The sequence below is a fragment of the Cnephaeus nilssonii genome (genome assembly GCF_951640355.1).
Source record: "Cnephaeus nilssonii genome assembly, chromosome: 10".
Taxonomy (NCBI): domain Eukaryota; kingdom Metazoa; phylum Chordata; class Mammalia; order Chiroptera; family Vespertilionidae; genus Cnephaeus; species Cnephaeus nilssonii.
The window spans coordinates 13,030,776-13,099,661 of NC_137081.1; the positions used below are offsets into that span (position 1 = coordinate 13,030,776).

At 40.9% G+C, this 68,886-nt stretch overlaps 1 protein-coding gene and 1 pseudogene across 5 annotated transcripts; one reads left to right on the plus strand and one right to left on the minus strand.

The window, feature by feature from the left end:
- Positions 1-2,288: 2,288 nt before the first annotated feature.
- INO80D (INO80 complex subunit D) lies at positions 2,289-58,526 on the minus strand. Of its 4 annotated transcripts, none has more exons than XM_079781993.1 (12): positions 50,860-57,358; positions 45,093-45,133; positions 43,667-43,759; positions 43,316-43,471; positions 38,436-39,181; positions 28,999-29,107; positions 23,055-23,279; positions 20,910-21,019; positions 19,073-19,206; positions 16,181-16,398; positions 15,311-15,468; positions 2,289-13,864 (listed from the first exon to the last, which is right to left on the minus strand). In XM_079781993.1, the coding sequence occupies exons 5-12, from the start codon at positions 39,082-39,084 to the stop codon at positions 12,699-12,701; spliced, it is 2,769 nt and encodes a 922-aa protein (XP_079638119.1). In that variant the 5' UTR covers positions 39,085-39,181; positions 43,316-43,471; positions 43,667-43,759; positions 45,093-45,133; positions 50,860-57,358; the 3' UTR covers positions 2,289-12,698. The 4 variants fall into 4 exon arrangements, with proteins under 4 accessions (XP_079638119.1, XP_079638121.1, XP_079638120.1 ...); XM_079781992.1 differs by having other exon boundaries at positions 2,290-13,864; positions 43,316-43,562; XM_079781995.1 differs by lacking the exons at positions 45,093-45,133; positions 50,860-57,358 and adding an exon at positions 58,402-58,526.
- LOC307105899 (large ribosomal subunit protein eL22-like) lies at positions 32,944-33,812 on the plus strand (annotated as a pseudogene). Its single transcript has one exon. The product of its transcript is annotated as a large ribosomal subunit protein eL22-like (transcript).
- Positions 58,527-68,886: the final 10,360 nt, after the last annotated feature.

Here is a 68,886-nt window from a genome sequence, read left to right on the forward strand (position 1 = left end):
CTGAGGGGCGATTGGGGCCGGCAGCCACCGCTCGCACCTGCTGCCAGCAACAGCCCTGCTTGCACCGCTACCAGTGCTGGAGCCACCGCTTGCACCCACTGCTGGTGCTGGTGCCAGCCCCACTTGTACCCGCAGCTGGTGCCAGAGCCGCCACTTGTACCCACTGCCGGTGCCTGATGCCGGCCCCGATTGCTCAGCACTGTCAGCAGGTGCGAGTGGTGGCTGCTGGCCCCGATCACCCCTGAGGGCTTCTTCACCTCCCCCTGCTCCTGAGGGGCAGTCGGAGCAGCAGCCGCCGCTTTCACCTGCAGACGGGTGCCGGCCCCAGTCGCTCCACATCGTCAGCAGGTGCAAATGGGGCCCATGCCATCAGCATGTGGGAGCTGTGGCAGCAGGAGCAGGGCTGCCAGCTGAGAGGTGACTGCATCAGTAAGGGCTGGGCGGGGGTGCGGAGGATGGACAAAGACCTGCCCCTGTGCCCACTGCAGCCTCACAGTCCACAGTTCCTTTCAAGGTGCACAAATTTGTGCACTGGGCCCCTAGTCCTATATAATAAAGAGCTAATATGCAAATGGTCATCACGCCCTCATGCCATAATGGCTCAGACACTCAATACTGGGGAGAGAGGAATGGGGCCCAGCCAGGCACAAATGAGCTCGCAAGAGAGGAATGGGGCCCAGCCAGGCACAAATGAGCTCGCGCGAGAGGAATGGGACCAGCCAGGTTGTGGCCTGGGAAAGGAACAAGCCGCCCACCCCGTGATGCCCTACCCCGTGATCCTGGGTGCCAGCAGCTGCACCTGCGGCCCAGGAGAGGGACAAGCCGCCCTCCTGCGGTCCCAGGCGCCAGTGGCTGGGGCTGTAGCCTGGAAAAGGGACAAGCTGCCCAGGACCTGGGTGCCTGCAGCCGGCCAGAGGGAGGGAAGCCCGGGTCCCAGGTGTGGGGGCGAGGCAGAGGCGGTTAGGAGTGGTCAGGCCAGCTGGGGAGCAGTTAGGGGTGATCAGGCAGGCAGGAAGAGTTGGTTATGGATGATCAGGCAGGCAGAGGTGGTTAGGGGCAATCAGACAGGCAGGCAGGCAGGCGAGTGGTTAGGAGCCAGCGGTCCCAGATTGCGAGAGGCAGTCAGACATCCCCTGAGGGGTCCCGGATTGCAGAGGGTGCAGGCCGTGCTAAGGGGACCCCTCCCCCTGTGTACAAATTTCATGCATTGGGCCTCTAGTCTTTTAATAAAGGACCCTCACACCCTGGCTGCTGTGGCTGTTGGTTGGAGCATCATCCCATGCACGCAAGGGTCCTGGGTTCAATTCCCTGTGTGGTGTATGCAGGAGCAGAAACTAATCGATATTTCTCTTTCTCTCCCTCCCCCACTCAAATCAATAAGTAGATAAAGTACAATAAAAATTAAAAGTAAACATGCCTAGATTAAAGACCAAGGAAAACAAATCCAAATGCCCCATAAAAATAAAAGCAGTGAATCTTTACAAATGTATTGTGATTAGATTACTGATTTTTCTTTGCAAATTGTGTCCTAGCCTTACCACGACATCATTCAGCAACAAAAACTGCACAGAAAATGAAAAGTTTAATCTACATATTTTTTTAAAGTAACAATTCAATTCTAAGGAGACACAAGGCGGGCACTTGGCAATGCCTTTAAGCAGGGGTGGGGAACCTTTTCTCTGCCAAGGGCTATTTGGGTATTTATAACATTATTTGGGGGACATCCAAAATTATCAACTTAAAATTAGCCTGCTATATTTGGTCAAACATTTAATTAATTCACTCCTAATGCCTTGGCAGGGCCAGACCAAATGATTACGCCAGGCGGATGCTTCCCGCCCCTGCCTTAAAGGGAAAGTGTTCAAGTGGTGTTGTTTTTAAGTTTGGTTATACAGCATGAGATTGTTCTTATACTTGTGAAGCTATGAAATGGAGAGAAAGGGCTTCTCATTAAACGAAATAGAAATTGCTTTGTAAAACCTCCATTGTAGCATTTAACAATTTCAAATGCAACTTCTGGTTGGATTTCAAGGTTGGATACATAGCAAAGTCACCTTGGATAGCGTTTAATTGATCCACAGCTGTTACACATATTAATCATTGTCAGTCTAACCATAGAGAACCATAAGTATATTTCCCTAGAGTTCTTGATAAAATATAAGATATAAAGAAAAATTTACCCTATTTAAATAACAAAGTGGGGGGAAATACCGACCCTGGATTAGAACCTTCCATCAATATTCAGGCAAAGGAAATTATACCAAATACAAGGATACTTCACAGCAAGATTTATTAATACATCCAAAAGAAAGAAAGAAAAATCATTTTGTCACACTATATACAGATAATACATACAATGTTTTATACACATATTACATCAGTTTTTACACAAGAAAAATATACATAAAAATGTAAACTTTTGTATACAAAAACCCTTAAACAAATTAAACAAGGACCAGATAACAAAAGGAGACCAATCCATTATTATTTCATCAAATTTTTAAAACAGTAATACAGTACATTCATTGAGAGATATATGGAAAATGTGAGCCGTCTCTTCTTGTTTAAAGGGAAATTACAAACCAAAAGCCCATCCCCTCCCCGAGTGTGGTCTCCCCCAGTAACACCACACCCGATGCTTTTCCTTCAGAATCGGGGGGCTCGCACCAAACCTGCCAATCTCCTCATCTCCCTCTACAGTCTGTGCAGAACCCCGTGGCTCCTAGCTTTTGTGCATATAACTAAGCTTCCAGCCACTGTTATCACAAATGCAGAGAAGATTCTTCATTTGTAAGTTCCCTTTAAGCAACTTTCCTTTTTGTAAATATTTTTAATGTATGGACTATTAAACATACTTGTGTGCCAAGGTGAATGAGAACACTGAAAAAGATGGGCTTCGAGGATCGCTAGTCCTTGCTACCGTGCAGTTACTTTAAGAGATTTTAAAACTGTGCAACCTGCCTGTCATTTAGCGGTTTCAAACAAGTCACCTCACCTTTGATTTCCCACTGCAACTTGGTTTCAACTTACACTTCAGTACTCTAGTTAGTACCATGCAAGGGCTAAGCGGCTTTTTGTTAAAGGCTGCTTCTGATATCAAGTTCCACTAAGCTGCTCTGAAGTCACTCGCCCCCAACCTCTCTATTTTAGTTCTCAGGGGTACTCTTACTCCACTGTTTTTCGTAACATCTTACATTTAGATTGTCCACCTACATTCCTCTGTAACACCTTCAAACCTAATCAGCTGCCAACTCATCACAAAATAAAATATTTAAGTTCTTTCTTAATATCATTTCATTAGGTGTGTCAAATTGATATGCTAATGAAAAACACTTGAAGCTGTGGGGAATAAGAATTAAATCTATGTGTCAAGTGCATGCAGACTTGGAGTTCTATTTTTTTTTTTTTTAAAAAAAGGGAAGACCTTTAACTAAATAAATGCAAAACATGCTCAGACAGCTTCATGAGAGTGCTGCCTCCCTCAGAACTGACTTCTGAACAAGGCAGAATCATAATCAGGTGGCAGAGTTCCCTGCAGCAAGAGTAGTTAACTGCCCCCAGGCAGAATGATCTGGACGACCATTATTTATTAATGAAAGGAAGAGGCAAATTGGTGAGTTAAGTTGGTCTAGGAGATGGTGGATGACATGCACTAATGGAAATATTAGGACTGCTTTATAACTGAAATAAATTGGCTGGTTTGTGGTACATCAGAGAGAGGAAAAACACACACGGTCCCTCGGTGAATTTCCAGCTCTCCTTCTCCCATGAGACAGATGGCATTTAAAAAATGACAGCCTCCCTTTCAATTAAAAAAAAAAAAAAAAGGAAAAGGAAGATAAATAAATAATGTGTGGATACCTTTAGATGAGAATTTTAAATGTTCTTTAAATAATTTTTGATAATGTATTTTAAATCATTACATACAACTGCCATTGCAGTGACAATATTCCAGTAGGGGCAGCATTTTGCTAAATGTAAAAGATTGCCATTTAAAACTCATACATATACATGTGTATATACAGTATATCAACACTATTTATATACATATATATCTAGAGAGCAACATTTCATTGCCTTGGAATATTTATATATCTACTCCCACAATATACACTAAAGACATACTGTGTGAGTATATAGGAAAGTATATGTACACATGCTCCAACATGTATAAATATACTTTTGTCTGTGTGTGCATAAGAGCTTGAAAGGCACAATATATAGGGATGCAAGTTTTCTAGAGAGCTGCAGCAAAGTCAAAACAATGCCACCGATGTGAGAAAGTCAAAAGGAAATAGAGCAGAATGCACTCCACAAGAATTCATCAAAGCAGTTTCATCATGAGTAAAATGAGTTGGTTATAGAATTCAAGAGGCTAACATGTGAGTCTGTGCTCTTTCCATTAAAATGAAAATGGTAAATTTTTTTTTTACCAAAGTCAAATTAAATTTAAAATGATAATAAAGGAGGAAATGAACCTAGCACTAATATCAATCATAAAATCAAATTCTTTTTCAATTTAAATAAAATGTTCCAAATTATCTAGGTAAAATTTTTCAGATCAGTTTTGTTTGAATGCTGTTTTTTGTCTGTGTGTTTCAGAAACAAAGATGAACACCTGATTCTAAAAATTACTATAGAAAATATTACCAAAACTTGTACCTTCTGGGAAATTTCAGAGATAAAAATCTTTAAAAGAAACAAGCGAGAAGTTAATGAAATACACTGAAGACAATGCTTCTGAAAGGACACAATACAAGAGGAAAAACAAAATGAGGTGTGTAAATGTTGAAATATGGACTCAGAAGGTAGAGAAGATGAAGAACAGTGGAACTTGTAAGAATGTTTCTAACAGAAGTTCAGTTATAATCACCATACACAAGACTATAATCCAAAGGACTTCTTCCGTCTCAGTCTGCTCTGATGATGGACTCAACTGTCACCTCCTCCTGCTTACAGTAGAATCCAGAATTTTCCATAGATGTATAATCTTGCTTAACAAAGGCTGTTTCTCTATTATACACACACATTTTTAGGGAAACATGTATATAGCTTTATCTATACACACACATATACATACGTGTATATATAGATTTATACAAATGTATAAATAAACATAATACTTCTCAATCTTTCCATTGACAAGGCAAGTTCACATTCAGCAAAGTGCCGCCACATTCCATATACACATCTCTATACAGATATACACAAAGGGTCGATTTTCACCCTTCAATTAGGGGGGCTTTAGCGAATCCATTAATCAGTAACTGAAGGGAGGAATGGCACCAATACATACTCCCTTCTTTCGTTTGCATGCATATGTACAAGAAATATGCAGGTTTCTTTAACTCCATAAAGCAAGAGTGAATGGAACTGGGAGATGCTGCAAAAATACCACTGTAAAAAGAACATATAAAGCTTTCGGTCTTGACTATACATAAGATGAATGAGGCTTCAAAGAGAACTACAAATTCAGGGTGTACTATCAGAAGCTGTTCTGACTTATGTCAAAGGACATGATTTTTAAATAATAAAAATAAATGTGACTGGAGCATTTAATAACAACTCTAGTTTTGACTACTTTAGACCACCAGATAATCCAGTAATGAATGTAAAACAGCAAAATGGCAAACCTCAAAATATAGGAATGTTTAATTCCATATGAATCAAGTCAAGGGTAGTATATTTTTCCTATAGCCAAAATATAGGGGGAGGAGGGCAGGCTAACTTCATAAATAATAGCACAAGTAAGTAATTTTTTTCTTCATTTTTGAAAATAACTGAAATCATCTGTTTTGGATTATGCACAGTGAAATGATCCCACCAATTCATTAAACAAAGCAGCCCCTTCAAAAATTGGCATTTTTTATCAAAGGCCTATAATTTTCTTAACTTCACCAAGAAAAGATGATCAACAATATTTTCTAACTCAGAATATGAAGATACCGTAAAAAAAAAAAAAAGGCTCAACTGATCTCTGGTCCCAGCACCCCAACAGATAAACACAGCCCTGTCTCTCTCTTATCTTTATGCTCAAAAGCCAGAGGCTGGTCTTAGAACCTGCTGTTTCTCATGTCACTTTAAAAACAGCATAATATAAGTTAAAACATTAGAATAAAATGCACATGATATCAGAGTTAGCCTTTTAACATAAGACAATATGATGAACAATTTGGTGTATTTATACAACAGAGACACTGAGGAAGTAATTCCAAAACCCTCAACTAAGTGAATCATATTTCTATAATACATTATTACCTTTCTCTATTTTTACTGAAGCTCACACTCATCTCTCTCACACGTGCCCCCAATGGATATTCTTGCATGTGTGTAAAAACAGACATATACATGCACACAAGGAATTTAATTCTATTTTTAAGTCACAGTGGGAATTCCTTAGTGAGGAGGGATAAAAAGGTTCCTGAATAAGACACTGAGAACATCTAAATTTATTTTCTCTATTTTACTTCCCAACTTACAAAACCAACTGTAAATTAAAGAATAAATCCATAGGAAATAAAGGAGGTCTTAAAAACTTAGTTTACAAATTCCAGCTACAGTAGTTGGGAATTTTATTTGATCTATGTATTTCTATTTACCCTGTAACGAAGCTTCTAGCCATCTTAAGTGTAAACCGCAGATGACTGGCTGAAGAAACGTGATTCTCCACAGCTCTATGAGCGTAGTTAATGGTCTAAAGGTGTTCTACATTTTGAGGCCCCAGGGTATCCTTTTATTTTATATATCTGCAAGGTAGCAAAGGACAGCTATACACCTTGACACAACAGAGATCCAGTGTAAAAAGGTGCTTCACTAGTTTGTTTTGTAAAAAAAAAAAAAAAAAAAAAAAAAAAGCTCTTATATAATTTTTAGCTATTAAACACATAGGCAACATAACTCATTACACTCAATACAGCTTTAGTATAAAACTTATAATTTATGAGGTGATGTTAATAGCATAAATTAATATACCTTTTCTCTTAAAATCTACAAATAAGTATTCTGAAAGCTCATCGGGGAAGGAGATTTTTAAATAAAAGTTTTAAAGCTGTGCATGATGGGAAAGGATTCTGTATGCTGAAGCTGAGATGAGAGGCTGAAGGAGAAAGGAAAAGTCCTATGCAAGACACTGTGGGCTATGAAACCAAATGTTTTCTCTTTCTTGCACTCTCTTCAATGATGAGTCACCTTTAGTTTTTTTGAAAACTATTTTCGTATTTTAAAATCTGCCCTAATTTCCACAAGGAATCCCTGAGACATACTCAACACTATACAGTGAAAAAGAACTATCACTGTTGAGAGGAACTGATTCAACCCTTGCAAGCAGATGAAGACAACGCCTATCATTTCCACACTCATCTGCTGGAGCCCGGGGGACCTTAACGAGGTGAAGTCATTTCAGGGGCAATCAGTCTATCCCCAACTAAAAGCAATGGTGTGGCATTTCGCTGCACTGGAGCCTTCCGCACTGCATGTTGAAAAATTTTCCAAGGGGAACTTTGGGTGCATATAGAGCTTACGTCAGTGGTCCCCAGCTTAAAAAAACAAACAAACAGAAACAAAACAAGTGAAAGAAGAGGGTCCCGTTACCCTTAGGCCAGGATCAGGATCAGTACAGACTGTGTGTGTGTGTGTACACACTTCAGGACCGGGGTGGGCTGAGCAAGCAGGCAGAAGGGGAAAGGAAGGCAGGCTGTGCTGTGCTGCCCTACAGAGCTTACTAAAGGTTAGACAGGTTTTCTTTTACAAGACTGTTTAGCAAACTAAACTTCAGATCACCAAAAATTCTGCCATTGAAAGGAACCAAACATTCCCAAGATCCAGGGATGGAGGTAAAGAAAGTCATACCAAAGTGGCTCTCCCGCTCTGATGCCACATTTCCTTTGATGAGCTCTGTGCCCCAGTGCAGAGAGGAAAGCTAACAAACAGTAAGAGCTGGAGTGAAGAGAGAACTTTTGCTATTTGGAAATAAGGCTCTCTAAATCTGACCCACAATCTTCGCTTTAATGATACTGGTTATTAGGAGAGATGTAGTCATTCTTTTATATTTTATGTTTTCTTTCCCAACTCGCTGGTCAGGGGAAAATGAGTATGTTCTTCACCGGTACTTTATTTTGAATGATAGTGTTTAAAATGTCAATCTACTAAACGTGGATTCAGGATCCCTCCAGAATATATGGGAAAGCTTATAAAGTTCAAGATATTTGGAAGTCATTAAATTGTTTTACCTTTCTGTAGAGTGCCAGTGAAGATTCAATTATTTTCAATGTATTGAGAGTGGAAACAAAAAATCTATGTTCTATCATATATATGTTCCCATCCCTCACCCCCAAGAAATACATTTTTTTGTCAGGAAAAAATCCTTGGCACGATGTAGGCGTTAGTGATGAAAAAGATACAAATGAAGACTGTTTTGGAGGACTTACATTTTCTTTCTGAAATCCTCAATAAACTAGAGAGTTCTGTTGACCATTTAGAAGACCACTAAACATTAAATTACTCTATATATACCAGGCTAAAAATAGAATTTAATTGAATGTTAAAGAAGTTTAAAAAGAAAGAGGATGAAGAAAATGCAAACTAGACACCTAAAAATTTTTGAATGAATTTCAAACCTATTAAATAGTGTAGTGTTATTAATAGCATCATCTTTTTACAATACTAATCCACAACCTTTTGAACTAGCCTGGAGTAAGGGTGACGCCTCACACAGACATTGCTGATGAAACTACCAACCATCACCACCCACGATGCACCGCACAGGAGGGACTGCAGGCAAGTGGGCGAACTGACAGCCTGGGACCCCCTGCACCTGTGCAAGCTATAGTGCCAATTGGTGAAAACTGGAAGGAACGGGTCAACAGAAGCATAAATTCTTTCACAGAAGAAGAGAATCACACCAACAGGGTATCTGTGTGTATCACAGATGACCTTGCTTTCCAAATCAAAGGACTATCTTTGCTTCTCTGGGTTGTGATCACGGAATGAGAACGCTAAGAAAATACTTTAGTGTTAGTCACAGAAAAATAGGATTTCTAACTTGCAGTTGAGAGACTGGGCTTATTTAAGAAATGATTCTTAGAAGAAATAATTATGTGGCAAAGATAAAGTATTAGCTTTCTTTAGCCTGAAGCCACTCAAGATGGAACTACAATTTGAAGGGGGGAATTCCAACTTTACTTCCATACTTCCTATTTGCTTCTCATTAAATTATAGTCTTTTCGTGGAGGGACACTGGACTCACCACACTGCCCACCAGCACGACATTGCTCAGGAAGTCATTTGCACAGAGTCATCGCTCACATGGCAGGTTACCAGAGAACATAATCCTCCACAGTATAAGCTATGTGACGAGAATTAGAAAACTTTTTCATTGCATAGTCCGTCACTTGGTGAGTCAAGTGTAATTGCTATTAACTATTATGAGTTGTTTACTAGCTATATAACCTACCCAGCTGTGCAAATTGCTAAGTATTTTTAATAGAGAAAAAAGCAATGTCTTAAGCACTTTAATTAAAATAATATTAACAATTATGTAGAAAGAGTAAAGGAGAGAAAACACATCTTTTCTTCGGACACTAGATCACAGCCAATGAGTATCATACATTAGAATGGAATCCTGGTTTTCAGAACACAGAATGTATCCATTAACTGCAGCAACTTTGTAAATAAAATCACATTAACACAATCTAACTGGCCTTTATAAATGGTCCCAAAGAACTGCAGAAGCAGAGTGAACTGAACCTTCTTTGCCACTACTTCTCGAGTTTAACACCAGAATAAAAGCTAGCTTCCACCTAATAAGGACCTTATATAAAATTTGTTTTTGATTCCAGTATTGCCTTATTATTATAGCATAAGTGCTATTTTAAAAGACACTAATTTTCATATTTCTGAAGTAAAAGACACTTCATTCCTTTCTTTACATATTAATAGCAAGCCTACCACTAATAGACTAGAATTGCTCCATTAGCTACAAGGAAAACATAACGGATATCTCTGGGTTCACAGATGTTCTTCTCTCTTCCAAAAAGGGACTCAAGAAACAGCAAGAGCAAAGCAAACCACAAGCTCGGGTATTTGTTTTGAAGTAGATGAAATGAGAGGAAAAATTTTGTTTTGTTTTGCATTTTTACTAATTCCTCATGCCTACACTGGGTACTTTCTACGTGCCCTTTCTTCAGCTATCACCGTGGGCATCTACACAAAAATGAATTTTCTCCAAGTTTTTGGTGTGAAGCTGTAACTGGCAACATTCCTGATCATTTCCTGCCTCCTTACTAGGAAGCAGAAAAGGGCTTTTAAATGCACATAAAACAGAAAATTGCAAACAATAAAATGTGCAACTTACTGCAAACTCAGTTTGGATAACTGAAGAATTTTAAGCAGCTACCACGAGGGACAAACAGCCAGAAAAGTTCCCATCGACTCCCCGTGCCTTTCCCTTTGCTGTCAGAGAAGGGCTGATAAGAAGCTAAGCTGCTCCCGCAACCTTTCATTAGCACACAATGCAGACTAAGCCCAATCGCTGGGAAGTTATTGTAATGGGGTGTGAAAAAAGTTCAGCAAACTAAATGACACTTTTGAGCAGAGGTAACTACTCATAATCATTTCATTACAGTACATTAAAATAAAAAAGCTTACTCACATAGGTCCACAGGTGAGACATAGTCAAATGATCTGTTCTCACCATTCAGAATAGAAATTTATGGTGATACCGAATATAATTTTGCTTTGTGACATAATTTATAATTTAGAAATTTCTCAACCTGCAAAAAAGGCAAAGCTATTAAAAATAAATCTTCCAATCAATTATCATGATTTTAAAAAGAAACTAAATATATTACAAATGTATTTTTGGCCCATAAAAAGGAACTTCAATAAATACAAAATAGGGCATATAATGATTTCTTACAGTCATGTGACTTCCCCTCCGTAATCTCAGTCACATGGCACCTGCATAATGCCTGCTGATCACCATCATTCCTTTAAAAGGCAGAGAAAGAAAAGCTTTCAAAAGAAGGGACTGGTTACAAGTAGCATGGCATAAAGAGAATACATATTGGAAGTAGGAAAATACATCCCAATCTTTACCTATTGAAAAGAAATTAAGATCAAATATTCCCTGACAAACGAAGCATTATATCACATCATTAATAGATATGCTCTCTCTACTCATCTTTTAAAATATATATATGTTAAATTAGACTAGACTCAGGTATAAATAGCCAATGGTACCTCAGGGGACAGTAAAATGTCTCAGCAAAAGCAGAGGACAGATGCCTTTAAAACCTATTTCCACCCTTCTGGGGGAGGGGCGAGGGCAGGGGAGAAGGCAGGTAAAAAGAAAACTCACATATTCGTTTCATAGTCACCAATTTACTAACCTACCCAATAGGATTTTTAAGTCTAAAATCCTGGTACTTCCAGACAATTTCCCAAAACTTCAACCTAAGCACTTAAATCATTTTAAAAGTACCAAAGAGTGGGTAAAATTTATGTCTCATTTCCATAATCTGCTTTGAAAGAAACTTTAAAATGTGTATCCTTCAGATATTACATATCACTTCACAACTGGCACACTGATTCTACAAGTGTCTTCAACATTTTACAAACCTTACCAAAGAATCACTACTGTAAACATGAAAAATTCAAAAGCAAAAGACGGACCAAGAAGTTCACAGATGCCATCTTCCCAAATCTACCTGACCTACCCCGCTTTCCACATCGAAATATTTCCTTTAATTACATCTTGCGAATGCGTCGGGACAGAGGGACCTAGGAACAAATGCATGTCTCAAACGGCGCCATGACCGGCAGACAGTCTCTCAGCAACCCTGCAGCAGCGGGCGAGCTTCTCACGACTTCCCACAGCACTGCCGGGAATTCAGCTTTGGGTTTCGGGCTAACTTGGCAGAAAAGGGTTGTGCCATTCACGTGACCAGACCACCACCCTCTCTATTCAGGAAACTTCGTTAACTCAGTGGGAGAGAATGACCAACATGATTAGGGGTGTGAGGAGTGGGAAAGAAGTAAGAGTCTTATATGCTCATTAGGAAAAAAAGAGAATAACAACAGGACAGCTGCTTCCGGCCCTGCACAAAAACACACGTGTGGGCGCACACATACACACAGGCAGTCCAAAGACTACTCTTTTTCTTTTTAATTAAACATGATCACGATTAGGAATGGAATCCTGGCCTCACTGGTTTTTAGCAGTTGCTGCCAAGTCAGAGCCTTGATCGGCCTCCACACACCATTTGCTATGTCTTACACACGGGGACTCGATGAATGGGACCATTCTATCTAGAACCACCTATGTAAAGACCCGGTAATAAAATGGAAAGCATTGATCTGAATACTAGGAAATAGTAAAGGGCACTGGTAATCTGAGGTATCTTCCACTTCTAGGACTTGCTGCTGAGTCAGTTCTATCCAGTCACTGTGCTGAGCCACTAAGGGAACCACGGGGGGAGTGAACCTGCCAGGAGGGAATGAGCACCAGTGCGAAGGAGCACGCGTGAACACTGCAGCACGGTCCACCGCAGGGGAACTTGTCTAACCGGAAAAGGGAGTTCCCCCAGCCCCCATCTGTTGTTTTTAAAATCTTCTTTAGGAAAAGGGGAAGGGGTGATCAAAGAGGAAACAAAGATAGAAAACACCAGGCTCCCCACCTGCCTGCAGACACACAGACACGCTCAGTTAGGGGAGGTAAAAGGAGAAGATGCATTATTGGTACTTGTAGCTGTGGCACCTGTTACTGTGAAGCCTGTAGGAGGCGCTATAGAGCTGTGGCTGGGCTGCAGGTCCTTAGGAATGCCACTGTGAGAACTCAGCTGGTGGCCGAAGGCTGCGCTGAACTGAGGGAGCTGCTGCTTGGGAGAGGTGGAGGCCATTAGCTCAGCGGAGGGCCCCATGCCACTGAAGCTGGTCTGCGGCAACCCCGGAAGCACGCTGGAGCTGCTGGGGGTCGCGGTGGCGAAGGCAGGCTGTGTGGTCTCTGAGTTCGAAGTGGTGGGTGGCGTGGACAGGGAAGTGGAAAGAAGATGTCCATCCGCGTCGAGAAGGTTGCTAAATGGAGAGTGATCCCCAAGGTTGACGGGGAGATTGCCCCAGTGAGTTCTGGGGTTCACGACTCCTCCAAGTGGCACCTCAAGTTGGGTTGGGAGCAAGTGCTGTGCCATGATGGGCATCTCTGCTGAAAAGGTAGCTGCCATATTATCACCAGAGAAAGATGCTGCGTGGGGAGAGGTGATATGGTCACTGTAGGGAGACGGCACGTGCTCACTGTCGTAATGGCTTCCGTGGGGCGAGGAGTGCGAATGGTCACTGCTGTATTGCTGTCGTGAGGTGATTAGGTCGTCTGCCTTGCTCAGCAGCTGGGCAGGGTGTGGCCTCTGGGAGGCATGGCTGCCGTCGTGAAGTCCATGGAACTGTCCTGGGAAGGCTCTCTCCCCAAGTGCACTCTGGCTGATCAGAGTGGCAGAAGTAAGGCCAACGCTGGCTGGGGCAGAGAACTGCCCCTGGATCTGCCCTGCCAGGGGTGTGGGTGGGTTAGACAAGGTAGCAGAGCGGAGCAGGTTCTCATCCAGCTCTAGACTAGAAAAATTATCATGGACTATGCGCCCATTCAACAGCTCCCCCAGGTCCGTGTTCACTTCTCGGCTCAAGGACTGAATTTCTGGCGCTCCAGTACCTGCAGCGAACACTCCTATTCCTCTCTCCGACAACTCCTGGCCTGGCACGCCGTCTGACTGGGTGAGCACCCCAATGGTACTCAGGCACTCGAGAGAAGTTACAGCCTGCAAGGCCCGTTCAAGCTCCTCGGCCTCTTCGGTCGTTGGGAGGAGGTCTCCATTCTTTCCTAAGTAAACAAAAGTCATGGCGCATCAGCAGAGCTTTCACAGGTCCCACACCACCAACACCGTCCACCTGAATGATCCCCGACAGTGGCGACCCAAGAGAGGCCCTGCCGAGAAGAGAGGTTTGCAAGGACTGGACTAGAAGGAAAATGAAACATTAACCCGCAGACAGGTCTGCAATGCCAAGCTGTCCTGGGGCTGGGAGCACACCTTCAGTTTCTTTATAAATAAGCCCTCTTATCTAAGTGTTAGGAAGGAGCTCTACTGTAGACTTCCTGCTGGAGGGGCAGCCGTGGAAGACCAGGACATAGAAGTCCCTGCGTGGTTAGCACAGCACCGGGCACTCGGCGCATCTCACAAGCTAACCTTTAGAAGGCTTCCGCACTGCTTTCTAATACTTCCCTCTCAGTCTTCCTTCTTTTTCCATTTCTAACTAACGTTTGCAATATGGAAGCTGACGGGCCTACCCCGATTTTATTATCAATATTTAAAAAAAATCTATGGTTGGAAGCTTGATTAATTCACTACAAAAACATCCAGCTTTTAACAGTTAAAGAAACAGTCTAAGAGTGTAAAAGATTTCCCATGAAAGCACCAGATAATTGGTGGGATTAAGCAAACTGCTTTGGAAAAGTGCATTTCAACGAAAGTACAGGGTAGAGTATTAATATCAGCACAAGTTCTAAATGCCTTCAATAAACTCAAGTTTGAAACGTCTTTGCTCAAAAATAAACTCAAGCCTGGCCAGTATGGCTCAGTGGTTGAGTGTCGACCTATGAACCAGATCACAGTTCGATTCCCGGTCAGGGCACATGCCTGGGGGGCAGGGGGGGGGGCAAGTGGCATCCGATCGATGATTCTCTTTCATCATTGATGTTTCTAGCTCTCTCTCCTTCTCCCTTCCACTCTCTGAAGTCAATAAAAACATATTTAAAATAAATAAATGCAAGTAAAATTATTCATTTTAAAGGAGTGAAGTTTTAACATGGCTATTGAACTATCCACCTACTAAGTCTATATGGGGTTGAACAAATTACACAATCCTTACTTTCTGAAAAGGGGAAACTAGCTTATGCAGCTTCGTATTTTCTATCTACAGTGGAAGACATTCTATGTGAGAAGGAATATTTCAAACACATCTCAAAAAAACTATTTCCCTTTTTAAGAACTCATTTTAAAACTCACTTTTCTTTTTCTGAATATATTTTTATTGATTTTAGAGAAGAAGGGAGAGGGGGAGAGAGATAGAAACATCAATGATGAGAGAGAATCATTGATTGGCTGCCTCCTACACATCCCTTACTGGGGATCGAGCCTGCAACCCAGGCATGTGTCCTTGACTAGAATCAAACCTGGGACCCTTCAGTCTGCAGGCTGACACTCTATCCACTGAGCCAAACCAGCGAGGGCTAAAACTCACTTTTCTTGACTAACAATATTGACCATACCTTCAAAAAAATCAAAATCCTGTAAGTCATCAGGCAGCCGTGGCAGGACGTCTGAGAAGTCCTCCTGGTTCAATTCCAAGTCGTGTGGAATGTCAGTGATCTCATTGGCAATGTCGTCCGGCAACTCATCAGCACTCAGCTCTGGCGTGGACGGGCTCCTGGAGAAGAGGACACGGTTGCCCCACCACTCCCCTTTACCTTCACACCAGGCCCCCAAGACAGGGTCCTCAAACAAGAAATCGGGAAATCCTAGCTCAAAATGTCTCCTTCCTACTTTAAGAGAGGGAAATTGGAAAGCAAACAGACCTAACCATATATACTAGTCGTCACATATTTCTACAACCTTTACTCATGTATTGAGATAACCATTTCAAAATAATATTTTTTACTTCAAATTAGTAGAATGAATTACAGTTTGGTATATCAAGTGTGTCAATAATTTTTTATAGGATTTCAAATCTGGTCAACATAATATTTAAAAATGAAATAAACAGATAAAACTCAAATGCTTGGTTGAAATAAAAGCCTCATTCATCTGGTCAAATGCGTACCCCTGCCAAAACTAATAATGCATCAAATTTTTGATGGTATACTTCTGCTGGGACATATATGGAATTTCTATAGAATAGTAAAGTCTGAGAGTAGACAATTAAATCCTCAATTTCAACATCTGCTCTCTTTGTTTTAAACAAAAGCTTTATTTCAGATACAACCCCATCAGATATTTGGTCAAAATTGTGCTGAAAACTAAAAAGTTTAGGCTGATGCGCCAAACGGTGCATTTGTAGCCTAGCTCCAGCACTAGAGAAGTAAATGAACCGAGGTGTCCTGAGAACAGTCGGAACCCGTGAACTCGGGCACGTCACTGACCGGATCTGAGAGGCCTCCACTGGCAGTGAGACGCTGGTGGGCATGCTGAGGTTCCCTTGGGGTACTGCAGGGGGAATGGGCTTTTGGGGTCGACGAGGTCCACGCCTTCGCTTCTTCTTGTGTTTTTTGGTGAGTGCCGGAGGCTTGGTTTTTTTCCTGGGTTTCCTCTGCTGCTGGTGCTGAGCTTTCCGGGAGCTGTCTCCTCTCAAGAAATTATCCTTGGAAATGAATAGAGGGGTATTTTTAAACAGATTATTTGGGGAAAATCTAACAGCTACCTAAAAAAAACCTTACGTCTTTTAATATTTTACATAATGCCTAAAACACACTCTATACCTAAAATTATGTATAATAAACAAATGAATTAAAAACCTCATTTTTAATATAATGCAAATCAATTCAACTTGTACATATCATTCTTCCACATTTAAAGACATTGTGATGGGTGCTGTAGCATAAAATATTTTAAAATTTAATTTGCAGTTTCAAAGGACTTACTCTGCCATGATAAAAACACGCATACATAAATACAGTAGAGAAAATTGGGCAATAGTGACATAAACACCTTCTCTGGGAAAATGAAAGAAAAATCAATTACTTTCAGTTTTGTGGGATTAAAAGACAAGTAAAAATTTTAAGTCCTTGGGGTTGAGGGGAAGACCTTCCTAGACTAAAGAAAATAGCAGAAACCAGTCAAAAAGAACAGTAAATAATTGTGTTTGACTGGTACTTGGGGCATAATGGAGGATGTAGTACAGAAGTAAGCTATAAAGAAGTTTGGTACCAGATCATGTATGACTTTGAATACCCTACTAAAGATTTTAAACTTATTTTATAGGCAAAGGGGAATGATTTTTGATGAGAGAAGTAGCATGACTTGACAAATGTTTTAAAAGAATTAATACCCTGGTAGCAATGTGAAGGGACAGCAAGAGTTCCAATCAGAGGGCTATCTCACCAGTCAACACGGATAGATAGCTAAGGGCAGAGTGAGAGGGATGGAACAGCAAGGGCCCCAGAGACAGAAGTCTCATGAGTTGACAGCTCCTTAGATGTGGTGAGGATGGAGGGATTATAAAACTCTAAAATGCCTCTAGGGTTTCTAGTTTGGTTGACTGTTGGATAATGATACCATCAGCTGGGACAGAGGACACAGCAGAATAAACAGATTCAGAAGGAAAGTTAAGGAATTCAGTTTGGTGCGTGCACAGTTTGAGGTATGAGATGTCCAGGAGGTGGGAGAAGGAGAAAGCTGTCTCTGGGGCACAGAAATAAAGAAAGAGATGGCTACCTAGACCTGGAAATCATGACACAGTGAAAGTCCTTCAGGTAACCGACATGGGCCAGGGAGACCAGGTTAAGAGAGGGGAAATGGGGACACAGCTTTATAAAACTGCAGTGACTGGGTGAGTAGGCAAAGGAAGAACTGAAACTGACGACATAACTAGCTGTTTTCAGCTGGCACCCTTAAATGTGAATACCTTATTTCATCCACTTCAAGATGCACATTTTAGTATCTCTGCAATTGGGGAGCATTTTACAATAATGTCATCTTATAATTGATGTCAGCCAGGTGATGGTCATTACAGTCGGCATTGCCTACAACCTGTGCAAAGTTGGTCACAGCTCTTGGTACCGCCATTGTTTGAATTAACGTAAATGCATTGCTGGTTTTACATGTAGAGGAAAAACTATTGTGTATACAGAAAAACACAAAAGAGCAGCAGGGTATAAAATTGTTATTAGTGAAGCAAAAACATTCAGTATTGAAGAACTGACCACAATTCCTTTTTTTTTTTTGCAAAGCAAAATCCCAATGAGAAAGGAAAATAACCACAAAGGAGAGGAAGCTGGATTACAGTTGATATAAGTAGAAAATACTACCTTTCACAGGTCAAATAATTCAGCTGAAAGCAAGAATGATATAGAATCTATGTCTAACAAACCTGTAAGTGATAAGAAATGCACTGTGCAGCATTTTTTCTTCCTTGGTGGTACGTATAAAAAGTGGTTTTTACAACCAATGTCGCCTTTGATTTGATGAGTTCAGCAATAACACAACTAAATAAACAAAGAGTACACAATAGTATCTAAAGAATAATAACTGCCTTGGCCGGTGTGGCTCAGTTGGTTAAGCATCGTCCCGAGCACCAAAAGATCACTGGCTCTATTCTCAATCAGGGCACCCCTGAAAACTGTAGCATGCTTACAGTGGGCAAGAACTGTTTCCTCAGCATTGCAGTACATATGCTTTACACAATACCGTGCAGTAGCAGAAGAACTCATAAAGTGTCTGATGGGTGAAAACAATAAAAATGCATTTATTTGAAATGATTGCATAATCAGATAGTACACTAATTCAGACTCGTCTTTCCTCTAAACTATTCTGAATTAATTAAGACTTATAACACTAACATTAACAAAAATAATGACTGTTCAATACAAACACAGCAAGGTTTGGCTTTTGGCCAAAATTTTATCAAATATCCAAAACATTCAGAGAACTGTATCTAAAACAACAAAAACCTAGAGACATAGGGCAAAAAGGAGCTTGGGAAATCTGCTAGGTATAAGAAAATGTAACTTAAGGAGAAGAGAGGTACAGAATAGGGATAAATAGTAAACAAAATACCCATATTTAAGAAACTGCTAAAACAGTGTTGTTGTTTATAAAGGAGGGTATGAAATTAATTCAAGGAGTCATGACCAGCAATGTTTTTTTTAGTAAAAGAGAACAGACTAGCAAATATCAAGCACTAAAAGTATTGTTTCATAAAACTCATTTCAATGATTCATATACATAATTTGTACTAAGTCACAAAATACTTCCTTTTATGGAAAGCTATCAAAAGTTTGCAAGCCTCTGCCACAGAAGATAAAATCTGGACTTACCATTTTTTTGGCATGTTCTTCACACAGAGGTGTCTGGTGTGTGATGTCAAAAACAGGCACAGAGCACTGCTGTCCATCTGCAAACTTGGCCGTGCAACTTGAGAAGAGCTGCTGAGAGCGGTTCAAGAGGATGTCTGGGGTTTTTTAAGTTAGGAATCAAACACACTGCAACTCTGCTTAACTTTTCAATTTTTATGCAAAATTTTCTTCTTTCCTTACTTGTGCTTAGTAAGTATAAATTTTATTATTTATAAAAGCTAAAGAACCAACCCGACTACTGAGATGGGAAAACAATGATAGTTTTCTCATTCCTTATCAGGAGATATGTCTGAAGGAGTCTATTTTGCTATTGGGCACCTAAATACTAGTCTCCTTTATGGCCATTCTGATTTCTGTTATTGGGGAAGCGGGGTCATTTCCTTCTTAGCACACTAACTCCTAAAAGTTCCACTATAATGGTTAAAAATAAAAATACTTCCTTATAAGGAAAACTTCCTCATATATGATACGCATCACCAAGAATAAAAACACCTGAAACTAATACAAAATATTTAATATACACTGTTATTGAAAAAAATAAAGATATAACATAATTAGTGGCTATAGATATAATTAAAAACCTCATCTACCCAAATTTGGATTTTTCATTTCACATTTCCAATGCTAAACTCAAACTTACAACTTAAGAAAAATTCCTTTTAAATCATCACTGCACTACTAAAATTGGAACATCAGCTCTATAGCACCAACATTTTTAAGCATCCATACTTTTAGCCTCTAACTACATTTCCCCAAAATTTACTTCATATCTATTAAGGAAGTATCTTATTTCTCTTATGCTTTTATAGTTAAGACTCTTCATAAGCCTTTACTGCACAGAAACTGCTGCTAAAAAAGTTGTGAAAATACAACCCCCAAAATAGAAAGAAGGGCAAAAGTCAGACAGTACATTAAGTAACTGTTACCATATAAATTTTTAAATTGCTACTCAATTTTAAATGTTTAATAAAAGTGAGAGCAGTAAGATTTCATAACCAGCCTGAAGCCCTTAATATAAGTTTTCCTCAAGTATTTTCTGTCTGAAGATATTTTCTTTCTTAGTGATGTTTATATTTTATTCATTTCAAATCAGCGCTGTAGTCAATACAAGTAGCAAATTAAAACCACAGCAAAAGGCACACTGTAAAACTGTGTTTCTTAAAAGATTAAAAACAGTTTTTTTTAATAATATGATTTGATTTTTCCATCAATCAGTGTTACAGCTACTTGTTACAAATGATCTGGAACCATTGCAAGGACTGAAAATCTGTTAACAAAATTTAATCAAGTGACAGCCACTGGAAGAACCCGCTAGTTGCTGTCAATTTTGCTTATTGCAATGTGATTCTAGAATAAACAACTGCAATGATATAAGCAGAAAAAATTACCCAGAGGACATCATGGAAATTAGAAGTTATATAAAAATTACTTTAAATATTAAATAGTGATGATTACAATAGTTGTTCACTTGACTTAATGAAGGAGGGTATGAAATTAATTCAAGGAGTTAATTAGCCGGTTTGGCTCAGTGGATAGAGCGTCGGCCTGCGGACTGAAGGTTCCCAGGTTCGATTCTAGTCAAGGGCACATGCCTGGGTTGCGGGCTCAGTCCCCAGTAAGGGGTGTGTAGGAGGAGCTGATCAATGATTCCCTCTTGTCATTGATGTTTCTATCTCTCTCTCCCTCTCCCTTCCTCTCTGAAATCAATAATATATTTAAAAAAAACACAAAAGAATAAAACGCTTAGCCCTGAATGAGTCAAGACTTGAATGCACACTCAATTTAGTTAGAAGGATACGTTGGAAACAATGTCTGGTGAATGGAAGGGCTTTGTTAGTGCACTGTTCACCCTTCACCATGCCACTGCATGCTGCTGGTTCCACCTCCCTCAACTTGGTCCGGCTTATGCTATGAAAGAAAAAAAAAATTAATTTTTAAAAAATGCTTTAAGAATGCAGGACAATTTGTCAACACTATGTTACTATAAAGTAATACCAACATTTTACCTCTCTACATTCACTAAATAAATGTAAATATGGGTTACAATGACCAGTTCCACAGTTTCCCTAATCTACTAACAAAAGAAAAAAATCAGTTTTAACTTTGCCTATCTGTTTTGGTCTTATTAAACCAATATTTTGATTCCTTTTACTTCACAAAGACAGTAGAGAAAAGTGATGAAGAACATGAGACTAGATGAGTCAGACCTGGTTCTGAAAATCAGCTCTCCCTCTTATGAGCTGTGTGACCCTGGCAAGTTACTTAGCCTTACTAAGTTTCAACTGCCTCACCTGTAAAGTAGAGATAAGAAAAGATAACACATCTAAAACACCATCAAATACAGTATGATGCATAATAAACAGTCAATCCCACTATCTGGAGACAACCACTGCTAATATTTAGATATAAATTCCTAAAATGTTACATACTATATATATTCAAGGTTATCTGAAAATATAATATCTAAAAAGTGTGAAATAATAAACTCAATACAGAACTAAGCCTTCTAAATGTGAAAATTATTTCACTAGTTAAATAAGATGTTTTCATTAATAAAGTATTATGTAAACATTAGAAATCATATTTTCAAAACAATCTAAGAACATTGGGGAATGGCTATATTTTTAAGGGGGAAAATGGACACATAATTCTTAAAACAATACAGATCTAATTTTGCTTAATTACATACATAAAAATGAAAAAATGTGAAGACTGACATTCATATTATGAAATCATTAAAAGTTATGTTTTAAAGTAAAAAGAAGGTCATAATTCAGTGTTAAGTGGAAAAAAGCAAAGAATAAAAAAATACATATAGCATGATCTCAATTTTGCTTTTTAATACAAACACATGGCTCACTGGAGATACACACACACACACACACACACACACACACACAGAAAGAGAGAGAAAGAGAAAGAGAGAAAGACTAGAAGGAAATAGAATAAAAATGTTCATAGTGCTCGTTCTGAATGATATTATTATTTATGGAGATTCCCCTCCTTTAAAAAATATTTATTTTATTTTTAAATATATTTTTACTGAATTCAGAGAGGAAGGGAGAGGGAGAGAGAGAGAAACATCAATGATGAGAGAGAATCATTGATTGGTTGCCTCCTGTATGGCCCCTACTGGGGATTGAGCCCACAACCCAGATATGTGCCCTGACCTGGAATCTAACCTGTGACCCCTTGGTTCATGGGTCGACACTCAACCAACTGAGTCACATTAGCCAGGCACTGCCCTTTTTATATATTTTTTCATATTTTTCACAGTATGACAAGTATCTGCACTATAAACAGTGGCTTTTCCCCCCAAAGACATCCAGTGTAATAAAATATTTAAACATATAATGTAGATATTAACAGAAACACATTTCAAATAAATTTAAATAAATGCAAAATGCAAAATGCCACTTTTATAGTAAAAACTATGAATAATACTTTTAAATAACATAAAATTTCTAGGCATTGTATTTTTTTTAAAGATAGGTAACATTCTCTTATCCTTTACTGGAAAAATTCTAATCAAACTCTAGAAAAATACAGTAATGCTTTAATTTTTTTTTTTTTTAAATACTCACAGGAGAGCATGCTTAGAAAGAGGAAGGGGGAGAGAGAGGAAGAGAGAGACAGAAAGAGACAGACAAGACAGGCATCAAAGTGAGAGAGAAACATCAATCAGCTACCTTTTGGTCTGTGCCCTGACAGGGAATTGAACCCACAACCCCCAGCTGGGCAGTAATGCTTTAATTTTAATGTCAGCTCATGCAGTATTATTTTGCCATCCATGTAGAACCTTATTTGAGCAACAAAACCAAAATACAATTCATAAATATTTCAGACTTAAATGCCCACAGCCCATCGTGTCTCAGCTATCCTCTAAAAAGAAGAAGAGAGAAGACAGGTTCCCTGGAAGTGGACGGCTGCACCCGGCTCTGACCTGGTCCGGCGGCATGCAGCTCTCCGCAGTTCTTGGATTAACTGACCAGTGCACTCTGGTTCTCGACTGGCCGCCTGCAGCAAGGCTTTCCTAAACGTGTGCCGGCATTTCTTTTGACGGGATTCTGCCCGCTCCAGGCGGCAGAGGTGCTTGTATTTCTGCTGAAAGTAAGTGCAAAGTTGGGTCACCCTGGAGCTCCTACTCTCCGTGTCATCGTCATCTGACCTGGAAGGTGCAAGGAGAGAAGAGAAAACCTGATTACCTGTTTTTTAGAAAAGGGAAACGCGGGGGAGGAAAGGTAGCTGGATGCACAGGGTTAACATTTTTGCCATGTGAGCACATACTTAACAAAATTAGTGGGAAAGAATTCCAGCAGAGCTGAAAATAAGCACAATATTTCAACAATAAGGCAGGCAACAATTTAAGCTTAACCTTCTCAGCATATGAGAAGTAGACAGTGCTCCGTGTCTTCTAGATTCTTGGGAAGAATATGTATATATATCATTTACCTTTACTTACTAAGAAGTCTCAGTAAGTGACATGACAACTATGAGGAAACGGCGTAATTTCGTAAAAGATAGGTCATACCAGAAATAGAGCCGTGAATTCTAACAGCACATAATCAAAGAGCTGCCCCTTTAGACACACTAGCTTTTCTTGCTAAACACACAAAAAAAATTTATTGTAGGGATCACAATCATTCTACAGATTTTTTTTTAACTACAGGAGATACCCTTCACAACATTTCATATACCAGGTTTTCTTCTGTCTTCATGCTAACGTCACTGACTGGGAGCACTGCATTGAAAAGGATGCTAAGGGCACATCCAGACTCCATGAGAAAAAGTGGTCAGTGAGCAACGTCCACTACCAGCCAGGTTAGAGAGGGCACCTTTCTATGATCTCACTTTTTACTGTTAGAAATAAGGCACACTAGACTTGAAAACTGACCATGTTAGTTATTTACCTCCTTTCTCTTCAACTGTAACATAAATAAATAGCACCCATGTCACCCTACAAACAAAATGTTATCTTACTAATCTTCTGTAAACCATTGCTTGGTTTCTCTTCTCAAGTGGCATTCTCCCCCCCCCCCCCCCCCGCCTTTTCCTTCAGAATAGCCCATTAACAGGCTGTCGGCCAAATTCCGTTTAGTGTATGTCCTAAGAAACATGTTCTCTTCAGTGTACATTCTCTACAGGTATACCAATTGAAGGCTTTTACTTCAACCTTTTCATTTATTCAACATTCAACAGTTACTATATATCTACTATGCTAAGGACCATAGAGGAGAAACAAAACATTAAGGAGTTTGCAATGGAATTTAGACAAGATAAATGCATCCCAAAAGTTAAACAAGTCAAGAGGATAGACTCAGTACCTGAAACTGTGGGGCAGTCAGACCAATGATTCAAACATCTGACCTCAAATTCGAAAAGTCTAGCAGCTCTTTAAAATGTCACATTCCCAAGACCTTCCTGAGATCTAAACCAGAGTTTCCATGGGATGGGGCCCAGGAATCTTTATTATGAATTGTTGCCCCAAGTCCCACAGCAAGTGTCAATTTGGGAGTTGTATTAGAGCCCTAAGGGCTGTATCTTTAATGCAAAGTCACAACAGTAAGTAACGTAAGAGAGGCATAGATAAAGTGCTATTAATGTTCACTAGAAAGATTGCTGGATGAAAGGAAGGCTTTGCAGAGATGACAACAGAACCGAAGCTTGAAGAAAAGGCAGAATTTGAAGACAAGACACAAAAGGTACCTCACAAGGATAAAACAATATAAGCCAAGATACAGAGAAGGACGGGATGCAGAGCAGCAAGTAGCTTGGTTTGCCTAAAGTGTGGGGCATGTAGGGGAGTGATGGTAGGTAAGGCCAACTTTCTACACCTGAACGCCAGATTGAAGAGTTGAACCTTTTTTTAATTCTTTTACCAACCAACCTCTTGTTTCCCGTCTCCTCCAGTCCCCAGCAATGGCAAGCACTGTTCTACTCTGTTTCTATGAATTTAATTTTTTTTTTTAGTTTCCACATACCGCGATACCATGAAGTATTTGCCTTCACTGTCTTGTTTATTTCACTTGCCATGGTGCCCTCCAGTTTCATCCATGTTGTTGCAAAGGGCAGAATTTTTCTTTCTTTTTTTAAGGCTACACAATATTTTATTGTATGTATGTGTACTTACATATTTATGTTTATATATTTTATATATATATATCATATCATCTTTATCCATTCATCTGTTGGTGGACAGCTGGGTTGCTTCCATACCTTTGGCTATTACCAGTAATACTGCAGTGAACATAGAGGTGCATGGATCTTTTCAGACTGGTGTTTTTGTTTTCTTTGAATAATACCCGGAGGTGGAATTGCTGGATCATATGGCAGCTCTATTTTTAATTTTCTGAGGAATCTCCATGTTCTTTCCCCCAGTGGCTACACCAGTCTGCAGTCCCACTAACAGTGTTCGAGGACTCCCTTTTCCCACATCCTTGGCAGCACTTGTTATTTGTGAATTATTAAATACTGAGATAATCATAAAAAAAGAGTTGAACCTTTTATTCCAAGGCAATGAAGAACCGTGTAGATTTTTAAGAAAAAAGGTAACAATAAGAGCTTTACATGAGAAAGATTACACTATCAGCAGATGTGAATGGAGGAACAGACAGAAGAAGAGAACAGTGAGGAAATTATTATAAAACTCCAGGTCAGAGATAACAGGGAGCCACACCATCGTGGCAACAGCAGAATGGAGAGGATGAGGGTAACCTTCACGTCTAGTAGACAGACTTTGTCAACTGGGCAAGGGAAATGGAAGGGACAATAATCACTCAGCAGTTTCCACCAGCAAAGACCAGGGACAGGAGCAAGAGCAGATTTGGGGCAAAAAAATAAACTCCATTTCAGACCTTGCGAATTTCACATAGAGATGAGGTATTAGAGGGAGCGGTGGCAAAACCGTTGGAAATGATAAACGGGAGCACACTTAGGGACGAGATACAGATTTCAGAGTCAACAACTAACAACTGAAAGACATGGGAGTGACTAAAGTAAAAAGCCAAAGAGATAACAGAAAGAAAAAGACATATATAAGGGACATTATCATCAAAGAATTAACTCAATTTGGTGACTGTATATGAAGGATAAGAAAGTCACTAAGGACTCCGTGACTGAATCTGTATAACTAGGAGGATGGATATGCCATTAATAGAAAAAAAAAAAAGAGAGAAAAAACAGCAAGTGCTAGAGAAAGTAAAGCCAGGTGGGTAAGCACTTGCCAGAACTGTTATTTGAAAAGACTATTACTGCAGGGAGGACTGGCCTAGATCAGTGGTTCTCAGGGTGGTGACGGAAAGATGCACCTGGCTGCCACCTCTTTACAGGAGTGTTCAGAGCTTACTCATAATTTCCACGGTGCCCTTGCTGTGGACCAGTAACAAGTTTGCAGACCAGAGCAGGTCCACAGACCACTTCCCACTCCTAAGATGCTGTGACATACGTGGGTTTGCTACTGAACAGTAGCTGACTGGGAAGAGAAGGGCCAGTTCCCATCATTTACCAGCAGTGGAAAGGCCTGGCACCTACTGCATTCTCCAGGTGTGCTACTTTCCTTCCTTCAAGGGAATGAGAGCTATAGCTGCCTGGCCTGCCTACCCGAGGTTAAGAGAATGAAAAGAATTGACATATGTAAGATCACAATGTAAGTACATGCATTACGATTATTTAAATGCTAATAATTCCAAATACAGAGCAGTAAATTCCAAACCTGATTTCCTAAGACTTCAGGCTTGTCTGTAATCTCAAGGCAAGGCATGAAATTCCCCAAATAAAATTCTTTTTACTTTACTTTTTACAAACAACAAAGAGCAAAAAGATAACATCTGATAAGAATAGGGGAGTCAGAAAAAGGCACACATATTGAGGAAAATAATGAATTTAATTTTAGAAATACTGAATTTAGGGTATGGCAGAATATTTAATAAGAAATATCTGATCAGCAGTTCTAACTCAAAAGAAAGGTCGGACCTGAGAAAAAAACCTGGGAGTTGTTCACATACAGGTAACAGCTGAAACAAAAAAGGGTAAAAGACTTATGGCAATATGGCAACTGAGATATTCCAAGGGACCCAACGCAACTACATACAGGATAAGATAGGCTTATGGATGCATTTTTGGTCTCAAAGGAAGTAGAGGAAATCTCTTTCTGAACTGCTTGGTCAAAAAACAAACATGAAGACAGCAATAGAAACTTTCTAAAATGAAACAGAGAGAGGAAAAAATACTGGGGAGAATGAACAGGACATCAGTAAGTTAGGGGATGATTTCCAGCACCCTAAAATATTTGTAACTTGAGTTTCTCAAATAGAAGGGGGAAGAAAAGTAATTGAAGAAAACTTGGCCAAAATTTTTCCAAATCTGATAGGACTTCTAAATCTACAGATCCAAAAGCTCAATTGTACTTCTATCTGAAAGAAAGAGTATGCTAATGGTAAGGAAACAGTTTTGAATGACATCTAAAATGGAACTTCAAGAGAGGGAGAAAAAAATATAGCATTCTCCAATAGTGTGTAGGAGATAGGGAAGGCAAGGACAAATAAATGCGAAATAAATCCCAGGACTGCAAAGGGATGCATCAGACTCTAAGTTAAGGACACTGGCCATTAGTAAATCTAACTAACTCTCTTTGCTCTAATTCCATGCCCAAGTAAGCTTCAGATTGTATTTTGCTTCTCATGTAGTTCTGCTTAGAGAACATCTGTACTACTTAAAGATTACATGTCTCACTGTACACTGGTTATTTTGGCTTAGACATCAGTGTCTAGTGAATCAGTTCCCTAAGCTTCATCACCTCTGGATGTACTAACAAATCATATTTTTAAGCCTATATGTATGTCCACTCAATGCTACTGCAAAATTCTACCAGTTGGCCTGAGGCACATGAAACAACAACACTGGCTTCCTCACTATCACTGAAGGAGCTGTGCATTAATCTACAGCTTTCCACCAAGAACCTTTCATGAAATTATCTTGAAAAACATGTTGGTACATTAGAAATATTCAGTGCATTAAAATATTAAAGAATAGATAAATCTTACAGAAGACAGAGGTGAAGTCAAAAACACTATTTCCTGTCGTGCCAGTGTTGCTCAGTGGTTGAGCATCGACTCAGAACCAAGAAGTTACTGGTTAGATTCCCAGTAAAGGCACATGCCGGGTTGCAGGCTTGATCCCCAGTAGGGGGTTTCTCTCTCAATGTTTCTATCTCTCCCTCTCAAAAAAAAAAAAATTAATAAAAACTTTTTTTTTTTAAGCACTCTTTCCAGCTACTATGGGGATAGGGCCAACAAAGATAAGGAGAAGGTGCCGAAACCGGTTTGGCTCAGTGGATAGAGCGTCGGCCTGCGGACTGAAAGGTCCCAGGTTCGATTCCGGTCAAGGGCATGTACCTTGGTTGCGGGCACATCCCCAGTAGGGGTTGTGCAAGAGGCAGCTGATCGATGTTTCTCTCTCATCGATGTTTCTAACTCTCTATCCCTCTCTCTTCCTCTCTGTAAAAAATCAATAAAATATATTAAAAAAAAAAAAAAGATAAGGAGAAGTCAAAGAATGGGACTTAAGTTCCTTAGCCTAGCTGGGCCCTGATTTCCTCTTCTGTAAAATGAGGAAATGGGCTCAGATAATCACTAAGATCCCTTTCTATTGTAATTCTATTACAATCATTTCCCTCAGTGATACCTGGGAAAGGTACAGAAACAAATTAACTAAGAAAACTTAAGAGTAACTTTCCTCAAACAATATAGTACATTTCTTTCCAAGTAGAATCTATTTTATCTCTCTTACAATAAAACTAGATCCAATAAATTTTTTAAAAATGGCACACACAGTGAAGAATTGATCAGCTCCAGTGGTAACTGAGAATAAAAACAAAAAGGAAGACTTACGTGTGTCTTTCATATCTGAGGGTTTCTCGGATGGACCATGCAACCTGGTATGGCGAGGCCTGCTCCGAGTCCTCCAGTTCCTCTCCGCTCTCTTCAGACCAGTCCAACCCTGGACAGGAAAGGTTATTGCAAGTGAGAAAAAACTTACTTTAATTTAAAATTTAGATAAAAAGAAACCTGAGATATGTGACCTAAAACCAATAGCAAGTGCTACCACAGTATGAATAAGTGCCTCCTGATGAGTGTCATCGCTATCTAACAAAGACATTAATAATGAACGTATGACATACACTCAGGCCTCAAATAATGACGTTATAGCAAAAAGGCCATAGTTCAACAATGAACCTTTTTCGTTGTTTTTTTTTCAATTTGTTTTCATTCAATATTATTTTGTATTAGTTTCATAGTGGTTAAATAATCATATACTTTACAAAGTGTTTCCCTCGATATTTCCTGTACCCACCTGGCACCATACATAGTTATTAATTACATTATTGGCTGTATTCCCTACGCTGTACTTTATATTCCTGTGACTATTCTGTAACTACCAATTTGTATTTCTTAATCCCTTCACCCAGTCCCCCAACCACCCTCCCCTCTGCCTACCATCAGTCTCTTGTCCATGTTTATGAGTTTGTTTCAACTTTGTTCTTTAGATTCCACCTATAAGTGAAATCATATGGTATTTGTCTTTCTCTGGCTGACTTATTTCACTTAGCATAATAACCTCTAGGTCTACCCATGCTGTCAGATTTCATTATTTTTTATGGAAGGATGAACTTCTTTTATCAGACATTTCACAAATGGAGTAGAAACAACACAAGCAAAGAAAGTTCAAGTAAAAAAAAAAAAAAGGTAGACTGTCATAAGTATCAAAACATTATACACCTAAAATGTCCGAAAAACAAAACATATTCAAAATGGTGAGAAAAGAAGTTCAGGCAAGAAGAAAGTCAAAAGGTGCCAGTAAACTCACTCTAACTTCAACAAAGAAGGATCCTAGAAAGAAGACATCCCATCCCCTTCCCAACACGGGTGTGTGTGTGTGTGTGTGTGTGTGTGTGTGTGTGTGTGGAGGAAAGGACTCATCCAGCAGGCGGAGCCATTCCCTGGCTCTTGCCTTCCATAGGAAGAGGAAAGAGCAGGGTGGCTTGGGTTTCTTTTAATTTTTTAAACAATAGCTAACCCATTTAGTATTCTATTTTGAAAAACAAATTTATAGGGAAAAGTATAGAAATATAGTATGAACAATGCTTACTTATTTTGTTAAATGCTATTGCTTTTAATGACTGGATAATTGTTAGCTTCCAACAGAAAGGTTTTTCTTGTTTAAAAGTTGTGTATAGTGAAGAGGTCTTGATAAATATTGACAATGATGAGCCTAAAATATGACAGCATGTGAGACTACATTACTGTGATATACTAATGCTGCTATTAAACTTTAATTAGATTACTAGTATTCTACATCTTCCTTCTTGAGACCGTCAAAAATCATCTACACTAAAAAAAAGATAAATATGCAAATTGACCGTACCTCCATGACACTTACAAGCCAACAAAGATGGCGGGTTAATTTGCATACACAGGCACGGAGCGAAGACTGAAGGCTCCAGCCCGAGCGAAGACTGAAGACTGAAGAGGCTTGGCTCTCGGAGAAGCCAAACCTCGCTGCGGCCACAGTGGAGAAGCCTAGCCTCGAGGCTTGGCTTCTCCACTGTGGCCAGAGCGAAAGGCTTGGGTCCCGGAGGAAAACCAGTCCTGGCAGCCAGGGGAAGGAAGGCCTATTGCACGAATCTTCGTGCAATGGGCCTCTAATACCATCTAATAAAGAGGGAATATGCAAATTGACCATCACGCTGTAACAAAGATGATAGCACCCACAGCGGAGGCCAAATTCCCATAACGAGCCTTAATGAGCAATCAGCAGAAACCTGAGGCTGCGTAGCGCCGGGCCAGGCAGAGGACCTGAGGCTGTGCCCCCCGCCCAGTGGGACTTAACAGGGGACCTCAGGTCGCACCCCCCAATCCCAGCGCCAGGCCGGGACACCTCAGGCCATGCCCCCGGTCTGGCGGGGCTTGACGGGGGACCTCAAGGCATGTCCCCCGCCCGGCACTGGGTGGGAGACCTGAGGGTGTGCCCCCTGCCCAGCGCCAGGCCAGGGGACCTGAGGCTGCACCCCCCTCCCAGCAGGGCTTGACAAGGGTGGGGCCAGCTGGGTCTGGATCTCGACCAATGGGGGTGGGGCCAGGTCTCATGCGATTTGGAGGTGCCGCTGGTGGGCAGGGACTTGACTCTGGATCCCGCAGCGCACCCCAGACTCTGACAGGAGGAAGATTTTCATATACATTTTACTAATTTTCTTTCATCTCTGACACTTCTATTATATAGAAAGGGCAAATAGCAATATTAAAATATTTCCTCTAATTAATCCCCTTTTAATGTGCACGAATTTCATGCACCTGGCCACTAATTAAAGTTAAATTTAAAAGGACTTCACAGATTACTTCCATAACTTAAATCTTATGGAAGATTTAAATTTGATTTGAGAGAGAGAGAGATGAAGGGAGGAGAGAGAGAGAAAGAAACATAGATTGGCTGCCTCCTGCACGCCCCCCACTGGGGACTGAGGGTGCAACCCAGGAATGTGCCTTGAATAGGTATTGAATCAGCGAACTTTAGGTGCATCAGACCATGCTCAGTCAACTCAGTCACACCAGCCAGGGCTTCTTACATAATTTAAATAAGTTTACATGTGGTAAGTAGAGAAATTAAGATAAAGTTAATGGAAATACAAACTTTAAATGCTTAAAATTAAAGAACACATTGCCACAGGCATAAGAAACCTCAAATCTAGTTTGAAGATTTCAGGTCATTTTCAAAAGTAAGTTACTTTCTCTCAACTAAAATAATTAGTAATTTGTTTTGTGTTTTTTTTAAAGCAAAAAACAAGTGATCACAACAGCATCAGCTTCAGGATGTTGAATGGTGCATTCTTTCTTTCAAACACAAAATGGCATTTAGGCATCTTTGAAAAATTAGAATAGGAGTTATCTGTAGAAGTTATAATTTCTATGAAGACACCTATACTATCTTAAGAACATAAAGTGTAAGTATTTCTCCTATTATAAAATAACTGTCCAATAAAGCAAACCTTTGATCTTGGCTTCATTATCACTAGTTTTAATGTAAGTTACTGAGATAACCAGCCCAGGCAGGAGTGCTAAAGCCAATTACAAGATTGCATTTTTTAAAAGTATTTTTTGCTGACATTAATGCAGACAATGTTTGGTCATAACAGTGCATTACAATTTTTGGTTTCTCCAAAATAATCTTTGTTTTGAAAACTTGGGCTCCTAATATGTTTGAGTTAAAAAAGAAAAAGACAATGCTTTACTGCAAGTTTCATTCCGTTCAACATGATAGAAATCATCCCTCAACACAACATTCAAAATCGAAAGCTAAATAATTATCAGCATCCAGAAGAGTAAAAATTCTAGTAGATGGTATAAGTAAGTGATAGAATAAGAGGCAAAAATTCGGGGAGGAAAAGTTAGATCTCTGCCTCAAAACTAACGCCTCATGAGTTCCAAATTGATGACTAAAATCCTATATAATAAACCCGAATATGCAAATCGACCAACCAGCGGACCCACGCAGAATGACCGGTCACTATGATGCGCACTGACCACCAGGGGGCAGATGAGTGGGGAGGGTTGGCCAGCAGGCGGTGCCAGGCCGCCAGCCAAGGCAGGTGCCAGTGGGCCCCCCTCCTCCCCAATCACTCCACCTGCCGGTTGCCCCACAGATGGCCCTGATCGCCAGCCAGGCCTAGGGACCCTACCCTATATATTAGGAACAGTCTCTTAGATTTAAAAATTAAAACCTGGCAAGGCTACTCTAACACTGAAGAAAACAGGATGATGCAGTGATGACATGCATGGACTCTGACTTGCACATTTTGTGGTCAGCCCTGATTCTGACACTTATAACTGTGTGACAAAGCCAATTACTTAACTTCTCTTTAATTCAGTTTTTCCACCCATAAGATGGGGGAAATGGTACTACTGCCTCAGAAGGATCACGTTATGTACTACTTTTTATAATCAGGGCAAAAAAATGTAGCTGCCCATACAACAGCAAGATGCCTTTCACCGGTATGAAATGTATGGTCACTGGTGCATGCAGCATCCCGGATTGCGAGATCACAGGTCGGGCTGAGGGACGGCCACTCCCCCCACTCCCCAACCTGGGCACCAGGCCTCTAGTGTAAATAATAAAAGGACTAAAAAAATATATAGGTGAAATACTGATGGGATGAAGAGAGCCCAAGATGGGGGAGGGTGGAGCTGACTAAAAAGGAAGAAATCCTTAAAAAAGAGACTACACTAAAAATTTTAACTTTTCTTTTTTTTCTGACTCCATGGCCGCCATGGCTCCCGTGAAAAAGCTCGTGGCGAAGAAGGGCAAAAAAAAAGAAGCAGGTTCTGAAGTTACCCTTGACTGCACCCACCCCGTAGAAGATGGAATCACGTATGCTGCCTACTTGGAGCAGTTTCTTCAGGAGAGATCAAAGTGAACAGAAAAGCTGGCAATCTCAGCAGAGGGGTTGTAACCATTGAAAGGAGCAAGAGTAAGATCACTGTAACGTCTGAAGTGCCTTTCTCCAAAAGGTATTTGAAAGATCTCACCAAAAAATATTTGAAGAAGAATAATCTACGTGACTGGTTGTTCGTAGTTGCTAACAGCAAAGAGTTACAAATTGTGTTACTTCCAGATAAACCAGTATGAAGAGTAGGAGGAAGATGAGGATTAAAGCTCATTAATCTGGCACATTTTGTATGAGTTCTTGAATAAAACTTGGGAACCAAAAAAAAAATAAAAATTAACTTTTCAATGCCAAAATCATAACAGATATTTAAAAGCAAATAACAAATGGGAAGGAGGAGAGGTATTGTAACAAACACAAAGTATGCATAAAAAGCTCTTACTAATAAAAAACAACCTAGAAACACATCATTAAAAATGAATGAAAAATTGAAAAGGTAAAATACAAATGTCAAAAAAAAAAACAACACAAAACAAAACAAAAAACCCATATGAACAAATACTCACAATTATATTAATAATCCAAAATAACAGTTCTCACTGAAAGTATAGTCCAAAGATTCCCAGGGGTCCCTGAAACTCTCTCAAGGGAGTTCCTTAGGTCGACACTGTCTTTAAAATAAAACTAAGAAATTACTTGTCTTTTTCAATGTGTTGACAGTTACACTGATGATACAACAACCACTACGATGGCTAAACTGCTGGCATGAGTCAAGGCAGTGGCTACAAACTGTACTAGAAGTCAGTATATGTTTCACACCAGGACTTGCAGTTAAATAAAAGCAATAAAGTTTTAAGGATGTTCCTGTTAAAGCACTTGTTTATTAAAGATGGCTTATTTCATTAAATCTTGATTCTTTAGTATATCTATAATAATAAAAGGGTAATATGCTAATTAGACCAGACGTCCTTCCAGATGAAGCCAGGACTGTGAGGGAAGCCTGGTGCCAGAGGGAAGCCAGTGCCAGCAGCCGGGGGAAGGAAGGAAGGCCTACTCTTGCACAAATTTTGTGCATTGGGCCTCTAGTTTTTATATAATGAGCTGGGTAGCTCAGTTGTTTAGAGCATGGTACCCATATGCCAAGGTTTTGGGTTCAATCCCTAGTCAGGGCACAACAAGAATCAACCAATGGGTGCACGGATGAGTAGAGCAACAAATCAATGTTTTTCTCTCTCCCCCTTCCTCTCTCTAAAATCAATCAATAAATAAAAAATATTTTTAGAAAATTACCCATTCAAGTACAAGGTAAATCAATGGATTTTAATGTAACAGTATGTAAAATTCCTTCATCTGACAGCAGATTCCACATTATAACTACTTTTAAAGAAATTAACGCTTACCAAGTTTTGGTGTAGAATCAAATAAGAATATCCACAATTATTTGGAAAAAATTAAAGTATTCCTCCCTTTTCCAATTACAAGTGTGTAAGGCCACATTTTCATCTACTAACCAAAACTGCATATAATGACAGCCTAAATACAGAAGGAAATATGACAATCTAACTATCTTCTAATACATCAGATAGTCAGATTTGTAAAACAATGCTGCTCTTCACATGATATTTGTTTTGGAAAGCATAGTTATTTTTCATAAAAAGAACATGTTAACATGTGGTGAGTTTTATTTTTAAATGAATTATTTTTAAACTTCTGTATCAACTTCTAATTCAGTATATATCAATAGATATAACTCACACATACAAAGCTCTATGTTGTCCTCAATAATTTTTAAGAGTGTAAAGGGATTCTAAAGCCCCAAATTTGAGAAACACTGATCTAAGTTATGCAAATTAAAGCAAAATTTCTATAAAATTTGCAAACATAAATTATAATAGTACTACTAATAATAATATCTAATACCCATGCCTATAAAGAATGTAGAGAAGCTGTCATTCTCATTCACTGCCAAAAGGGTAAACTGACAAAATAATTCTGAAGGAAAATTTGGCAGCACATATCAAAAACCTTTTTAAAAATGCAAAAGTTTGGAATCAGCAATTCTGCTTCTAGGAATCTATTTGAAGGAAAAATTAAAGATGTGACAGTAATTGTTTTACTGCAAGGCTATACAGCTACAAAACTTTATAATGGAAATTAGTTAAATTAGAAAAGGTATTCAGCTGTGACAAATTATGTTGTGTATGAAAAATTACTAATTGATAATACATTACCAAAATTGTACGTATAGCAGGAACCCAATTTAATAAGATGTGGGGTATTTTATTATTTTTGTTTATATATTTTAAGTTTTGTTGTGTTTTTTTTTAATAAACAAAAGCCATACGTGGTTTAGTAATAGGAGAAACAATAAAGCTATATAAGAGGAGTTACCACTCACAGCTACTTAAAAACACACCCTGTCCACTCCATCTGCTTGTGGCAGCCAATGGTAACAGCTTGGCAGTGTATATCCACTCGCACTTGACCTATACTCACATCTAACAGGCAAACATCTATCCATATACTCAAGCAACAGATATACTGATGTCCCTTGTTCATTTACTTTTACAAAAATAAGATACAATGCCTCTTGATTTTTTTCTACTTGTTAATGCATATCATGGACACAGCCAGGTAAAAATATAGATTTCATTCATTCTTTTTATGAGCTGCATAATATTTCAAAAATGTAGATGTATCATAATTTACTCAAGGTTTCCTATTGGTTATAAAGATTGTTTGCAGATTTTTAATATTACAAGCAATGCTGTAATAAACATCTTTGAAAAAAGATCCTTACATTCTGATTATTGTTATTTATAAGACAGAATCCCTAAAGAAGTTTGCTGGCTATATATATATATATATACACACACACACACTAGAGGCCCGGTGTGCGAAAATCATGCGTGTGTGTGTGTGTGTGTGTGTGTGTGTGTGTGTGTGTGTGTGTCCCTCAGCCCAGCCTGCACCCTCTCCAATCTGGGACCCCTCAAGGGATGTCCGACTGCCCGTTTAGGCCCGATCCAGGTAGGATCGGGCCTAAACGGGCAGTCGGACATCCCTCTCACAATCCAGGACTGCTGGCTCCCAACTGCTCGCCTGCCTGCCTTGCTGATTGCCCCTAACTGCTTCTGCCTGCCAGCCTAATCACACCTTAACCACTCCCCTGCCAGCCTGATTGATGCCTAACTGCTCCCCTGCCAGACTGTTTGCCCCTAACTGCCCTCCCCTGCAGGCCTGGTCACCCCTAACTGCCCTCCCCTGCAGGCCTGGTCCCCCTCAACTGCTCTCCCCTGCAGGCCTGGGTCCCCCTCAACTGCCTTCCCCTGCAGGCCTGGTCACCCCTAACTGCCCTCCCCTGCAGGCTTGATTGCCCCCAACTGCCCTCCCTTGCAGGCCTGGTCCCTCCCAACTGCCCTCCCCTGCTGGCCATCTTGTGGTGGCCATCTTGTGTCCACACAGGGTCAGTCATCTCTGACCACATGGGGGCAGCCATCTTGTGTGTTGGCGTGATAGTCAATTTGCATATTACTCTTTTATTAGATAGGAGGATTAGATAGGATAGAGGCCTGGTGCATGGGTGGGGGCCGGCTGGTTTGCCCTGAAGGTGTCCCAGATCAGGGTGGGGGTTCCCTTGGGACATGGGGTGGCCTGGGTGAGGGGCCTGTGGTGGTATGCAGGCCAGCCACACCTCCCGGCGACCCAAGCGGAGGCTCTGGTATCTGGGATTTATTTATCTTCTATAATTGAAACTTTGTAGCCTGGAGCGGGGCCAAGCCTCCTGCTCACTCTGTGGCGGCAGCCATTTCTGTTGGGATTTATTTATCTTCTATAATTGAAACTTTGTAGCCTTAAGCGGAGGCCAAGGCAGGCCAGGGCAGGTGGAAAGCTTGGCTTCCTCCATTGCCTTGGAAACCAAAGCTTCCTGCTCTCTCCATGGCCGCAGCCATCTTGGTTTCGTTAATTTGCATATTTGCTCTGGATTGGCTGGTGGGCGTGGCTTGTGGTGTAGCAGAGGTATGGTCAATTTGCATATTACTTTTTTTTTATTAGATAGTATATACTTTAATTTAGCAAATACTGTAATATTACTCACCAGCAATGTCTGAGATCCCATATCCTCATCAACACTGGATATAATTTTTGCCAATCTGATAATCATTTGTTATTACTTTAATTTGCATTTCCCTCCTGCTTTGGGGCTTGAGATTTATTTGTTTATTGACAACTTACATTTCTTCTTCCTCTATTCCCATCCTTTCCCCATTTTTCTATTGTTGTCATCTCATGCAAATAATTTTTCCTCAGGTCAGAATCACAGCTCATACCACATTCAAAAATGAATTCCAAATGAGTTAAAGATCAAAAACAATCAAACTATTAATATAAAATTTAGAATATCTTTATAAACTTGGGATCAAAGAGATTTTCTTAAGCATGAAAACTTATTGCTTTGGGAATTTTTTCAAGTTTTCTTTTTTAAACTGTTGGCAGATATTAACAATGTTCTCATTATTCCAAAGTCCTACGATAAAACATGTAGAAAACTTCACTGGACACACAGGTACTGAGACCACAGAGGCATACAATCAAACACAACTCCTTTTACTATTGCTGCTGCTGCTGCTGCCTCTACTACTATTACAAGCTATGACTGGGATTCTAAACTCCCAACTCCTTTTTCTGTATCCTGTTCACCAAGTATTACCCTCTCCAGCAGCATATGTACTTTAAGGTGGCCTACCTAAATATAGAATCTTCTACGGGACACTCTATCCAAGTATTCTACCCCATCACATATGGGGTAGTTAGAAAAATAAAGCCTCGTGAAAAAGGGCACATTTTGTCGTCTTACACATAGATGATACGGTGAAACAGATAACTCACCTAAGTGGGGAAACAGATCAGTGTCCAACTGATGCTTCTGAGTGCACAGTTTCACCAGTCTCTGCAGGTGACTTATACAAGAGAAGTGTGGAGAGAAGGCTGTGGCTTTCATAAGGACCCGGTCAGTCCTGGGCGGGTCCACGACAGGAGCCCTACTGGATGGCAGGAGGGGCAGAGGCCTCTTGTGAGACAACTGCCTCGCTTGTGCTATAGAGTGTGTGGTGGGGGCCACTCCCTGCAGTGGTAGGCTGGTGTTCGGAGGCTGAGGTGACTTGCAGACTAAGCCCTGCGGTGGCGCTGGAGGTTTGACAGACGCGGATAAAGGTGACAGGCTGGAGTGCTGCTGCGGAGGCTGCTGCTGGGAAGGTGCAGGAGGGGGACTAAAGTGCTCTTGCCGAACTTTTAAAATCTCTGTCTCTCTCTGGCGCTGACGATTCTGGGCCAACTTGCTCTGCAACTTCTTTCTCACAGTTGCCCCTTTCTTTAAGTCATCATCTTCCTCGTTGAAAGCAAACGGGTCTTCCAACTCGGTTTCCAGGTAGTGGAGAGGGACCCTTGCCCCCGGTGGAGAGAGGGACATTCCATCCAGTCCATTGGGCATCTTCAAGGCCAACGTGGGCACCGCCAGGCTAAAGGCCATGGTATCCATCTGGTGCCTGACCTTTACCTCATCTATAGGATCATTCTTTTTCTTCCTCTCTTTTTTCGGGATAAAGCCAAGTACCTGCAAGTGGCTGTTGCAGTACCTTTAAAAACACACACATACATGGGAAAATGTTCATGATATATATTAAGAAAAGCAAAATATAAAAGTACATTTTATAAAATATGAATCCTAATATGTTAAAAATGCATCATTAGAGTAACTCTTGACATGCATGAATTTCATATATGCAAGTTCCACTCCTCGGAAGCAATCCTCAAAGTCTGGCAATGTTGTTGAAGCAAATATGTGACTGTACACATACAGAGGCCACCAGACAGAAGTCACTCAAATACTGAGTAGCCCAGCTTTTGCTTCTCGGCTGCTTTGTTATCCTGTATTCATAGCAAACAGAGTAACTCATAAGAGTCACTTAAAATTCTCTTATGGAGAAAAAATATGTGTTCTAAAGCCATTCAAGTATTTAGAAATTCATAAAGATCTTATGGGCCCCGGCCCATAAGTTGTTAGAGAGTCCTCCTGATACTCCAAGGTTTTGGGTTTGATCCCTGGTCAGGGCACATACATGAATCAACCAATGAATGCATAAATAAGTGGAACAACAAATTTCTCTCTCTCAAATAAATAAATCATTTTTTTCAACAAATCTCTCTCTCTTAAATTAATAAATCAATTTATTTAAAAAGATCTTATGACATAACCCTTAAGAATGTCAAGTATCCACTGTATGATCTACACACACAGAGAACAGATTCATAAAGCTGTGGCCAACAAGAGGAAGGGCTTCAGGGATAACTGTAGTAACTTCCCAATCTATATATATAAAACCCTAACATGCAAATTGTCCCCTCAGGACTTTAACCAAGAGACCTGGAGTTTGCTCGCTTACTATGACATGCACTGACCACCAGGGAGCGGTGTGGAACAAAGGAAGGCCCGGCTGGCAGCCAGAAAGCCCCAATCAGCCCTGATCACCGGCCAGGCCTAGGGACCCTACCTGTGCACAAATTTCATGCACCGGGCCTCTAATATAGAATAAATTGTTTTGTTGTTTTCAACTTGACAAATTGATTAGTTTTTTTAGTGAAGAAAAATAAGGTGGGGTTGTTTTTTTAATTTACAAATCAGACTTTCCTGGTCATTGACATATGGGCAGCCTGAACTGGTAAATGAGGCCACTATGTGCTCATCATGTAACACAGCAGAGGCTGATGCACGAACAGTCCTCCCTCAGCCTTGTTCTGCACGCACTGCAGCCTCACTGGCGGCACTATCACAACAGTCGAACTCCTAAACCTCCACCTCTTCACACCTAGAACAGCTTACTAGCATTTAAAATAAGTGCAAACGTGAATTTCTAGTCTAAAAGAATTAGTAACGGCTAATGGGGTTCTAGGGGGAAGAAAATGTAAAATTAGACTGTGGTGACAGTTGCACAACCCAGTGAATATACTAAAAAATACTGAGTTATATACTTTAAAAGGGTAAACGTATGGGATGTGAATTTTATCTTAGACTATTTTAGAAAATAAACATACAGATGATGAGTTTTCCTGGCAAATATATACATACTAGTAAAATATATAATTATAGCAAACTTAAATTTAAAATAGTATATTAAAATAACCAACTTAATATAACCACTGGTCTCTGAAACCAAGGCTACAATAATGAGCCCTAGCTTAGAAAATAATTTTTACTTTTTAATTATACCAGTACTTCTACTGAGCATAACACTACTCTATTTCAAACAGCTGGAACCCATAAGTTAGCATTTATTATACACACCAGATAAGCTAGACACCAGATATCAAGAAGCTTCCTCTAGCTGACCACCAACCAGATAATTTTGTCCATTAAAAATCCTTGAGCCCTGGCCGGTTTGATTCAGTGGATAGAGCGTTGGCCTGCTGACTGAAATGTTCCGGGTTTGATTCCAGTCAAGGGCACATACCTCGATTGCAGGCTCAATCCCCAGCCCCGGTCGGGATATGTGTGGGAGACAACCAATCGATATGTCTCTCTCACATCAATATTTCTCTCTCTCTGTCTCTCTTCCCTTCTACTCTCTCAAAAAAAAAAAAAAAAAAAATCAATGGAAAAAAATCCTTAAAAATTTTTTTCTAAAACAATATATAAACCATCTCAAATACCTAGGTGTCCAAGGAGTAACTGCATCAATAATAATGAAAGCACATTTTCAAAATATTAACCTTTTGTATAGTATGTCATATAGTATAGTTACAACTATCAATATTTATACATAGGTCAAGATATTATTACATAAATTCAACTTGGAATTCTTGAGGTAACATAAGAATATTACCTTGTGCTAAAGTCTACTTTAATTCTATTTTCAAACAACCCTACAAACAAAAATATTAATACCCAAAAAGTTAAAGCCCTGGCCAGTTTTTCTCAGTGGTTAGAGCATTAGCCCACGGATTGAAGGGTGACTGGTTTGATTCCAGGTTAAGGGCACATACCTGGGTTGCAGATTCGATCCCTGGCCCTGGTGGAGGCAAGTACAAGTGCGGGAGGGAACCAATCAATGTGTCTCTCTCACTCTCCCCCCTTCCCTCCACTCTCTCTAAAAAAAAAAAAATCAATGGAAAAAATATCCTCGGGTAAGGATATATATATATGTTCTTGGACCAATTTTGGAAAAAAAAAAAATAGCTTCTCTTCACATAGCAACACAAAAATCCTTTCCCTTATCTTGTTCTAAAAAGAGGAAATTACTTAGAATATAAAGGTGAAGGCATATGCTTCACAGAATATTTTGGACAAATTCGAAGTGAGTCACTTTACTGCTTGCTGTAAGCTATAATACTTGCTTCAGCTGAATTTAAAAAAATCCAAGGTTAACAATCACAACTATGAAAAATGGAATTTAAGACAAAATTATAGAAATGTGTTTATAATGGAGCTTGAAGTAAAAAATTAATCCAAGTTCTTCCATTCTTTAAGTTTAAAAAGGGCAGGGGTAAGAAATTACCATTTTCAGTCTGCTAAAACCAAATGGACAGATACGTTTACCCTAATACAGTGGTCCCTTTCTCACCTGAGATTAAAATTTTATTCCTTGCCTCACTAAGCAGCTGTTTCTAACTTTCGGGTATTGTAATTTGACGCCTTAAGTGCTCATTACAAATTCTGACAGAGTATTCCCAAATCACCACATTATACTATACTCGTTTTGGTGGGATCTCTATCAACACAAACTATTTATTTCACCCTAAAAGGGTAAAAATTGCTCACTCTGAATATAAAATACATATTCCTTTTCAACCCTTTTATGCAGGTGACATTTGCTTATGTATGGGAATAAGGATGAACTTTTTACCTCTAAGAGAAAAGTAAAAAGTTCAAAGTTTCTACCTAAAAGTAACAAATATTTGAAACTGTCTTATAAAATAAGCATGCACGCCTCTGTAATAACCTACATTGATCAATACTGATTCTGTAGAACTGAAGAAAAAGAGATCATATGTGAAATCTAGTGTGAATTTTCCTACAAATATGAAAGATGAACAACCAGCATAAGACTTCTTTAAAACACCTTCCTGTATTATTTTTAATTCAGCAAAGCATAAATTCATAATTCTAGTGATAAAAGCCACCCATACTATGAAAATACAGTTTCTAATTTATAGTAAACATACTCTATATGGAATTCTTTTTAACCAAAAAGAAGTCTGATAAAAAGTAAATGATTCAAGTAATCATTCTTTTAAGTAACTCCTTTTCAATAAATCATTCTTTTAACTCCTTTTCTACCTTTCAAGCACAGATTTTAAAGTTCCAAAATTATTATCATTACTTTCAACACCTAAGTAGTTCCTATAATTTTTCTCATTTAGGCAGATGACAAGTCAGAAACACTTTATAAGACTGCAAACTAAATACATCAGTACTAAGACTTCAAGCAACAGTTTTAAGGGGGAAAATTTTTATTTTTATAATCCTAGCAAGTCTATTAAATCACTATAAAAAGAAAATACTGAAACAATACTTTTCAAGTGATTCCCCAAATTTACTATTCCCTTTTTTTTTTTAAATTACCAATCTCTCATCTTTAGAAGCATTTCAAAGTTTACTTAGACTACTCCAGGAAAGCATCCTTACATTCACTGTATGTAAAAGAAAAAAGGACAAGAAAAAGAAAAATCCCAGCCTAATAAATCAAAGGCTGAGTCCCATTAGCAGCTCTTACCTACGATCCTCTGATTTGGGGATGGGGTTGGTGCAGCGTTGGCTGTTATACTTGGCCACATATTCACATTGCTTGAAGGGGGCAGTCTTGTCCTCCAGAACGTGTCTGATACAGAAAGCGTAGCCGTTGAGTCGCCGCTGCTTGCACAGTTTGGGGCTATATGAGCACAAGGGCTTATTGTCAACCTCAGAGAAGTGTATATGTTTCCCTTCATACATCACGTGACTCTATTCCTTGTGAACATCAGCTAAAAGACCACCACAAAAAAAGAAACCCAAATGATAAATCAGAGAGTATAAGGCAGAATAAGTTGAGAATTTTACTGAGCGACTTCTGGCCCCATAGCCATACCTGATTTTAAATCTTCTGCACCATAGCAATGTTAAGAGAACCCCAAGGATACCACACTTTGGAATGCAGCAGAATCAAGATGAAGCAGATTGTCTATAAAAATATCAAAAGGGCTAGTTAACAAAGTGAAATAAGCAAAAGTTTGCTCACCTCAGAAGTAAAATACTAGGATATCACCCTTCTAATGGGATGGATTCTTCATTGTAATCCAATGTCCCAATACTGAATTAAAATAATAAGAGGCATAAAATATTAAGTTACCTTACCCCTCCAAACTGAACTAAATAACTTCTCCTCTGGTTAAGTTTTGGAAATACCTCAAAACAGGTAGGGGTTTTCCACCAAACAAATGCCATAAGGTCTTTTCATCTCATTACTGGTGTTTATAGGCTATACCTATTTTCAGAACCTGAATCTCTTTACAATGCCAATGGACAGCAAACTTCCCTCAGAAAGTCTACATTTTTTGATAAGTTGACAAGTGTTTGGCAATTTGTAACAAATGTTTTTATGAAATTTAAAAAAGAGCAAATTCCTGTTTGTAAAAAAAAGTAATTTTCCCTCCAATCTTCCCCCTCACTTAGCCCACTAAACTATAAACTTCTTGAGCCCAAAGACTAGTCACCCAACCACACTTCCACCAGTCAGTTCAGTGCTTGGTACTACATGGCACTCCCAATTAAAATAAATAGGATAATAATCATGGTTTATGAGTCTTTGGAGGTTTAGTTAGAAATGGAAGAAAGGACACAATACTCAGACCTCTCTAAACACAAAGTTCCAGCAATAGCATCTATATATTACTAGAGGCCCGGTGCATGAAATTTGTGCACTCGGGGGAGAAGGGTCCCTCAGCCCGGCAGGCCCTCTCGCAGTTTGGGAGCCCTTGGGGGATGTCCGACTGACGACCCCTGGGGAGCAGGCCTAAGCCGTCAGTCAGACATGGAGGTGGGAGAGGCTCCTGCCACCGCCTCTGCACTCGCCAGCCGTGAGCCTGGCTTCTTTCTGGCTGAGCGGCACTCCCCCTGTGGGAGTTCCCTGACCACCAGGGGGTAGCTCCTGCATTGAGCGTCTGCTCCCTGGTGGTCAGTGTGTGTCATAGCGACCGGTGATTCCGCAGTTCGATTTGCATATTAGTCTTTTATCATACAGGATAAGACCACATGGTCTACAATGAAATTGAATCAACTAATCTGTCAAGTCAGGCTTGCAGTGGGTTGATGTGATCTAACACCCTTTCCCTACACTCTGAAAGTCACCCACATGGCTGTTAGAGCAGCTTAGATACCAGCTACAGAAAGCCTCAAAAAATACTCCCTCCTTTACTAAACTCAATATGAAATTCCTTATACAAGTGAATGGCAAGACACATAAATGCTTAAGGAGTCGGAAGACATATTTGCTCAAGTTCAGAATCTGGACTTACTTTGTTATCCTGAACAAGTCATTTAACCTCAGTTTTCTCATCTGTAAAATAGGGATAATAATAGTAGCTATGTTATCATCAAGCTGCTCCATGGATCAAATGATAGAGCATGCAACACACCAAGTACTGAGCCTCGGACATGTTAAACAACGAACAAATGAAAATTATAGATTTTGAGAGAAGGGAGAGAAAAAGATCAAGAGCAAAACATAATCACACACCCTATCAGGGATCTAGCCCACAACCTGAGCATGTGCCCCAACTGGGTATTGAACTGGCAACCTTACGGTGCACTGCACGACACCCAACCAACTGAACCACGCCGCCAAGGTAATAATGCTGACTTTTAACATGACTTCCTGTTATGTTAAGAAAGTATCAAGTAATTTCTATTTTCGTAAGTTGTCCTATTTTTTAAAAAAACCTCAGAATTAATGATTAATGATTAATGTTACCAAATTCTTTTTCAGCTTCTGGAGAAGATGATAATTTTTCTTTCATACTTTTAAAAATATGGTGTTTATTATTTTCTGATACTGAACTCTTCTTACAGTCTTGGGGTGAAAGCAACTTGGTCATTATGTATTATTATCTTAATGTGTTGCTGAGTTACACTTGCTAATATTTACGATTTCTGTAGTAGGAGAAAGGTCTAAATTTTCTGTTTGTGTGCTTTGCCAGAATTTGGTATAAATAAATATTTCAAAATATAATTTAGAAAATATTTCTCTTTTTCTATATTCTTGAGCAAGTTAAAAAGCACTGCAGTTATAATGCTCCTTAGAAGGTTGCCTGGGCTTAGTACTGGTTTTTCATAGTGAATCAGGTTTTAACATTTATCCCCATACAGTTTAGCAATATGACTTGTTATATTTAATTTCCTAAATATATGTGATTTTTTTCTCATATTCAGTATATTCATTCATACACATATATGATATCTGTGCTTTGTCCCTTTCTTCATGACAGGTTCAATAGGAGGTTGTTTCATGTTTTTTTTTTTTTCCCAGTATCCTCTAAAATAAAAATGCAACGAACCAAAATCTCTTGGATTTATTAGTATCTCCATGTATGTTTTCTAATTCATCAGTTGCTGCTTTTAACTTTGATAATACTTTCTCTTATTGATTTTCAGAAAAAGAAGGGAGGAGGGAGAGAGAAACATTGATGTATGAGCGAACTATCGATCAGTTGCCTCCTGCATACCCCCTACCAGGGATCAAGCCACAACCTGGGCATGGAATCAATCTGGCAACCCCCAACTGCCCTCCCCTGCTGGCCATCTTGTGTCCACATGGGGGCAGCCATCTTTGACCACATCGGGGCAGCCATCTTGAGTGTTGGAGTGATGGTCAATCTGCATATTACTCTTTTATTAGATAGGATATTTTGTCTGCTTGCTCTATCAAGAGCTGAAAGAGATCAGTCAAAATCCCCTACTATGATATGATTTGTCTATTTCTCCATATATAGTGGAGGGGCCTTCATTCCACGCTGCCCCCTGGTGGTCAGCACACGTCATAGCGAGCAGTCAAACTCCCGGTCAGTAGAACTCCCAAGGGGACAATTTGCATATTAGCCTTTTATCATATAAGGATTTTTTACATTGCTTTTAGATTTTGATTCTTTTTATTACATGTTTATCAGTCAAAATCCCCTACTATGATATGATTTGTCTATTTCTCCATATATATTTTGTTTTATAAATTTTAAAGCTGTATTATTTGACATATAAGATTCATAACCACTAGATTATCATTCTTTATCATTAGGAAATGCAACTCAAGTGATAAACTCTCATTTTTGTTGTTTCAATTTGCCAGTTACGTATTTACCCACTGTTTTTAAATAATGGGTCAGAAAACTCTGGCTTACAGGACAAATCTGTTAATTCACTTACATGTTGTCTATGGCTGTTTTCATGCTATAACAGTAGAGCTGAACAGTTGCAACAGAGATTGTATGTCTGAAAAGCCTAAATCATGTACTAAAATAGTATCTGCTGGTCCCATTTAGATGACATCTCTTAATTGGTTTGACTTTTCTGCTCTAATCTGAGTGTCATTTTCCTTTAATAAATGGGTTTATCCAATTTATAATTTTTATATTTATTTACTCGGAAAATATTTCATCTTAATTTTATTATTTTACTAGTAGCCCAGTGCACAAAATTTGTGCAGGGGTGGGGTGGGGGTGGGGGAGGTGTCCCTCAGCCTAGCCTGTGTACCCTCTCCAATATGGAACCCCTCGGGGGATATCCCTCTTGCAATCCAGGACTGCTGGCTCCTAACCGCTCACCTGCCTGCCTGCCTGATTGCCCCTAACCACTCTGCCTGCAGGCCTGCTTGCCCTCAACTGCCCCCTCCTCTGCCAGTCTTCTCGCCCCCAACTGCCCGCCCCCCCCCCCCCCCCCCGCCGCCAGCCTGCTCACCCCCAACTGCCATCCCCTCCTGGCCTGATCGCCCCTAACTGCCTCTGCCTTGGCCTTGCCACCATGGCTTTGTCCGGAAGGATGTTCAGAAGGTCTCCCGGTCTAATTAGCAAATTAAACTTTTATTAGTATAGACTAGAGGCCCGGTGCACAAAATTCGTGCATTGGTAGGGTCCTTAGGCTTGGCCAGTGATCAGGGCCAATTGGGGCTTTCCTTCCCCCTGTTGCTGGCCGGGGCCTTCATTCCACGCTGCCCCCTGGTGGTCAGCACACATCATAGCAAGCAGTCGAACTCCCGGTCAGTAGAACTCCCAAGGGGACAATTTGCATATTAGTCTTTTATCATATAAGGATTTTTTACATTGCTTTTAGATTTTGATTCTTTTTATTACATGTTTTATTATATAGCCTATTTTCTTGGAAGATTTAGTCTGTGTCCTTTAGATAACATTTTTTTACTGCACACTAAGAAAATTAGTATACTTAGCATTATCATGATTGATCTCATGTTATGAATGAGAAAAATTTCCTAAACTACACATCCCAAACGCAGTATTTTTTCCTTGTGTTATGATTTTTACATTGCCATAGTTTATAACTTTTCCCCCCCTTTTTTTCAATATATCCTTTATTGATTTCAGAGAGGAAGGGAGAGGGAGAGATACAAAGATACCTCAATGGTGAAAGAGAATCATTGATCAGCTGCCTCCTGCACACCCCACACTGGGGATCAAGCTTGTAACCTGAGCCCACAACATGGGCATGTGCCCTGACCAGGAACCAAATCATGACCTCCTGGTTCATAGGTTGATGCTCAACCACTGAGCCAGGCAGTTTATAACATGTTAATGCTGGCTCTACATTTAAATTTATTCCATGCTATTCACTAATCCATTTTGTTTTTAATTGATCTCTGATTCAATGGTTTATAACATAGTCACCTCTCTTCTCTATCTCCCCTTCCTCTCCACCCCCAACACAAGGCTGACTTATGGAATCTCAGCCATGGTTTTTCTGTTTGGAAATATATGTCAACTAAATAATATACTTAAACTATAGCTTATCTGGACATAAAATTCTGGGGTCAGATACTTTTTTTTATCTACAAAATTTGTATATTTTTCCCCATATCTTCTGGAATGAAAATGCCTGAGGCCTGCCTCTTTATTTTATACAGGGCTTGTTTTTTTTCCATTTTGTCCTAATAATGTCTTTATATTTAAGGACTAGAAACTACTTTAGAGGCCGGCTGGCATGGCTCAGTGGTTGAGCCTTGACCCATGAACCAGAAGGTCACAGTTCAATTCCAGTCAGGGCACATGCCTGGGTTGCGGACTTGATCTCCAGTAGGGGGCGTGCAGGAGGCAACTGATTGATGTTTCTAGCTCTCTCTCCCTCTCCCTTCCTCTAAGATCAATAAAAACATATTTTTAAAATGTATTTTTAAAACAAACAAAAAAAATAAGAATGTATTAAAATCTGCCTAGTCAACATCCTTTTAATGCTAAGAATTCAGTAATCTATCCAATTGCCCTCTTTCAGCATTTGCCACTAGGTGGGAAAGAAAGTTTTCGCTAATCATCTCTATGCCATTACAAAAAGGTGTTTAATTTCAACCTCTTATAAACAACTTCTCTGACATCTTAATATTTTTACACCTGTGATTAATTTTTTCTTCCCATGTACTTGATTTTTAATGTTTTTAATTTCTTTTAATTTTTATGATTTTTAATGTTTTAAAGTCCTATTAAAAGCCAACTTTATATCATTCTTTGCATTTTACTTTTGAACAATCAGCTGGTTTCTCCATTTTCAAATCCCTCTTTTAAAAGCTCAACTTAATCTCTATACTTAAACTTTCAATTCCCTGATGAATTCACTCACTTTAAATATCATAAAAGGAAAGAATGTTTGGGGAAAATGGCCCTCTGCTTGGAAATCTAACTTCTTTCTAAGTGAGTATTATTTAATATCAAAATCGCTTTGTCTATAAACTGGAAACAACTATTCCTCTAATAGGTTTTCCCTTTTTTTTATTAAAGAAGACATTATGACAAAATCACTAAGGCAGCTCTCAGGAAAAAGACCCTACATTTTTTTCATTTTTTACATCCAGCCTCCGACCACTGAAGCTCTTTACCCCTACTCCACCAAAGGTGAAGTTCACATGGCCTTCACTCTTTGACACTCCTTGTAAAATATAAAGAGTGGAGAAACAGAATATATAAAGTCCACATGATCTTAATCAAATGTCTTATACACACTAATATTTAAATACTATCATATCTCTAATCCATAAAGAAGTGCTATGCCTAAGCTCTACCTTTTAACACATGTTAACTACCACTTAAAAGAGGAAGGAAAAAAATCCTAATGAGACAACTATAAGTAGATATTTTCTTCAACCATGGAAATAATTTGCTTAGAATATAACAGATATATGCTCCCTTAAGGAGGGGAATGCAGATAATTAAGCACTTTAGAGTGGCAGCAAAATAGAAACTCTTATTATTACCAAAAGCAAAAACAACTACATTGAGAATAGTCTCACAGAAAGAGTATCTCCATGGTAAACATACCCATATACCAAAATTCAAAAGTAAAAAATATGGTTAGGTGTTAAATATTGAAAACAAAAACAACAACAAACACACAATCCTCCTTGATATTCTATGCTGAGTTTAACGGGAAAATGAAACAATTCATTTTTATAGTTTCTTTCATCTTGCAAATACAGAGACATTGCAGGGGACAAAAGTAAGACATGTAAGCTTATAACAAAAGCACCTACAGCCCTTTCAGTCTTCCAACAGCAACCATAATCCAATTGGACAACAAATATGAACATTCCTCTCTTTGGGACTGCTGCTGCACCACCTCCATGTGGGTCTCTATACGTCATGACTGTTCTTTTGAGTCTCGGGTTTCAGAAGCATGTTCATTTCACCGCCACAGCGTTTTCCCCTAATTGCCATCTGTAATTTTATATTCTACCCCCTTTTAACAGCCTAGACCAGTGGTCGGCAAACTCATTAGTCAACAGAGCCAAATATCAACAGTACAACGGTTGAAATTTCTTTTGAGAGCCAATTTTTTTAAACTTAAACTTCTTCTAACGCCACTTCTTCAAAATAGACTCGCCCAGGCCGTGGTATTTTGTGGAAGAGCCACACTCAAGGGCCAAAGAGCCGCATGTGGCTCGCAAGCCGCAGTTTGCCGACCACGGGCCTAGACCTACAACACACCTTACAATTTTTTAAATCCAGCATGGACCTAAATTCTCAGAATATTAGTTTTTTTATATATTTAATAGAAATGAAAAGAATAGTTACTTACCCCAGAGTCACTTTCCAGTCTTTAAAAAAGCTTCTCTACCTCTCGCATTTTAAGCTTTTTATGAAGACTTTTAATTCAACTTTGTAGAGCAAAAAAATGAAATAAAATACTAAACAGATAAGTATATTAATTTAAAAAAAAACCACTAACATCCCACATACTAATGTGAAAAGCAGTAAAATTAGAAATGATGAAAATCAACTGATGGGAAGAAAAACGTCCTATCACCCAAAAATATGAATAATATTCAGTATAAAGTTCAAACTAAATATTTTTAAATAAATCAAATAAATGCTTATTGAATGTCTATTATATGCCAAGCTGCACTTGACAAATAAGTTTGCTTATGAATTTAAATTTAAATGGCCTTTACAGCAGGTGAGTTCCTCACCTGATTTATCAGAAAGGTAAAGGAGAGTTCTGCAGAAGTTGAGAGCACTTACTGTCTCTAGTGGGTATCAGAGATGGCACTCAATTCTGGTTCTCCTAATTACTAGGTCTATGACTTTGGGCAAGTAATTTAGGTTTCAGTTTTCTCATATGTAAGGCAAGATTACAATAGTCATGGAGTTGTTTAGAATTAAATTAGGCATTTCATGAACCATGCTTAGCATGGTATCAAGCACACAGTAATCACTTAATGTTAACTATTAGAAGCTGTAAGTAGTAGTTTATTAGTATTATCATTTTAATCTACAATCTGCAGAACTAAAATGCATTCTCCAGCTGCTAGTGGTTTTCTGAATGGTACAGTGTAACTCTCCATTAAGTCAGGCCCTCCCACCCTTTTGGGGGCTGTGCTAATAGAATCCACTGAGAATTCTTCCCTATAATCCACATTAAAAATAATGTCTACCTTCTATACAGCATCTCTATACTGTTGTTCTTGTGATGGAAATGACTAGCAGAGCAGTGTCTGACTTGGTTACAGCATTATTAGCTCCAGTAAATAAATCATCCTTTACAACAAATGCCTTCTGAGTTCCTGTCCATGCCACAGTCTCTCTCAATTGTTATGGAAACCCTATATTGCAGCACAAGAAGAAAAAAGTTGTAGCTATAATCCTCAAAGTTCTTTTGTTCTACAAATCTGAAACTAATGTCCTCTTTGTTGCTAAACTCCACATACACTATTCCATCTCTTACTTGACCTCTCTGTAGCATTCGACTCTGCTGAACACTTTCCCTTTCTTGAAAATCTTCCTGAAAAAAGAAAATCTTCCTGGCTGCCCAGTGACTTCGTTTCTCTTGCCCCCACACTCAAGCGTCAATGTTCCCAAAGATCCTCTTTCCCTTGTTTTAGGGATGCAAGATGAAATACCTACATGGGCCAGCAGGGTGGGCCAGGGGCAGACTGTGGCAAACTGCTCCTCTCAAGGGGACTGACTTAAACCAGTTCCAGTAAACTGATGCAATTAATAAAAAAAAACAACAAATAAATAAAAAGCAGACCCAGAGTTTCTAGATCTTCCAATTTTTCAAAGGAAGATAAAATTCCAAATAATCCCACAAAATATTTTAATCTTTTTCATGTCAGCAGCTCATTAAAACCCGTTAAATTCAAAATGTATTGTGGTAGGCAGTTAGACAGACAGGAGCAGAGCAAGGACCATGGGCCATGTCACCAGGATGGGAAAGCCCTGGGTGCCTAGCGAAGGACAAAATGTAGGGTGGGACCTTGCCCTCAGGGTGGCCTTTCCTCCCCTAGCAAATTGCTGGTCACGCGGTTTGGACCCCCTGACCTTTCCTCCCTAGAGATAACATCTAGGTCTCAGCTGTATTTCAGCTCCAGGCCCAGAAAAGCAGCAAAACCAGCCACAGCTGATATCGGACCTGCTGCCCTGAACGACCCCCTGCCCTGGTGCCAGAGGAGACCACAGCCCGGAAAGGCCACACCTGGAGAGCTGCTGAATATTCTACTGAGATCTCCTCCTGGGACCTCCCGGGAAATCTCCACTCTTCAGCTCCAAGGGCCCCTCCTTTTCCTCTATAACTTGTTTCCTAAGCCCATTTCTTCTGGGAATTACTTTTTCTACATCTATGATGTCTTGGCTTTTTGTTGCTAAGAACTCAGGTACCAAGGTTGCTGAACCCAGGTCCAGTCTGACCCCACAGGTCACACCCTGAGCCATTCCTGCCACCTACCACAGTATTACCTTGAGAAATGTGTTTTATAAATCTATGAAATGGCAGTGATCAAGTCACACACAAACACACAAAAAGTGGGAGTCAAACAAGACACTTCTACAAGCTTTCATTTTCATTTCTACTCTACATCTACCCCAAGATTAGGTTATTATCCCAGATTTCAAACCAAATGTACAAAACTGTTAATGTGAATAAATGCATTTTTCTGGACAGGAGTCCGTAAAGTTCATCAGATTCTCAAACAAAGATTAAGGACAAATTTTTCTCCTTCTACAACTCCAGCTGTTATCTATACAAGGATGATTCCCAAATCTACATCCGGTCAACCTAGGCAGCCACTTTACCTTGGTAACCTCTCCACTTCTCTCCATCTCTGGTGCCATTGCCACCACCATAGTTCAAACCTTCAATCTCTTCTCAGCAGCGCTGGGTCTAATTCCGGTCTTGCCCTCCTCATTTCCACCCTTTGTACAACTCAAGTTCTCAAAAACGCGAATAACTTATTTAGCCAAAGGCTTCAAGGTCTGCTCATAATTGTAAAAGGAATCCAAACATCAATTCCTTAGGATCCGGCCAGGCTGACTTCTCCCTCTTGCACTATTTATTGCTCTTCCTACAACTCCCATAATTTGCAACACTGAACACTTTTGTGTCCTCCGGCATTTATTCATACTTTCAGGTCCCACCCTCAGAAGTGCCTTCCTAAAACTTCCCGTTTGCTTAGCACAGAAACACCCCAGGAAAGTCCTCACTTTAAGGGTTGCCCCAGGGCAGCCAGAATAAATAGCTTTCTAGCCTCCAGGCCTCGGGGACAACCTCTCCCTTATCATCCAAGGTTGTATAAGTCAGCGGTTTTTTCCTTCTCCACTAGACTAAAAACTCCTCAAGGGCAGAGAACGCGTCTTTGTATTGCGGGGCCCACTGTTACAGTTAAATGAATGAAACAGCAAGGCTCCAACAACCCCTGCCATCACCTCAACACCCCACCCTCCCAAGGTGAGGCCACACACACCCAGGCAGCAGGCAGATAACTAAAAGAGTTTTAGAGGAAGAGCTGGAAGTAAAAGAAAACCCACCTTCTTGCCAACTCACAGAATTCAAAAGCAGAGGCTACACTAATATCAAGCTGCTGAAAGTTTCTATGAATATACTGCTAATTACCTACTGGCACAAAAATACTTATTTGCCCCATGAAGGTAATTATAACATTCTATCTGCACTCAATACTCACTAGTATTATTAGTTTAGTACATATACTGAATCAAGAACTCATTCAGATTTAAAAAAAAAAATCACATGGAAAGTACTGAAACTCTTTAGAGGAAAACACTATCAAAAGGTCCTGCACCAGGCACCATTCTAGGGGCTTTGTGTGCAATTCCTCATTTAATCATCACAGCAACCCTATGAAGAAGGTATTATTATCACCTTCTCTCACAGATGAAAAAACTGAGAATGAGATTAATTAGTCCAAATCACAAAGGTAGGATTCAAGGCCAGTTTAACTCCTGAGCCCAAGCTTTAACCAACAAAAAACTACACAACATTGTTAAATGGAAAAATCCTCAGATTGTGTTTATGTTGTATGCACACACAATCACACAAAACACAACATGTTAACAATGGTTATCTCCTGGGATAAATCTGAGTGGAACGAATATGAGAATCTATTACTTTTAGTCAGAAAAAAAGCAAACAAACAAATAAGAGAAACGCTTTTTAGATGGCACGAACAGAAAGGTAAGGTGGGCTCGGGGAATTAATATTTAAGGAGCACCAACTAAGAGCCAAGCAGATGGGTGTCCCAATTAATTAATTATCTGTCCAACATTTCATACAATAATCATTTCACACATTAGAGGGGTTTCCTTATGACCATAACGTTATAACAATGGGCTATCTCATCTAATCCTTACCTCAAAAGGGGGTATTTCTATTTCACAGATAAACTAACCAAAGAGGAAGTAACCCATCCACTGGAAGAGCTGGGATGAGAACCCAAAGCCCAGTCCAAACTTGTGTCTGACTGTAGCATGTCATGCTACAAATAAAATCGAACTGAAAAAAAATTTTTGAACTGAAGAGCTGCCTTAAAAACCATCAGAACCTAGGTAGGAGCCTGGCATCTTTAGTGCAATGAAGGAAGAGAGGCTCTAGATTTTAACTTGAAGTTTTAGTGCAGAGTATCTTTACACGTGTCTCAAAATAGCCAGAAGTATTGTCTAAAATCAGCATTACAGTCAGAGCTCTGGGACAAACAGAGTTACATTAGCATAAATTAAATGGGCTTGGATGTGACTCCATTGTATATGCAGCGGAGTATCTGCTTTTGGGGACAATTTGCTGCTTCCAACCCATTCTCACCTATCTACCTATTGCTTACAAGTTACCAAGTGCGTGTGGGGAGAGACTGGGTTACAAGACCAAGGGACTGTTAACTGTATTCAGAAATAAATGGCCTCTCAATATCCATAACTATTGTTCCAAACCTGGATAGTGAAAGCTGCTAACCCTGGGGGAACATCTCAAATAAGAATGAATGGATCAGCATTTTTTTTTTAATGACTTGTTTAATTCTGGGTGCTCTGACTTAGAAATTTTAAAATCCATCAAAATCAAAATTTCATTTCTCTAAGAATAGCAGTGACATGATTTGCTGAGAAAAATAGTTGGGGTGGGGTATTCAAATTTCCTTCTACAATCTTTCAGAGGAAAGAAAAATTGATTCTTTCAGACTTATAAATCAAAATAAATATTTATTTTTGGAACTAAATGTTTAAGAGTAAAAAAGTATCTCACCTTCGCAATTTAAAATTAATTCCGTATTTGCCCTGAAGTCTCTTATTCGTTTCAAATAAAATGTAGCTTTTAAAAATAAACCCCACCATTTCTTCAGGAATAAAGTCCTTGAGGCAATTAAATTAAGAAATTAACATATTTTGAAACAGGGTGGAAAAAGTACAAAACTTTTGGGATTTATACATATAGTTTTTTAAAGCTTAGGAATGTGAAGTTCAACCTGTATCTTTAAAATATTGAATTATGAGGCAAAGGGATTTTTTTTAAACCTTAAAATGTTGTGCAAAGAGACTCATTGAGTGATTTCCTCCAACCAATATGCTCTAAAAAATGCCAAACTCCAATAGAAGTAACCATTTTGGGTACACACGTAAACACGTCCAAGTCAATAAGCAATTTCAATTAATCAATAAAGTTAAACAACCATTAAATGTAATTTGCATATTTTGTACGCCATCCATATCATCTCAAATATCACGCCTTCCTTAAGAGCAATGCTAAATGGCTGGACATCCCTCGCTGTGGAAAACAGAAGTAGTTTTATGTCAGGCAGACAAAAGGAAAAGACTCAGTAAGGCTCACAGGAGGAGGCTCACCCTCCCATGCCTGCCAGAAGTCAGCCCTGACCAAGTCCTGGGTTACCCTCCACTGCTCCGCGAGGGCCCCGGTGCACGGGGTCACTGTGCTCTGGGGGTCGGTGGTCGGAAGGTGGAGCACCCCAGCCGGCCAACGCCAGGCTGCCAGCAGGCAGGACGCTCATGCATACACACCCAGCATCCTGCCCGGGGTCCCCCACAAAGGGCAGGGCGGGGGGTGGGGGGGTGAAGAGAACAAATGAAAAGAGGAAAAAGCACCTCTCCAAACCTGCCCATCCCGGAGGCTGGTCGAGGGGGGCAGGGTGCATTAACATTCCAACTTCCATACTAAAGCACCCCCAGAAGGAGGTGAAGTGCAGCCACCGGAAACATCCCATCCCTGAAAACCAGGACCTCTAGATTGGGAAATTTAAGTTTTCCACTAAAAAAAACCCACAAAACACACAAACAAGCAAACAAAACCCTTTCAAAGCTCACGGCCCCAAAACATAGCTAACATCGAACCCGCTTAAACACAGAAAGCAGAGGAAACACGGCATCCGCGAGGCTCCGTTCCCCGCGGGCTCTCCCACGGACCCTCCGGAGCCGCAGCAATCACAAATTTCCTTTACACCCCCATTTTCCCCCATTGCTGGGGTCGCACAGAAGAGACCACGGAAATGCAAAGAGTTATCAGAATCCATCAACTACGGATCCTTAAGCCGTGGTCCAGGAGGTGCCCTGCCCACCTCCTCTCCCTCCCCGTTTTCCGTGCTCCCACGCGAACTGACAACCAGGGTCCCCCCGTCCACCCCCCCCCTGCCCCCCGGGCTGTTCACGTGCTCGGCTCCCCGGACAGTGACCACACCGGACGGGAAACTCCCACCTCTGGGGGCGGCTGCACAAACCCGGCCCCGCGCCCTGACAGGGTCCCCGCCGCCCACGCCCTCCCGCGGGCCCGGGGACCCGGAGGGATCCGGGGTGAAAGGGGGTGTGTGTGGGGTGGGGGGAGTGGGGGGGGGGCGCTGCCAGATCGGAAAGTAACCGCCCCGGGGTCCGGGGTCAGGGCTAAAAAAAAAGGCGACGCGGAACGCTGGCACCCCCAGAAAGCCCACCTGAACCCACCCACCGCCTCCCTTCCCACCGCCCAGACCCCGGGCACCAACGAACAAGCCGAGGACCATCCGGGGGAAACTTTTCCGCCCGGGACGAGCAGGCCCTCGCCAGCCGGGCTCCCGGGGGTGGGCTGGAGTTGGCAGCCCGGCGGGGCGCGCGGGGCGCGGGGTGGGGCGCGGGCGCGGGGTGCAGGGGCGGAGTACCTTAACGGACAGGAACTGGCCCAGAGTTTCCAAATAGCCGAGTGCTCTCCCCCACGCCCTCGGGGGTCGCGAGCGCTAGCGCCAGGGCTCCCCGAAAGGAGGGCAGCCCCCCATTCGGGCCTAAAAGGAAACTTTCCGGGCCGCGGCTGCACCTGACTCCTCGCCGCCCCGCCACCCCACCCCACGCCCGCCAGGCCGCCCGCCCGCCCGCCCGCCCCGCCCCGCCAGGCCGCCGGCGCGGAGGAGGGGGCCGAGCACACACAACTCTGCCCGGGTGGGGGCGGGGGCGCCGGCGGGGGTCCGGGGGAGGGGGGTTCCGGGGGGGGGGGCGCCGCTCCCCGCTCCTAGGCCCCGGCGCGCCCTGTTCCGGCCGCCCGGGCCTAGCGCCCGCGGGGGACTCCGGCCGGCGCAGGTCCCGGCCCCACAGCGCCGCCGTCCCGCCCGGAGGCCGCGGGGACCCGCGGGGGCGCGGGGAGCCCGGGTGCGGGGCAGGGCGCGGTCGCCACGGGGCCCCGCCGGCCCGAGGCCTAGCCGGCACCCCCCGCCCCGCACCCCACCCCGGCCCGCAGGCCGCGCCGCTCGCTCCGCTCCGGCCCCGCAGGACCCGGTCCGCCCGCCCGCCCGCCGTCCCCGCCCGCGGGCACCCCCCTCCCAGGCCCCCCGGCCCCCTGCCCCGCCGCCCCGGCGCCGGCCCCCCTCACCCTTTCATTCTCCGTCCCGGGCCCGGCGTGGGCCGCCGAAGCCCCGGCCTCACGTACGCGCGCTCGCCGCCCGCCCGGCCTGCGCGGCCCAGCCCGCCGCCCTACGGGAGCCCGGGGATGTGGGCCGGGCCTGGGGCCGCCTCTGCTTACCTTTCAGCTGCTTTTTTTTTTTTTCCTCCTTCCCCCCGGTGCCTCGGCCGGCCTGACAGATCAGCGCGAGAGGCGCTGGCGGCGGACTCGGAAGCTCGGCGGCGCCGCGGCCGCTCCCCACTGGGCTCCGGCGAGAGCCTTTCCCTGTCAGGCGAGAGGGGTGAGGATCATATTTTTATTTCGGAAACTCAAAAGCGCTCCCGGGGTCGGTGATGGTGAAGGGGAAATCCCTGAATATCCTCGCCAGCCCAGAAGGCAGGGCTGCCGGCTGCGCTAGAAGAGGCGGCAGCCTCCTACAGCACCACTACAGGCACTGCGGGCACATAACACCAGGCGGCCGCTCCTCGGCCTCCGAAACGACAACTTTCCTACCATCTTGGCGGCCAGGGAAGGGGGGCCGGGGGGACAAGTGCACCCGCGCCCGACCGAGGGCCGATTTCGGCTTCTCATCTCGGGGGGAAAGGGCACCCCGGCCGTCCACACCGGCGCCTGGGGGGGCGGGGGGGAGGCGGAAAGCGGGCCAGCAAACGGGGGGAGCTGCTGGAGAAGCGTGCTCGTGGGCGCCCGGGGGGCCGAGTGTCCGCCTCTTCTGATGGGGAGGAACCTTTCCAGGACCCAGGTCTCCCGGTGATGGTTGTTTTCTATTTCTCCATGTAAGTGTCGGTGGTATTTTAAGTTTTTTGTTTGTTTTGTTTTTCAGGCTCATCATTATTTTTTTTTTTTCTCCGTTACATACAGATGTGAAAGTTCAGTGTCTGGTGGTCAGTGTATAAAGGTGTACTTAAGAGACTTCATAGCCACTTGGTCTTTATGTGCCTGTTTATCTGTTTTTGTAGAAGGATATTTGTGTCTTTATGTTCTGTGTAAAATGTTGTGTTTCTGTAGATCTCCCTGAAAGCTGAGATTGCCGAAAGACGATTGCCAAGGGGTGTCTTTCTGCCTCCTTTCCGCAAAGCCCTGTGCATCCAACCCCGTGCACTGCCCAGGAAGGCACGGCACAGGCACATGTGCAGTTTGCACAGGGAAATGCTGTCCAGGCAGAGCGCAACCCGGGGGTTCCAGGCAGCTGAAGGGGAGCTGACCCCGTTTCTGGAAATCTCCTCCTGCTAGGGTCTGAAAGGTTCCTGTAAAACTGGAAATAGATTTGGACGACCGCTTTAGATTTTTTTTTAAGTAAAATGACTTATTAAGAATTCATCCTATCCAGGCATTGAAGATTTTTTAATTTGTTTAGATTTTTTTTTTTTTAAGGAGTACATACATCTTGGGTGCACATTGCACATGTTGCTGTCCACTTTCTGTTGTGTCCCAAAATGGAGAGGTGCCTTTTTTGTTCGAGTGGAAATGTTGTCTGTTCAGAACTTCCAGTGTGCTGCCAGGCTGTATAAATTACTTTTAATACGCGGCGGTGGATGGTGGGTGTCATCGATCTTTTTTTTTTTAATTAGCAAAGCTCAGTAGCTAAATGGAATCAAAGTTACGGGGAGCTGAGGGAGCTGGCGCAGGGGTGGGAGAGAAAGGTGCTGCCCACTTGCAACACTTCCCACAGAACTCTTGCCGGAGGAGAGTCAAGGGCAGAGATACTTTGCTATTTTTGTGAGAAGGAGGAGAATATTAGAAAATAACCAGAGGATCATTTTGCTTGTTCTACAGGTCATGGTGAGTCTTATACTTAGTTATTGTTCTGACACATGTTGGCTAACCTAATAGGAATTGATGTGTAATATGACTGCCTTGAGTCTCTTTCATTTAAAATTTATTACAATGCATTAAGAAATAACTGATGACTCCACTTCAAAATGTTTATTTTTTTTTAGCTTACAAATTTAGAATTTTAAAGTAAGTTCAGATAATGCATGTATCATGTTATTTTCATGCTGACCCCCATCTTTATCATCTAAGTGTCCCCCCCCCCCCCCCCCCCCCGCAAATGCCAGTGTACCTGAATAGTTAAGGTGTTCTTTTGTGGGGGTTTTTCTTTGGTAGAAAAATCTAAAGTAATTAAAATTAACTGATTTTTATCATCTTGGAAACTTGGGTTGTGAAGTTTTGTTCAATTTACAAATTTTTTAAACATTTGGAGATCACACACATTTGTCATAACAAGGAAATCACTTCTCTAATGGACTTGAAAAACGTGTTTTTGAACAACTTGTTCCTTGAATATGACGTGACTTTATAGATAATGCTTTGAATTTTTTAAGAAATTAAGTTGTGTTTGTGCTGACTGCACCCACTTATGCAATCCGTCTAGTGACCAATAAACTTGTTTATATGATGTGTATCTGGGGATAGGGATATGGTGCATAATCTTAGCGTTTCAGAGCTTGACCTGTACATGGTTGTAGTCCATAATGTTTATCCACCAGCTGAGCTGAGTAGCCCAGACTTGAGGAATTATAACCCACCCGAGAAAGAAATCCCACTTTATTTGCAATACTAGAGGCCCGATGCATGAAATTCAGGCAAGGCAGCCCCCCACCCACTGGTCATCCAGGAAGGTCAGAGGTCGTGCCACCATCCAGTCTAATTAGCATATTAGCTCTTTATCTTATCTAATAATAGAGTAACATGTAAATTACCATCACTCCGCTATGTCCACGATTGGGCGGCGGGAGGCTGGGGGGCGGGACTCGGGGTGGCCTATCCGGCCATTGAGAGGCACAGATCCGCTGCCACTGAGGGGGGCTACCCTGCTGTTGAGAGGCCGCTGAGGGGGCCTGCCGCGGACACCCAGCTGCGCCTCTCAACGGCAGGGTAGCCAGGTGTCCGCGGCAGCCCCCCTCAGCGGCCGCGGACCATCAAAAGTGGGGGAGCTGGGTGCCTGTCTGCTCCGGCACCAGCGGACAGGCACCCAGCTCCACCATGAAAAGCGAAAGCGTGTAGGGGACCCTACACGTGCATGATTCAATCATGCACTGGGCCTCTAGTTATATAGGATTGGTGAATTTGATTGGTCTGTGAATATTTCAGTTGGTAATTGAACTTATTGCAGGTGCGATGTCTCTATAATTCCTAGAAGCTGCAGGTGCTAACAAAACTACTGACATAATTGAGCTTAAATAATCCTGTTTGCCCAATAAAATTCCCAGTACTCAAATTTGGCTAACATTATTGAGGAGCTAATGTATCTTGGTAACCTCGCTGGGCACTTTTATGCATGTGCTCTCATTTGATTCCCCCAAGAGTATTATTTTTTCTTTCTTTCCTCCTCCTTTCTCTTTCTCCTTTTAAATACAGTTGAGATAACTGTCTTCACTTTCAAGTACTGTAGACCTACTTGGCTCTAAAGCTTTCCAGTAAGATTTCAAAACTTCCTCCTGCTCTAGACTTTCCAAGGTGCCTGGAAATGCTAAATTCCTGCCATATGTTCTTTGCCAAAAACAAACTTTGAGCACCCAGCAGTTGGAGCCCTCTTCGTTCATTAGTCCCAACCAGTGGCTTATTTCATCTTTGTGAAGTCTAATGTCTAAGCCTATCCATTGCTTGGAGGATGCAAAAAAAAAAAAGTATTTTAAATTTAAATGCACTGCCTTTATGGCAAATGTGACAGCAGACATGGTTATACAAATTTATTGGGGGTTTTGCTTGTCTTTTGGAGGACTAGGGTTGTAAATATAAACCTTCCCTAGTTATACAAATGCTTTTTCTGACATTTCTAAAGGCAGACTCAAAAGTCATACAAAGAGTCCCTAGCTAGTGTAAAAAAATTCCCAACGAGGTAAAAAGGTAGAAGTGAAATGTGTGTAGAAGCTAAAGTTTTTTAAAACCACACTGTTATGATGGCCATAGACACAAATTTTTTTTCACTTGAAGTATTTCTGTTTGGGAAACATTTGCTGGTAATGTTTCTATCTAAAACAAAGATTTTGGTTTTATTGTGGTTACTGTGCCCTACAAGGAAATGCTTCTGAGACAAGCGTTGTATTTGGCAGATATCCACATCATAGCTTTAGATTATTTAAGTGTGAATTTTCTGTAATACTAGTGGCCCAGTGCACGAAATTTGTGCACATTAAGAGGGAATTAGAGGAAATATTTTAATATTGCTATTTGCCCTTTCTCTATAATAGAAGTGTCAGAAATGAAAGAAAATTAGTAAAATGTATATGAAAATCTCCCTCCTGTCAGAGTCTGGGGCACACCACGGGACCTAGAGTCAAGTCCCCGACCACCACCTGCATGCACTTCCAAAACGCAGGAGACCCAGACCCAGCCAGCCCCACTCCCCTCAAGCCTCTCCGGGTGTGCGGGTGCAACCTCAGGTCCCCCAGCCCAGCGCCAGGTGGGGGACACAGTCTCAAGTTCCCTGTCAAGGCCCGCTGGGCGGAGAGCATGGCCTGAGGTCCCCCGTCAAGCCCCACCAGGCAAGGGGTGCGGCCTCAGGTCCCTCGCCCCCGCCAGGTGCCATGCAGCCTTAGGTCCCTGCTGTTCGGATGTGACATTATGGTGTCCCAGTTAATTTGCACATTCCTCTATTATTATGATGATAGATTCAACTATAGTCAAAACACACACGATCGGGTAATCTCCCAAGTTCTAACACAGGGCAGGCACTGAAACCTGGGGACTATTACCTGATGCCAACTTAGAAACCAAGAAAGTCTTTTCTGTTTAAATCCCCACATGGGCCAAAAGATATCCCCTAGGAACCAGATGGTCACGGGCAGCAGCAGGGGCAAGACATGTCCCTGGAGCCATTTCACTGCCTTCTCATCCTGGTGCAGGCAGAGAAGGTGATGGCACAGCCTAGGCTATGAGCATTCTTGGGCCACTTTTCTGATTCCTGACAGTAGGCTAAGGAAAACAACTTTCCACCTGAAGTCATGTTTTAAGTAATGATTAGTGAAAAGAAACACCCCTGAAGCAGTATTAAAGATTGGATCTGGGTAGAATTATAAGTGATAGCTTTTTCCATAATTTATAATGAAAAAATCTGTGTCCCAAGAGGTGGTTTAGCTAACACATTGTAGTAAGAAGAGAAATCCATAGAGCCCCAGAATAATAGGCAAGAGTTCAACACAAAGGTGACAGTGTTCATTTCTGTCACGTTCCTGGTTAAGCAAGCTTTTATAGGTCCTCTGGGAACTTAACCACTATTTCCATGGGAAAATAAATTCCAGTTTCCAAACAACTAATTTACTGGAACACAGCCCATTAATAAGTTTGGACTTCCTGTAGTATAACGTATTTGCCATATATTTATTACAGACTTCCAGAATTCAATAGTAAGGTTGGGAAAAGGAGGAGAAAATCTTCTCATTCAATCAAAATAAGGAGTAACTATTAACACAATTCAAACAGTTTGATTTAAATTCAGGAAAGGAAAATTATCAGATATAAAATGGGGAAGCCAGTTACAGTACACCAGGCAGGAGAAAAAGACCTCAGCCAGTAACTAAAAATTGTATTATTTACCTTAATTGAATACATTGGCGTTTCTATTTTATGCATATCTGGTTGCTATATTATGTTACAGTTGGTATTTGCATTTTGTTTAATCTTTTAAAATATATTTTTTTTTTATTGATTTCAGAGAAGAGGGAAGAGGGAGAGAGATAGAAACATCAATGATGAGAGATAATCATTGATCAGCTGCCTCCTGCACACCCCCTACTGGGGATGGAGCCCACAACCTGGGCATGTGCCCTGACTGGGAATTGAACCGTGACCTCCTGGTTCATAGGTTGATGCTCAACCACTGAGCCACACTGGCCAGGCTGTTTTATTCTTAAGGAAAACCAGAAAGAAATGAGGAGACTGAAGTAGATAAGAATCTATTAAAAATTACCCAACCTTGTCCATTAGGCTGATGCTGTTTCTTACCCACTCAACAAGCCCTGGCCATTCTTGTCTATCATGATGCCCCAGCTTTCAGCTCTGCCAATTAAATCCCACCCTGCTTTGATGCCTTGCTCAAAATCTTGTCCCTGAAGCGTTCTGGTGCCAACCTGATTCTAGTGACCTTATTCTCACTTTAATACCTTGCGTTGTTTTCTAGGTTTTGTGGGGTGGGGGCATTGCTTACCTGTGTTCTTATGCAAGAGAGGCACAGTGGTGAAGACCCCAAACTCCAGTCAAGGCCATCTGGCTTAGAAATTTGGCTCCACCATTTTTCTTGGTACCATGACCTGGGCCAACTACTTAACCTCTTAGTTTCCTCATTTGTAAAAACAGGAATAATAATAGTACCGATCTCACTGTTATTGTGAGGATTAAACAGCATAGTGCATTTAAGGCACAAGGCAGGGTCTCCAGCTGCTCTCTTTGGTTGATTGCCAATAAATACCTTTCAGGCAGTACGGCTCAAGGTCAGGGAGTATTGTTTTGTTTTGTTTTGTTTTTAAACAGCACCAAGACAGTGGACTAAGTATTAGTCACAAGTTGAATTCAACATAGAAAAAGGTGAAAGAAGACTATGATTATGGCATATCAAATATTTTCATTAAAACAGAAACAGGCCACTGATTTTCCTCCCAGATATTTGTTAATATCCAGATAATTGAAAATCTGCAATAAAGAATTTTAAGTTTAAGCCCTAGCTGGTTTGGCTCGGTGGATAGAGCTTCAGCCTGTGGGCTAAAGGGTCCCGGGTTCGATTCCAGCCAAGGACACGTGCCTGGGTTGCAGGCTTGATCCCCCCCCCCCACCTCTCCCCGATGGATAATTCTCTTTCATCATTGATGTTTCTGTCTCTATCACCTTCTCTTCCTCTCTGAAATCAATAAAAATATTTAAAAAAAAAAGAATTTTAAGTTTAGCTGAGCTTTTGATATCCTGATTCAGACTCAATCACAGTCTTAAAAAATATAAAGTGGAGGTACAGGAAGAGTATATATAGAACATACAACAGGAGAATATTGGAACCAGTTAAGGCCTCTTTCATTAGCCATTCTAAAGAAGGAAATGCATTTACATTTCAATATGAGGTATTGAAGAAGAAAGAATTTTTTGACAATGAGGCATATAAAGAATTACGAAAAATCTCCAAAAAGAGTCCTCCCACAAAGGGAATGGTAGATGATTGACATGTGTAATACTTCCAACTAACATTATAGGACAGGTACTAGTTTATTGTTTTAAAATGCACAGTGTCAGGTAGTAGACAAAGTGTGGGGTTTAGATCAGGAACCCATGTGTGAATCTCAGAGCTAGTATTTATTTACTAGCTGTACAAACGGGCAAGTTCCCTAGCCTTTTCAAACCTCATTGCCCCCATTCTTTACAATTGCCTGAATAAGATGATTTATAGCACCGTACGTAGTATAATATCTGATATATAACAGTCACTCCATAACTGTCAATTTCTATTTCTTTCTTCACTGAATTCAAAGAAAGTTGGAATCAGAGTAGGACTTTAATTAGAAACTGAAAAGGGCCCTGCTATAGGATCAATTACTAAAGTATTGGAGAACAAATATCAAATTAATGAGAACCCTACTTACATATTTACTATTTTCTTGCATGATTTATGTGAGATTTCTTGATTAAAGTTATTGGTGCTCTTGAGTACATGAAAATGTAACTTTGAAAAATACAATTGAACTATACATTTTCACAGTAAGAACAGGCTCAGCTAACACACAGCCACAAGCATTTATTCACTGAGCTGTGTCTAGGCATTTTCCTAGCACTTGGCTCTAACAAAATGGTTACAGGTGTCTTCTTATCCAGGGTACTAGGTGATACAATAGCAAAAGACCTCACCTGAACTCTGTGGCATAGTGTGTTTGAAACAGGGAACTTAAGAAATCAGTTTAGCAGCTATGACCTAGCAAAAAGAATAGGGTCCTGGCCAGATAGTTCAGTTGGTTGGATCTTCATCCCAACAGCCAAGGTTGCAGGTTTGATCCCTGGCCAGGGCACATACAAGAATCAACCATTGAAAGCATAAATAGGTGGAACAACAAATCAGTGTCTCTCTCAAATCAATTAATAAAAAAATTTAAAAGAATAGAGTGATGTAGAGTAGAAAATCTCCAAAGTTGTTGTCGTCAAAGTATTATTTCACGAAACAGCTCTTTCCAGTTCCGTGTGTGTATATGTATATTTTGGTGGGTTGGGACAAAAAAATGTGAAGACTTCACTATATGTTACAAGGCTGAAATTTGTAGCATCCTGCAGTGATTAAGTAGTCAATAAGACATTCCCTGTCCTCATTGGCTTTCCAGTGTAGGCATAAGATAAAGGTCTGAACTGGCCTGGCTGATGACCATAAAAATGATGGGGGCAGAGAGGAACTTGAGAGCATTGGGCTTAAAAATATTGTTTCCTTTTTTTTTTTCTTTTAACTGCTGGCCAAACTAAACATAGCTGTAGCAGATTTGTTGGCTGATGAGAACATGTGACACAGGATAGGTTATCTCATCAAAATGCAGCTTGTCCATGCAATTTAGCCTGCCAAATCTCAGAGACACGAAGGAGCCATTGTGTGGCCAAAAGAATGAAAGAAAACGTAGGACTTCTCTGCTTGGAAAAATAAAATCAACAGGGTTGTCATTCAAGTCAACTAAGGAAGTAGGTCAGCTGAACATTAATTAAATTGACCTGTAAATCAAAGATAACTTGAATCTCAAGTGAGGTATTTAAGACTAAAAGAAAGTATTTTTTCACACAGCAAGTTCTGATTATATAGAACTTAATTCAAATACAGAATTATGTTGCAAAGTTGAAAATAGGAGACTCAGCCCAAAGTGGTTAGCCTTCTCTCAGTTAGTGAAGTATTTCTTGAGTGCTTCCTGGGCACAGTATTGAGTTAGGCTCTGTGGGATAGGGAAGTAAAAATATACTAGGTGTACCGGTTAATAATAGCGGATTTTGTAATAAAAGAAAACACGATAATTTTAAGAGAAACATCAAAAGTGTTTTATTCAAAGTAATGTCCATCACTAGCTACACATTTCCCCATCTCTCAGGTAATTTGTGGATACCATCCCAATAGAACTTTTGTTTTGAGGCAAACCATTCAGAGACCCAATTTTCCACTTCTTCGTATGTTTTGAAGTGCTACTCAGAAAGTGCATGTGCCATCGATCAGAACACGTGGTGATCTGAAGGAGCAAGGTCTGGTGAATACGGCGGGTGGGTTAATACTTCCCAGGCAAGATCTTTTTGTTGTCGGTAGCCATCAGTATTAATGGTTTCACCTGGTTTTAGAAGCTCATAATACACCACTACCTTCCTGATCCCACCAAACGCAGAGCATTGTCTTCTTTCCAAAGCGATTTGGCCTTGCAGTCGATGTTGATGGCTGACCTGGATCAACCCATGATTTTGTGCATTTGGGATTCTCAAAATAAATCCATTTTTATCGCCAGTTACAATTCGATGACAAAAAGACTTTCTTTCGTGCCATTGAAGCAACATTTTACTGAGGACTTTTCGGTTTTCCATTTGTCTTTCGTTCAGTTGATGTGGCACCCATTTACTTTCCTTTAAAATCTTTCCCATTGCTTGTAAACAATCGGAAATTGTTTGCTGAGCAACATTTAATCTTTCTGCAAGTTGTTTTTGAGTTTGACATGCATCTTCATCCAATAATGCTTGTAATTGTTGGTCTTCAAACTTTTTCGGTTGACCTGGACATCTTTGTCTTTCACATAGAAATCACCACTTTTAAAGCTTTTAAACCAGCGTTCATAAGTATCTTGAGATGGAGCATGTTCACCATAAGCTTCCTGAAGTACACAATAACTTTTTCTTCAAAATAAAGTAATGAATTAAAACTTCCCGCAAATGCTCTTTTTTTGGCATGAAATTCGACATTTTTAAGTGTAAAAATATCTATGATGTTAACGCCTTCAGCAAATTTGACATGAAGTTTTGAAGCTTGTTGTCAATACAACAAAATAGCATACATATCAAATCACATATATATCAACATATGTGTAACTCCATCTATTGAAAAAAATCCACATTATTAACCGGTACACCTAGTATACTAGTATATATAACACACAGTTGTGCATAGGGAGCGTACCATCTAGTTGCAGAGATAAATAACATCAGGAAGCCCTTAAAGAAGAAGCAAGGGATCATAGTAGGGAAAAGAAGGGCAGAGAGAGGAGAGAAGGTTGCTGTGGGTTGGAGGAAACCAAGGCTCCCACTTGTTAACGGAGTGACTATGGGTTGCTCTCAGGGCTCCGAGTTTCTTTGCTCCTAAAAACCAGTGAGAGTGCTTGTGTAAATTCAAGAAAATGCCTGAAAATCTCTAGTATAGTCTTGGCACATAGGAGATACTATGTCAGTATTTGTTGAATCTAAATGGGGAGGATTTTTATTTATCTGGGTAGAGGATAGACCGTAAGGTAAAGCAGGAGTGAGCATGCCTTCTCT

What these genes read in the sequence shown, in the direction of transcription:
- INO80D (XM_079781992.1), bottom strand. Translation starts at nt 43,533, where the DNA reads ATGTATGAAGGGAAACATATACACTTCTCTGAGGTTGACAATAAGCCC. An exon ending in CACCAGACATTGTTTCCAAC is followed by an intron (nt 19,207 to 20,909) that starts GTATCCTTCTAA and finishes AAAAAACCCCAG; the next exon opens with ACATCCTCTTGAACCGCTCT. An exon ending in GGATTTTGATTTTTTTGAAG is followed by an intron (nt 13,865 to 15,310) that starts GTATGGTCAATA and finishes TTGTTTACTTAG; the next exon opens with GAAAGAATGGAGACCTCCTC.